The following is a 70556-nucleotide window of genomic DNA, read 5'->3' as shown; positions in this document are numbered from 1 at the left end:
GCTGCCGCATTGCATCCATATCGTAACAGGCTGCACCTCAGTGCCAGGCGAATAGTCACGGTACAGAGATGCTTGCCTGGCCCCAGAAGTGGCTGCAATCGAAGGGGGCGTCTCCACTGACAACTCGCAGCAGGGGGGTCCTCTTCAGGGATTGTCAAATAAATGGCTCCTAGCGGCAATGGCTGCTGTTTTTTTCTGTGAGATCCCATTTATACCTACGTGACCATAAAATGAATTCTGCATGTGTAGGAAATCAATGCTTTGGTGTGGCAGCACCTGCGCTGTGGAACCACCTGCTTTAAACACACTTGTTTAGCTGAGCCGACCCAAATATGGAGAAAGTTGGCTGTTTTTACCTTATCGTTGGTGTTAATTGTACAGAGCCTAGGACTTGCCGATCAGAAGGTTGGCGGTTCGAATCCCTGCGACGGGGTCAGCTCCCGTTACTCGGTCCCTGCTCCTGCCAACCTAGCAGTTCGAAAGCACGTCAAAGTGCAAGTAGATAAATAGGTACCACTCCGGCAGGAAGGTAAACGGCGTTTCCGTGCGCTGCTCTGGTTCGCCAGAAGCGGCTTAGTCATGCTGGCCACATGACCCGGAAGCCGCACTCCAGCTCCCTCAGCTAATAAAGCGAGATGAGCGCCGCAACCCCAGAGTCGGCCACAACTGGACCTAATGGTCAGGGGTCCCTTTACCTTGGTTTAAGAACAGCTTAGTTTAATTTTTTTTTTAACCAACAACCAAAACACAAACAGTGAAACCCCCCGGACGGCTGATACATCGGGTATACATAATCAATAATAACATATTCAAATCAACCATATGTACAATTTTATATACGTTAACGCTCCTCCATCCACAAGGTTTATTTAACTTTTAACATTTTAATTGCCCCAGATTGTTCAAACCTACCCAAATAATTCAATATCTTCTCCTTTCTCACTGACCTTAAACCCTTTCATTCTGTGTATCTTCACAGTTAGATATTCTAAAATGGAGGGAGGAAAAACAGAACAGCTTAGTTTATGAACAACATGGATTAAGAACACTGCAAATCCGGAAGTAGGTGTTTTGGTTTGTGAACTTTGCCTTGGAAGCAGAACATGTTCCGCTTTCTGTCGAGTGTAAATTGAGTCCCCCACTGTGATGGGAAAACACGCCTTGGTTTAAGAATACTTTGGTTTCAGAACGGACTTCCAGAACGGATTAAGTTCGTCAACCAAGGTACCACTGTATGTTGAATGTTTTAAAAAGCTGCTTTTAACTGTTTTTACTATGCAACTAGGACCAGGGAGCCTAGGACTTGCCGATCAGAAGGTCGGTGGTTCTAATCCCACAATGAGGTCACTGTTATTCTTCTCTCCCTTAATTTTGACCCAAATGCTCTCACTTTGGCTTTGAGGTTCTAAATCTTGGATCTCTTCACAGGTATACACATCCCTGACATATAATGCCACTCCTCCTCCTTTCTTGTCTGGTCTGTTTCTCTGAAAAAGATTGTATCCCCCCATTATTACATTCCAATCGTGGGACTTATCCCACCAGGTTTCAGTGATGCCTATTATGTCATATTTAGTTTGCTGTACCAAGAGCTCAAGCTCATCTTGTGGACTTTAAGCAGATGCTTGACAACCATATGTCAGGAGTGCTCTGATGGTGTTTCTTGCTTGGCAGGGGGTTGGACTCGATGGCCCTTGTGGTCTCTTCCAACTCTATGATTCTATGATTCTATGATTTCCCATGCTTTGCGCATTAGTGTACAGACATTGAAGTCCATTAATCTTATTTAAGGATTTTTTGACATGAGCCAACAGTGTGACGCGGCAGCTAAAAAAGCCAATGCAATTCTGGGCTGCATCAATAGGAGTATAGCATCTAGATCAAGGGAAGTAATAGTGCCACTGTATTCTGCTCTGGTCAGACCTCACCTGGAGTACTGTGTCCAGTTCTGGGCACCACAGTTCAAGAAGGACACTGACAAACTGGAACGTGTCCAGAGGAGGGCAACCAAAATGGTCAAAGGCCTGGAAACGATGCCTTATGAGGAACGGCTAAGGGAGCTGGGCATGTTTAGCCTGGAGAAGAGGAGGTTAAGGGGTGATATGATAGCCATGTTCAAATATATAAAAGGATGTCACATAGAGGAGGGAGAAAGGTTGTTTTCTGCTGCTCCAGAGAAGCGGACACGGAGCAATGGATTCAAACTACAAGAAAGAAGATTCCACCTAAACATTAGGAAGAACTTCCTGACAGTAAGAGCTGTTTGACAGTGGAATTTGCTGCCAAGGAGTGTGGTGGAGTCTCCTACTTTGGAGGTCTTTAAGCAGAGGCTTGACAACCATATGTCAGGAGTGCTCTGATGGTGTTTCCTGCTTGGCAGGGGGTTGGACTCGATGGCCCTTGTGGTCTCTTCCAACTCTATGATTCTATGATTCTATGATTCTAACCAAGACTCCTAGATCCTTTTCACATGTACAGCTCTCAACCCAGGTGTCACCCATCTTGTATTTGTGCCTCTCATTTTTTTTGCCCAAGTGCAATACTTTACATTTCTCCCTGTTAAAGTTCATCTTGTTTGTTTTGGCCCAGTTCTCTAATCTGTCAAGGTCATTTTGAAGTGTGATCCTGTCCTCTGGACATTATACATTCAACATTAAATTATGTTGAATGTATAAGATGATGGATTGAGAATATTGTGAAAAGAAAGGAAGTTAGTAATCTGAACAAGTTAATTTTATTAGACGTGGGTATTGGAAAATTGCCAAAATGAAATGTAATGAAAATCAGTTAGGAAGGATTTGAGGAAGTCACTTAAAATGGAATGGATTTTTAATTGTAAGAAATTTTGAATGTATGTTTGTTTTTCTTTCTTATATGTTTGTTATTTGTTGTTTTGTGTTGTGTTAAAAATGGAAAATTAATTTGAAAAATTTGAAAAAAGAGAAGGCAGCATAGGGGTCCGATCCCCTTTCTGCACACCCAGCACTTTCATCACTGGCGAACGGTGCCCGTCTTGATAACCGCGTTTCTCAACACCTGACTGAGGCAGCATTTGTGCAGAAAGAAAAGAACAAAGGAGGAGGCGAGGGGGCGATGGCTGTCGCACAACGGAGACCTTTGAGCAGCGGAGGTTCAAGGCGTCCGCAGGTGCCCGTACCTGCCTTCTGAGCAGCGAGAGGCGAGATTTCAGACGGATGCACCTTGGAACAGAGGGCGAGGGTTGAAGTCGGCCTTCACTGGGAAGGAAGGTCTCAGGGGTCAGCAAACTTACCGCGCAACGGGCCGGTGTCTCCAGTGCTGATCACACGGCGGGCTGGAGGGCGCGTGCCCATACACATGCGCACACACTATTTCTGGCGCACTTCCGGGTCGGAGGAGCACTGGAAATAGCTTGTGTGCATGTGCACGGGCCTCCTCCGCCCGGATGTGCACCGGAAATAATGCTTGTGCATACACAAAGAACGCTTGCACATAATAATAATAACAATAATAATAATAATAATAATAATAATAATAATAATAATAATAATAATAATAATAATTTATTATTTATACCCCACCCATCTGGCTGGGCTTCCCCAGCCACTCTGGGCGGCTTCCAACAAAACACTAAAATACAATAACCAATTAAACATTAAAAGCTTCCCTAAACAGGGCTGCCTTCAGATGTCTTCTAAAAGTCTGGTAGTTGTTGTTCTCTTTGACATCTGGTGGGAGGGTGTTCCACAGGGCGGGCGCCACCACCAAGAAGGCCCTCTGCCTGGTTCCCTGTAGCTTGGCTTCTCGCAGCGAGGGAACCACCAGAAGGCCCTCGGAGCTGGACCTCAGTGTCTGGGCAGAACGATGGGGGTGGAGACGCTCCTTCAGGTATACTGGACTGAGGCCGTTTAGGGCTTTCAAGGTCAGTACCAACACATGCACAAGTAACGCTTGCGCATGCGCAAATAACGCTTGCACATGCACAAATAACACTTGTGCATGTGCACAAGCTATTTCTGGTGCTCCTCTGACCCAGAAGTGGGCAGCTGCGCAGCGCAGCGTCGGTAAGAGCAGGAGGCGGCAGGGGTCACTGTGGCCCGGATAAACGAGTCCCTCAAGCCTTATCCGGCCCGCGGGCCATAGTTTGGGGACCCCTGGTTTAGATAAAAGAGAACGGTTTGTGGAGGGGATTTTTTTGCAGAGGAAAACAGGACCGGCTGCAGTTTATTTAGTAGTTCTTCCGTTTCCGTCCTGCTTTTCCAGCTCAAGATGGCCCGCATGGTTTCCCCCCTCTCCCCATCTGATTGTCACAACAACCTTGCAAGGCGGGCGAGGCCACGGGTGCGGAACCTGTGAGCAGCAGAACAAGTCCAGTTTGGAAGCTGCTGCCAGTTTGGAATGCTCCCCCCATTCCCGTCCCCCTCCCACCAATTCCGCAAACGGTTCCAGCTTCCACTTGTATTTCAGAACAAAACTACTTTTCATCCTTATGGTCTGGAGTCTGGTGGCACCTTGTGGTCAGGGAGGGGAAAAGGACAGGGAAGCTGTGTTTGGTTAGTCAGGAGAGAGAGAAATCTGCAAACTCTCCTGCAATACCTTTTGATGTTGTTGTCGTTTAGTCGCGTTCAACTCTTCTTGCAACGATTAACATAATAAAGGACAAAAGTGGTAAGGACCTAACAGAAGCAGAAGACGTCAAGAATAGGTGGCAAGAATACACAGAAGAATTACTGTATTTTTTGCTCTATAAGACTCACTTTTCCCCTCCTAAAAAGTAAGGGGAAATGTGTGTGCGTCTTATGGAGCGAATGCAGGCTGCGCAGCTATCCCAGAAGCCAGAACGGCAAGAGAGATCGCTGCTTTCACTGCGTAGCGATCCCTCTTGCTGTTCTGGCTTCTGAGATTCAGAATATTTTTTTTCTTGTTTTCCTCCTCCAAAAACTAGGTGTGTCTTGTGGTCTGGTGCGTCTTATAGAGCGAAAAATGCGGTATGCCAGAAAGACCCCAGGCAGTGTGGTTGCTGACCTTGAGTCAGACATCCTGGAGAGTGAAGTCAAATGGGCCTTAGAAAGCTTTGTCTTCTTCGGCGATCCCTCGTAGCCGAGTAAGATTGTCTTCCATAAACACAGTTTTAACAATGACTCGTAAGTGACGGTGGAGGCCAATTCTGGATCCACATGTCCTTCCACAGCGGGGACATTGGTTCCCGGGCGGGAGTTGATCACGGTGTGGATTTGCCAAGCGTGCCTTCCTCTTACCTCGTTTCTCCCTTGCGTCCTGAGTTCGAGTGTCCTCAAAGCCCATGACACCTTTGGTAAAGGCTGTTCTCCAACTGGAGCGCTCGCAGGCCAGTGTTTCCCAGTTTTCAGTGTTTATACTACATTTTTTAAGATTTGCCTTGAGACAGTCTTTAAACCTCTTTTGTTGACCACCAGCATTACGCTTTCCATTTTTAAATTCGGAATAGAGTAGTTGCTTTGGAAGACGATCATCAGGCATCCACACAACATGACCAGCTCAGCGAAGTTGATGTTGAAGAATCGTTGCTTCAACACTGGTGATCTTTGCTTCTTCCAGTACACTGGTATTAGTTTGCCTGTCTTCCCAAGTGATGTGTAAATTTTTTTGGAGACTCCATTGATGGAATCTTTCAAGGAGTTGGAGATGGCGTTTATAACTGGGTCCATGTTTCACAAGCATACAGTAAGGTTGGTAGTACAATAGCTTTGTAAACGAGCATTTTGGTTTCCTTGCGAAGGTCCCTGTTCTCAAACACATTGCACATCAATTGGGAAAAAGCTGCACATGCAGAGCTCAGGTGATGCTGGATTTTGGCATCAATGTCGGCCCTTGTGGAAAGATAACTGACCAGGTAGGAGAAGTGATTGACATTTTCCAACTTTACACCATTGAGTTGGATTTGTGGCGCTGCAGAGGGGTTACTTTGTGCTTGTTGGTGCAGCACTTTGGTTTTTTTGGATGTTGAGTGATAGGCCAAGCTTTTCGTAAGCTTCTGCAAAGATATTTAGAAAGCACTGCTAATAACAAGGTCAGTGGAAGTGGTGATAGTTCAGTTGAACTATTTAAAATTTTAAAAGATGATGCTGTTAAGGTGCTACACTCAATATTTTGGTTTTCCAAGTTTTGGAAAACTCAGCAGTGGCCAGAGGATTGGGGGAAATCAGTCTACATCCCAATCCCAAAGAAGGGCAGTGCCAAAGAATGTTCCAACTACCGCACAATTGCACTCATTTCACACGCTAGCAAGGTTATGCTTAAAATTCTACAAGGCAGGCTTAAGCAGTATGTGGACCGAGAACTCCCAGAAGTGCAAGCTGGATTTCGAAGGGGCAGAGGAACCAGAGACCAAATTGCAAACATGCGCTGGATTGTGGAGAAAGCTAGAGAGTTGCAGAAAAACATCTACTTCTGCTTCATTGACTATGCAAAAGCTTTTAACTGTGTCGACCACAGCAAACTATGGCAAGTTCTTGAAGCAATGGGAGTGCCTGATCACCTCATCTGTCTCCTGAGAAATCTCTATGTGGGACAAGAAGCTACAGTTAGAACTGGATATGGAACAACTGGTTGGATCAAAATTGGGAAAGTACCTTAGGGCCAACCAAAATATTACTGAGTCACTAGGAAGCTTCCAGGTTCTACAGAACGCTTCATCACAATAGGGAGGGCAGGGAGAAAACAGAGGAATCTGCTTTATAATGAGCCAGATCATTGGTCCATTAAGCTCAGTATTGTCTCCCTTTTTTTAAAGTTTTTTATTTATGCTTTTCAAATTTATACATTTTCATTCGTTTTACAATAAATTCAACATTTCAAAATCCGACTCCCTTCCCCCTCTTTCTGAGGTTCCTTAAATTTATTTTCTAATATCTTCTGCATATCCAAATTCATTTGATTATCTACTATAAATATATACTCCTATAAAACTGCAGGTTATTACAATAATCCTGCCAATGTGTTTATCTGTTTGCAATTTATCTGTAAATATTCAACAAGCCGTTTCCATTCTTTTATTTAAAAAGTTTGTTGTCTTGATTTCTTATTCTTCCAGTAAGTTTTGCCATTTCTGCATATTCCATAAGTTTTTGTATCCGTTCTTCCTTTGCTGGGACTTCTGCTCTTCTCCATTTCGGGGCAAGTAACATTCTTGCCACTGTAGTCACATACATAAATAAATTTCTATACAATTTAGTTAGTTCTGTCCCTATAATTCCCAAAGGAAAAGCTCAGTGTTGTCTCCACACTGACCGTCCGACTTCTGCTTAAAAACCTCCATCTTCCTATCTCCAAATCCTGAAAGACTTTCGATCTAAACAATTTGGATTGTTGCTGTAAGTTGTCCCTATTTTCAGCGGGTATGGGGTTTGGCAGACTGCCCTTCTTGAAAAGATACTTCATAAACGAAAAGCGTGTCTTAAGGGCAGAGCTTAAATGACTACATCTATGTGGCACGATTTTATTTATTTTCACAAATATTGTGTCGCATGATCACCCAGTGCCACCTATATATGCAGATGTCTGGGTCGTTTAAGGCCATTGTTGTTGTTTAGTTGTGTCCGCCTCTTTGTGACCCCCTGGACCAGAGCACGCCAGGCACTCCTGTCTTCCACTGCCTCCCGCAGTTTGGTCAAACTCATGCTGGTAGCTTCATTAATGAATTTGTTCATTATTTTCCCCCAAAATATAGTCCAGCCCCCTACAAGGTCTGCAGGACAGTGGACCGGCCCATGGCTGAAAAAGTTTGCTGACCTGTGACATAAAGCAAGGAGGAAATAGCTCAGTCGGGAGAACACAATACTCTTAATCTCTGGGTTGTGTGTTCGAGCCCCATGTTGGGCGAAACATTTCTGCATTGCAGGGAGTTGGTTTAGACAGCCCTGTGTTCCCCTTCCAACTTTACAGATTCTTTCATGAAATATCTAGCAAGCTAATTGGAGATAGTTAAGAGGATGGTACCTTGCCCCTTCTTAAAAAATCTGGGGAAAGGATGCTCAGTTTCCAACTCTTTGTGTTTCTGCGTTGCTGGATGACTCATTTTTTTTCCTTCCAGGTACTTTCCCACTTTAAAAGCATAACAAAAGCCCTTTGTGCTTGGTCAGGTTGCCCAGCTTCCTGTCTCCAGCAGAGAGAAGCTCTCTGTCAGCTCCCAGCCTAGTGTCTGGAATTCAGAGTTAACCCTTTTCTTTAAAAAAATGTTGTGGATTTGTTTACAAAACAACAGAATAAAGGTTTTATACAGCCTTAAACAATTGGTTCAAAATTGGGAAACGAGTACGGCAAGGCTGTATATTGTCTCCCTGCTTATTTGACTTACATGCAGAATTCATCATGTGAAAGGCTGGGCTGGATGAATCCCAAACTGGAATTAAGATTGCTGGAAGAAATATCAACAACCTCAGATATGCAGATGACACAACCTTGATGGCAGAAAGTGAGGAGGAATTAAAGAACCTTTTAATGAGGGTGAAAGAGAGCGCAAAATATGGTCTGAAGCTCAACATCAAAAAAACGAAGATCGTGGCCACTGGTCCCATCACCTCCTGGCAAATAGAAGGGGAAGAAATGGAGGCAGTGAGAGATTTTACTTTCTTGGGCTCCATGATCACAGCAGATGGTGACAGCAGCCACGAAATTAAAAGACGCCTGCTCCTTGGGAGAAAAGCAATGACAAACCTAGACAGCATCTTAAAAAGCAGAGACATCGCCTTGTCGACAAAGGTCCGTATAGTTAAAGCTATGGTTTTCCCAGTAGTGATGTATGGAAGTGAGAGCTGGACCATCAAGAAGGCTGATGGCCGAAGAATGGATGCTTTTGAATTCTGGTGCTGGAGGAGACTCTTGAGAGTCCCATGGACTGCAAGAAGGTCAAACCTCTCCATTCTAAAGGAAATCAGCCCTGAGTGCTCACTGGAAGGACAGATCCTGAAGCTGAGGCTCCAAGACTTTGGCCACCTCAGGAGAAGAGAAGACTCCCTGGAAAAGACCCTGATGTTGGGAAAGATGGAGGGCAGAAGGAGAAGGGGACGACGGAGGACGAGATGGTGGGACAGTGTTCTTGAAGCTACCAGCATGAGTTTGACCAAACTGCGGTAGCCAATGGAAGACAGGAGGGCATGGCGTGCTCTGGTCCAGGGGGCCACGAAGAGGCGGACATGACGAAACGACTCAACAACAACCACAGAGATGAGGGTCAGTGCTGGTGTAAAGAGAGCCTTGGCTGAAGCCTTTAAAACGGTAAATGGAGGGAAACAATTTAAGATTTTTAATTTTTTAAATATATATATATATAGATTTTTTTAGATGCACTGGCTGCAAGGACGATAGAAAACAGAGAGCTAAGGTGGTCGCCTGAGCCTGACTCCCTCCAAAAAACACCAAAATGGACATTTGCTATAAAATGTCAACATCCCCCCAGATGGGCTTGTTGGCCCCCCAAAAGAGGACACGTCCAGGATTTCCCAGACATATGGCAACCCTAATGTTGCAAAAATATTCCTGAACTGCAAGGGGGTTGGACTCGGGTCCCTTGCAACTCTACGATTGGGGGGGGGGCTGGAGATTTGGAGGCCTTACAGAAGTGAAGCTGGGTATGAACTGGTAGCTGATGGTACTTATGGATTCCGGCGGCATTTCTTTAAATCATTGATGCCTTGCTTTGTGCCCTTGCTGTGAGCAACGGTACGTTTTGCGGTTTGGCAAATTGCAATGAAATTGTTACGGCTTTTGGTTCATACAATAAACCCTTTGGTACAGGCAGTCACACCCCACCCACGCCGACCCTTGCGTGTGAGGGCAAAACTGGTTTGACACCCAACGGCCGCTGGGCACAAATTCCAGAAGCAGGTCCCAACGCCTCCCTTCCTCGCCCAAAGTTTACATTTTCCGGCAAATCCAGGCAGGTGTCGGCTCTCTCTCACCTCTTCCCACCTTGAGCTCTGCATCAGTGCAGGATTTGACGGCTCTGTGATTTTACGAACCCTATTCATACCACGTAGAATCATACATTGAAGGCTTCCTGCAAATAAGCCTGGGAACTTTAGTTTGCTAAGGGTGCTGGGAACTGTCATTCTGCGAGGGGCAAATTTGCAATTACTGGGATAGGTAAAGGTAAAGGGACCCCGAATTGTTACGTCCAGTCGTGGCCGACTCTGGGGTTGCGGCGCTCATCTCGCTGTACTGGCCAAGGGAGCCGGCGTACAGCTTCCGGGTCATGTGGCCAGCAGGACTAAGCCGCTTCTGGCGAAACAGAGCAGCGCAAGGAAACGCCGTTTACCTTCCCGCCGGAGCGGTACCTATTTATCTACTTGCACTTTGACGTGCTTTCGAACTGCTAGGTTGGCAGGAGCAGGGACTGAGCAACGGGAGCTCACTCCCCCCAAAAACCCGTCCTGGCTACTTCCATGCGTCCGGGCTGCTCCCAGGCACCAGCAAAGTAGTTTCACGTTGCGGGTGGGGCGGGCATCATCCTGGCAACTTGTTGTTGTTTAGTCGTTTAGTGGTGTCCACCTCTTCGTGACCCCCTGGACCAGAGCACGCCAGGCACTCCTGTCTTCCACTGCCTCCTGCACTTTGGTCAGACTCATGCTGGTCGCTTCGAGAACACTGTCCCACCATCTCGTCCTCCGTCGTCCCCTTCTCCTTCTGCCCTCCATCTTTCCCAACATCAGGGTCTTTTCCAGGGAGTCTTCTCTTCTCATGAGGAGGCCAAAGTCTTGGAGCCTCAACTTCAGGATCTGTCCTTCCAGTGAGCACTCAGGGCTGATTTCCTTCAGAATGGAGAGGTTTGATCTTCTTGCAGTCCATGGGACTCTCCAGAGTCTCCTCCAGCACCAGAATTCAAAAGCATCCATTCTTCAGCCATCAGCCTTCTTTATGGTCCAGCTCTCACTTCCATCCATCACAACTGGGAAAACCAGAGCTTTAACTCTACGGATCTTTGTCGGAAAGGTGATGTCTCTGCTTTTTAAGATGCTGTCTAGGTTTGTCATTGCTTTTCTCCCAAGAAGCAGGCGTCTTTTAATTTCTTTTAATTTGGGGATACCTGAGCTAAATGAATGCACCCTCCATAGCCAGAGGCAGTCTATCTCTGAATGCCAGGGGTTAAAAGGGCTTTGATGGGGGCGGCATCTGCCCAGCCACTGGCTTTGCATTCTTGTGTCTGAAACTTTCATTTTCAACACAAAGCCCGGAAGCGTGTTCAGGGATACAGTACTGTACTGTACTGTATAAGTGACCCCTTGGGCGGACAGCAGCTTCCTCGCCTGGACTCTGGCGCGCAGCTGCTCGCCTCGCTAAGCCCCGCCCCAACCCCCGTGCCCTTCCTCAAGATGGCGCCCGCGGCTTCCGCTCGCGAGACCGAGCTCACCCGCGGGAACCAAACAGGGGAATCCCCGCAGCATGGCCATTTCCACGCCTCCGCTGATCCCATCTGATTTTGCCGCCGCTTACAGTTCAGTCGGGTGGAGGGCGAGGGGCGAGGCCGGGCTGCTGGTGGAGGGGCCGCTACCTGGAGCAGGTAAAGAGATTGCCACGGCCTTTGCCCTTCCTTTTTTTGGGGGGGGGGGTTAAGAAAACCGAGTTCCTGCCCACCCGGGTAAAGGCCAGGCCGTGGTAGGCGCGCGCGGGTTATGCGGAATTGTTTATTTTTTTTCTGGCGGGGTTGAGTCACCGGCCGATGAGCCGCTTCCGTCCCACGGGTGAGCCCCATTGAAAAAGGAGCGGGGGCGTAGAACGTTGCCAGCGCCAGGGTTCCACGGGAAGAACGCTGGCGGCCGTCGCGTTCTATCCCGTGGAACGTTAGCGGCCGCGGTATTCCATCCCGTGGAACGTTGGCGGCCGCGGGGTTCCATCCGTGGAACGTTGGCGGCCGCGGGGTTCCATCCGTGGAACGTTAGCTCGGCCTCCCCCGGGATTTGCCCGTGCAGGGAACCGGAGGAGGAGAAAGAGGAGGCCTCGCTTTGGTGAGGAACTTTCGCTTAGCACGGCTTGGGGGGAGAAAGGAGAGGCGCTTCCCCAATCTCTCCCCCACCCCACCCCACTTTGCCCCCCAAGAGGGTCGGAAAAAGCGGGGCTTCCTTCTCTCCCACCCCCGTTCTTGTGCGTCCCTCGGAGATTGAAAAAGGAGCTCGCGGCCCGATCCCCGCAGGCGTTTACTCGGGAAGTAAGCCGCTCCGAATCCTACCAGCGAATGCAAACTTGCAAGTTAATTTTTTTAGATGTTGCTTAAGAGCCAATGTGCTCCCCTGGAAAGTAGATCCATTGTGTTCAGTGGGGCTTACTCCCAGGTAAACGGTGCGGAGAGGCAGCGTTTCTAGATCTTTCTGGAAAGGGGGGGAACGTTACTTTTTTGGGGGGGCGATCCCGATCCTTACAGAGACCTGAGGCCCCCAATGCAATTTTTAATTGAAGTGTGCAAAGATTGCAGGGAAGGGCAGGGAAGAGAGAGGGAGAGCAAAGATGATCGGAAGTTTCCTGCTTAAAAAATGTTTCCATCTCGGAGTTTCCACCGTCCTGAAAAGAAGACGACCCTGGTTCCCTCCAGCTGTTTGGGAATGCAAAAAACCACACAACTGGAGGGCTCCAGATGTTGAGGAAGACTGCTTTTGTGTATAGGTGTTTGTGAGAGGGTAAATAGAACCGACGTAATATGTATGTCTCCCCCTCAAAAAATCTGACACCCCCCGCAATATTCTTGATTTATCAGTGTGTCCCGTGTCGGAGCTATTTCATATGCAAATAGGTTTACTTGCGAGGAGAGGATGCTGCTACAAACATTCCATGCATTAAATTTATTTGCATATGAAATTCATTTGAGTGAAAAATACTGGACGATTTGCAAGTCAGAAAACTCTTAACGTCTGCTTTGAGAGCCTGCTATCCTTTTAATGCTATTTTACCAGGTATGAAAAACTTATTCATTATTTTTGTGCCCTAAATTGCAGCTTTTACTTGCTTTGTGCATAAACCCAGCACTAGTCCCAATCATTGATTTCCTTGTTCAAAAGAACCCCAAACCCCACCGTGGGAACGAATCCCCCCTAAATGCGTTAGTGCCCCTTTAATAGAATTAAACCCTTGCCCTAGATTTACCATTCCCCCCCCCATCCGTCCGGAAACCTGCTACATGGTACAGTCCGCCCTGGTGTCAGAAGGAACCATAACGATGCCAGGAGGGGTGATGGGGAACTGCTAGGCGCCTTATACATTTGTGTGCGGCGCTTTTTGCCCTTCTGATAACTCGAGCGTCGCGTGTAAAGCGGTACAGCGGTGTAGCCAGGATTGTGTGTGGAGACACGATAGGGAGCGAAGCGAAGTTGCCGAGCTTTCTCAATATACACCCCCCCGCCTTAAGGAATGGTACGACCCGGGCCAAAGAACCCCTTTTCCTGCCTGGAGGCCGGAAAGGAACGTACTAAGAACGTTTCTGGCTGGGGAAGGAGAGTTTAGGCCTTCCTCTTATCTGTTGTTATTTTTTTTTCCTACACTGATTGCCTGCTTAGGGTCCCCCCCCCCCAAAAAAAAATATTGGTTTTCACAACATTATAAACAAACACATAAGACAAACAAACATAAATCATAGCCTTATTGAAAATTACACTTGTTTCGGGAAGCTTTTAATGTTTGATGTATTATAATATTTTAATATTCTTTTGGAAGCCGCCCAGAGTGGCTGGGGAAGCCCAGCCAGATGGGCGGGGTATAAATAAATTATTATTATTATTATTATTATTTTATTTATTAACATTGTTAAGTGACTTCCTCGCTTCCCCTTGGTTGAATTTCATTGCATGTCCTTTTAACGGTTTTCCAAATCACAGTTCTTATAAAATTTAACTTAAACATTAACATCCTTAGATCTTCACAGTATAAAATTAAACATATTAATTCGACCCTTAACATAAATAAAATCCTGGTTGCCTGCTTAGGGTTATTTGTTTGTGCATGCACAGAAAAGAATCAATTTTATTTTTTAATCAGTGGAATTATTATTATTAAAATTTATATCCTGTTCTTCCTAATGAATAAATGGATTTTTTAAAATAAATAAATAACCCAAAATGCATTCAGCTGGTGGGGCTTCTGCTTTCAAATGCAGAGCTGCTCAAAATTTGAATTTCATATTCCCCCCCCCCCCATTAGCCCCAAGAAAGGCAACAAGGGAGGTGGGAAAAGGAGTGTGAGGGAAAGGGAGCGGTATCTTTCTTATAACAAAGTGCATACTTGCATTGCATTTTTTATTTTAGTCAGTGGCGTCCAAACTTTTTTCAGAGAGGGCCAGATTTGATGAAGTGAAGGGCCGTGAAGGCCGACCAAAGTTGTTAACCTTTTTTTAGGATTGAAGTTGAGCTTTTTTAAGGATTTTACCTCAGAGTTGTTGAGCTTTCTTTAGGATTGAAGTTGTTGAGATTTTTTTTAGGATTTTACCCCAGGAAATAAACTGCCACAGAGGCCGGATTAAACTGACCAGCGGGCCGGATTAGGCCCCAAAACGGACTTTGGATGTGTCTGATTTAACTGGTGGGGCTCCTGGTTTCAAATGCAGATCTGCTGGAAATTTGGATTACATATACAGTGGTACCTCAGGTTACATACGCTTCAGGTTACAGACTCCGCTAACCCAGAAATAATGCTTCAGGTTAAGAACTTTGCTTCAGGATGAGAACAGAAATTGTGCTCTGGCGGCACAGCAGCAGCAGGAGGCCCCATTAGCTAAAGTGGTGCTTCAGGTTAAGAACAGTTTCACGTTAAGAACGGACCTCCGGAACGAATTAAACACATAATCCGAGGTACCACTGTATTGTGTTCCTGTTAGCCCCAAGAAAGGCAACAAGGAGGTGGGAAAAGGAGAGTAAGGGAAAGGGAGCAGTGTTTTCCTTATAACAAAGTGCATACATGGATTGCATTTTTTATTTTAGTAAAAGCAGAGCAAGATGAATAGATGAGGAGGCGGGGAGAAGACAAAAAACAAACAAACCCCACACTGAGGACCGGTGGCATGTTCAGTCCTGATTAAATATTTTCGAGAGATTAGCATCAGGTATAGAAAAAAGCTTTAGCATAAGCTGTGAAGACGCCTTTCCCCCAAATACTCAATATTTTAAGCCAGTGTGGTTTGTAGGAATACAGTGATGCCTCGCAAGACGAAAAACTCGCTAGACGAAAGGGTTTTCCATTTTTGCGTTGCTTCGCTAGACGAATTTCCCTATGGGCTTGCTCCGCAAGACGAAAACGTCTTGCGCTTTTTTTTAAAGCCGCTTGAAGAGGTGCAGTTGCGACGGACCGTGCTTCGCAAAACGAAAAACATCGCAAGACAAAAAGACTCGCGGAACGAAATCTTTTCGTCTTTCGAGGCACCACTGTATAGGTAAAGGGACCCCTGACCATTGGGTCCAGTCGTGGCCAACTCTGGGGTTGCGGCGCTCATCTCGCTTTACTGGCCGAGGGAGCCGGCATACAGCTTCCGGGTCATGTGGCCAGCAGGACTAAGCCGTTTCTGGTAAACCAGAGCAGCGCACGGAAACGCCGTTTACCTTCCCGCTGGAGTGGTACCTATTTATCTACTTGCACTTTGACGTGCTTTCAAACTGCTAGGTTGGCAGGAGCAGGGACCGAGCAACGGGAGCTCACCCCGTCACGAGGATTCAAACCACCGACCTTCTGATCAGCAAGTCCTAGGCTCTGTGGTTTAACCCACAGCGCTACCCGCGTCCCTTGTTGGAATATGGGGAATACGTATTATTACGTGGTGCCCACGAGTTGCTGCTCTCATGATCAGATAATTGAGTTAAGTCTGTTTCGTGCGGTCAGTATTAGTTGGTAAAACTTAGTGATGTGCCAAGAGAGTTCAGCTTAGTAGATCCTGAGAATTTCCGGATATTTAAGATTCTGGGAAAATCCATAAGGCCATAAGGATCTCTTCCTTGGCTGATTGACACCTGTTTGGGGTCCTTGGGCAACTGAAAGTGTCATAAGCTTTCCTGCCTTTGCCCATAGCTGTCCACTTACAGATTTGAAAATAAGGGACCAGCAGCCTCGGAAATAAGGGATCAGCAGCCAAAATAAGGGATTTTCAGAGCACAGGTATGTTCAGCTTCTGAGCCCCTCTGAGCCAAAGGCAGAAAGTCCAGCCAGCAGCCAAAGGAAGCCTCAAGCCGTGGTTCCCACAGCGCAGCAACCCGGCAAAGGGGATGCAGCAAGGAAAACCACCATCACCTCTCCGCTGGGAAGCGCTGAGCAAAGGCGAGTCCCCAGGCAAGGCGGCCGATTTGATTGGCACAAGGCATGCAAGCTCCACCCCCCAGTCATTCTCAGACTCCTTATTGGGTGAGCAACACAGCCAAGCAACACAGCTGGAGCCTCGCTCCTCCCTGGCCGGCAGGGAGGGGGGGAGAGGAGCTGCTTCCTTTGAAATCCGGGAAATTTAAGGCACATCATCAATGCGGGACGCAGCACTGGGATAAGGGACTGTCCCGCCAAATAAGAGACGGTTGACAGCTGTGCCTTTGCCATGTTTTATTATCTTCCCCATCCAGTGAGAAATGATGGTCTTAGTACCTTGGTTCTCAAACGTAATCCATTCCGGAGGTCTGTTCCAAAACCAAAGCGCGTTCCAAAACCAAAGCGCACTTTCCCATAGAAAGTCATGCAAAGCGGATTAATCCGTTCTAGACTTTTAAAAACAACCCCTAAAACAGCAATTTAAAATGAATTTTACTCTCTAAGGCAGGGGTCAGCAACCTTTTTCAGCCGTTGGCCGGTCCACTGTCCCTCAGACAGACCTTGTGGGGGGCCGGACTATATTTCGAAGGGGGGGGAAGTGAATGAATTCCTGTGCCCCACAAATAACCCAGAGATGCATTTTAAAGAAAAGGACACACGTAAAAACACGCTGATTCACGGACTGTCCGGGCAGGATTGAGAAGGCGATTGGGCCGGATCCGGCTCGCGGGCCTCAGTTTGCCTACCCCTGCTCCATAAAATGAAAGCAATAAACAATGTACTGCAGTCAGACAGTCAATCCATCAGTAGCGGAACTGGGTTCCACACAGTCACAATAACAGCAAAAAAGAGCCGCAAAAATAAAAAGGCAAAATAAATAGCAAAAACAGACATAACACTCAAACCAGATGTGTGGCACTCAAAACGGAGCATGTTCAGCTTCCGGAAAAAGTTCCTAAACCGGAACAATTACTTCCAGGTTTGCAGTGTTTGGGTTCCAAGGCGTTTGAGTACCAAGGCGTTTGAGAACCAGGGGACCCCTGTAGCTAGACATGAGGCCAGCAGTGGGATGCAGCAGCAAAAAGAGCCAATCCGATTGTCGGCTGTATCCGGGGTGGTTCTGATTTTAATCAAATTGGTTTATTTTTCAAAAAAAATTATTGGTTTTCACAATATTATAAACAAACAAACATAAATAAATCATAGCCTTATTGAAAATTACACTTATTAACATTGTTCAGTGACTTCCTCGCTTCCCTTTGGTTGAATTTCATTGCATATCCTTTTAACGGTTTTCCAAATCCCAATTCTTATGAAATTTAACTTAAACATTAACACCCTTAAATCTTCACCTTATGGATTTAAACATATTAATTCGACACTTAACATAAATAAAATCCAATGCCAATTAAGTATCTGCAAGCTGTTTTCAGTTAATTTAACTAAGTAATCATTAAATTTAATCCACTCTTCCTGGACTCTTCCGGTTAGGTCGGCGAGCTCCGAAAAATCCACCATCTCCATCTGCCATTCTTCTATCGTTTGTAATTCTTGGGTTTTCCACTTTTTAGCTAACAAAATACGAGCAGCAACCACAACTAAATCAAATTGGTTTAAATCACTTGTCAGTAAGACTTGATTTAAATCTCCCCCCCCCCATAAAAAAAGACTAATTCTTGCTGTTATTATCTTAATAGTTACAACCAGATGAAGGGCTTGGACTAGATGACTACTGGGTTCCTTCCAGTTGTACAATCCTGTGTTTCTGTTGCAGTGCAGTAATATTGCAAACGAATTCATGTATGCGAGCGACCTAGGTATCGTCTCTGCGCCTCCCCCTTGATGGTTTGCCTTGGTGTAAGGGGGAGAAAGAGAACTGTGATTAGCAGATTACCTGTTTTGAAACGAAGTCCTCCCTCGATCTGGTTCCCTTTCCAGATGTTTTGGACTACAATTCCCATCATCCGCGGCAGAGGATGATGGGAGTTGTAGTCCCAAAACATCTGGAGAAGGCTGGATGAAGGAGGCAGAGCAGGCCAAGGCAAACTCCAGCCCTCCAGATGTTTGGGACTACAACTCCCATCATCCGCAGCAGAGGATGATGGGAGTTGTAGTTCCAAAACATCTGGAAAGGCATTGGGCTGGAGAAGGCTGAACGAAGGAGACAGCAGGCCTAGGCAAACTCCAGCCCTCCAGATGTTTGGGACTACATTTCCCATCATCCCGGACCACTGGTCCTGTTAGCTAGGGATGATGGGAGTTGTAGTCCCAAAACACCTAGAGGGCCGGAGTTTGCCTAGGCCTGAGATAGAGGGACCGATATCTAACAAATCTGTATCTTATTTTCAAGCGACATCTGTCTGCTTCTCCTGCTCCCGGCTTTGAAGATGGAACAGTTGTTTGAATCCGACGCGGTGTTCAATGAGCTATGGACTTGCATGCAGTCCAGCAAAGATTTTGAGGTAAGTGGAATTAGTAGAATTGTAGAGTTGGAAAGGGACTCGATCGGTTTGATCTAATACAGGGTGGATCATTTAAATCATTTATTTTTTTACGGAATGATTCATTCTTGCTGGTATAATCTTAATATTTACAACCAGATGAAGGTTTCATTTTTGGAATGAATAAATTTTCAGAGTGGTTTTTACAGTTATATCAAAAATTACTGATTTGTTTATACTGTTAGAAATACATAGATAATTGTGTAATTATTGTGAGGTTTAATAAGTCAACTGTTTATAGTTGGACAACTTTTCTGCTGTACTTTGTTGGAAAGAGAAAAATAACCATTTCCTTAATAACAATCGAAACTATTTAACTAAAAGAATAACTTTATAGTATATGTATCCATGTTTATTAACTGATGGGGTTAAATGGTTTTTTGTTTTTTTTAAACTTGGACTGAGTTTTAGCACACATGAAAAACTTAAAACAGGAAATAAATCCTTATTTCCTGATGAATAGCCTTTGGACTATAATGTAAGTTAAATAGGAAACTACCGTATTTTTTGCTCCATAAGACACACTTTTTTCCTCCTAAAAAGTAAGGGGAAATGTCTGTGCGTCTTATGGAGCGAATGTGCGGTCCCTGGAGCCAAATTGCCCAGGGGAGAAAAGAAGATCATGCTCTTTTTTTTAGAAAGAGGGAAGGGAGTGTTGAAAGGAAACAGCTGATTAGTGGGATTGGGAGAGAGATAAGGGACGCTAGAGATAAAGGAGGCTGCCTGGGAGGGGGGAGGTAAAAGGCCATGGATCCTCAGGATTTTTGCATTGGGTCCCCCCAAATTCACCATCAGATCACATAGCATGTCCATGGCTACAGCCTGCACCCCAAAAAAATCACGCACCCACTGTTTTGTGGGGCCACAATGGCGCAAAAACATGGTTACAAAGCACGGATCCACATGGATCCTCAGGATTTTTGCATTGGGCTACCCCAAAATCACCATCAAATCGCATATCGCGTCTGTGGCCACAGCATGAACCACAAAAATCATACATCCACTGTTTCATTCAGAATATTTCCCCCCCTTGTTTTCCTCCTCTAAAAACTAGGTGCGTCTTAAGGAGCGAAAAATACGGGGGTTTTTTGGCTACCGATGGATTGATTGATTGTGTGACTGCAGTACATGGTTTTTTTGCTTTCATTTTATGGATCCATGGTCTCGTTAAAGAGTAAAATCCATGTTAAAGTTCTGTTTTAGGGGTTGTTTTTAAAAGTCTGGAGCGGATTAATCCGTTTTGCGTTGCTTTCTACGGGAAAGCGCGCCTTGGTTTTGGAATGCTTTGGTTTTGGAACGGACTTCTGGAACGGATGAAGTTTGAGAACCAAGGTAGCACTGGAAGAAGAAGATGATGATGATGATGATATTTGGGCGCTTGTCCTGCTCAGACCACATTGCTTCGACTCGCTCAGGTCCCTTCAAATTGCAACCCCGTAATTCTCTTTTTCAATCTCTTTCTCTCTTCCCACCCTCTGCCCCTCCCAGGAGGAACTTCATAAGGACCTGACCCTGGAGACCTTTGCCCTTCCTTTCCCGGAGGAGGGCGGTGCCCCCCAGGGGGACGACCAGAGCAGCGAGGCCACAATCCTCCCCACCACCTCGGCCGTCCCTTCCACTGAAAACTACCCTGGCGAGCACGGGTTCGAGTTGGCGTTTGAGCCGTCGGGGACCGCCAAATCTGTCACCTGCACCGTACGGACCTGGGCAGGGGGGTGGAAGTGGGGCAGGGGAAATGATCTATTTTAAAAAATAATAATGGGTTGGGGTACACTGAGTGCCGGATTTAGGTCTGATGAGGCCCTAAGCATCTGAAGGCAGCCCTGTTTAGGGAAGTTTTTAATGTTTGATGTTTTATCATGTTTTTAATATTCTGTTGGGATGCGGGTGGCACTGTGGGTTAAACCACTGAGCCTAGGACGTGCCGATCAGAAGGTCGGCGGTTCGAATCCCCGCAATGACGGGGTGAGCTCCCGTTGCTCGGTCCCTGCTCCTGCCCACCTAGCAGTTCGAAAGCACCTCAAAGTGCAAGTAGATAAATAGGTACCACTCCGGCGGGAAGGTAAACGGCGTTTACTTGCGCTGCTCTGGTTCGCCAGAAGCGGCTCAGTCATGCTGGCCACATGACCCGGAAGCTGTACGCCGGCTCCCTCGGCCAGTAAGGCGAGATGAGCACCGCAACCCCAGAGTCGGCCACGACTGGACCTAATGGTCAGGGGTCCCTTTACCTTTTAATATTCTGTTGGAAGCTGCCCAGAGTGGCTGGGGAAACCCAGCCGGATGGGTGGGGTATAAATAAAAAATTATTATTATTATAAGCTACTGAAGGTAACGGGGCCCTTTCTATGCCCAGCTGTACTTTGTCAGCAACAAATTGTCGCTGTTTTTTGTGTGTTGAATATATGGTCGTTTATGGACCTTCTTTATGGTCCAGCTCTCACTTCCATACATCACTACTGGGAAAACCACGGCTTTAACTATACGGACCTTTGTCGGCAAGGTGATGTCTCTGTTTTTTAAGATGCTGTCTAGGTTTGTCATCACTTTTTCTCCCAAGAAGCAGGCATCTTTTAATTTTGTGACCGCTGTCACCATCTGCAGTGATCATGGAGCCCAAGAAAGTAAAATCTCTCCCTGCCTCTATTTCTTCTCCTTCTATTTGCCAGGAGGTGATGGGCCCAGTGGCCATGATCTTCATTTTTTGATGTTGAGCTTCAGACCATATTTTGCGCTCTCCTCTTTCACCCTCATTAAAAGGTTCTTTAATTCCTCCTTTCTGCCATCAAGGTGGTGTCATCTGCATATCTGAGGTTGTTGATATTTCTTCCAGCAATCTTAATTTTCCAGTTAATAATATACATTTACAATATCATTATCGACTTTACTGCCCTGGCTTTCAAAATTAACTAACTACAATTAATTCTTAACTAATTTAATCGATTTGTAGAATCGTAGAATTACAGAGGGGCCCCCGATGGTCATGTTGTCAAACCCTCTTGCGATGCTGGAATACCTGAACTTGGGTCCAGTGGTACCAGCTTTTCAAAGTCTTATATCTTGGTGCCAATCTCTGTCACCCATTAACGCTTCATTTTCACAAGCAGAAGACCCTAGCCTGCTCTCTCCTTCCCAAAATGTTCAGAAGGGGCCACATTCTTTTTAGAAACGCGCTTCGGGTGGATTGCACCCATCCTTGACTCCTGCCGTGCCGCCTGGCGACCGGTGGGAGTTGTAGTTCAAAGCAGCTCAAGGGCACCCAGCTGAAGGATGTCGGTTGCCTTGGCGCCATGCGTTTGAAGCGCTGTGATGCCACACGTCCAAACAATCATGGCTTCACACACACCCCAAAGGATTCTGGGAGCTGTAGCTTGTTCCAGGTGCTGAGAGAGCCCCTATTCCCCCCACAGAACTATAATTCCCAGAGTAGTTTAACAGTCCATCCCTCTTCCCAGGGAACTCTGGCCGTTGTAATAGGGATATTCGGACAGCTCCTAGCACCCTTTATAAACTACAGTTTCCCTGAGATAGATGGATAGACATACATACATACATACATTGGGGGGCGCTCAGTTTTTACCGTTTAAAGAGATTAAATGTATGGCGCAGATGGGATAAGGAAATTCACTTTGAAGACTTGTCAAGAAATTACGAAGGCCCCATTTTCACTATACAGTGGTACCTCAAGTTACATACGCTTCAGGTTACATACTCTGCTAACCCAGAAATAGTGCTTCAGGTTAAGAACTTTGCTTCAGGATGAGAACAGAAATCGTGCTCCCGCGGCGCGGCAGCAGCAGGAGGCCCCATTAGCTAAAGTGGTGCTTCAGGTTAAGAACAGCTTCAGGTTAAGAACCGACCTCCGGAACGAATTAAGTACTTAACCCGAGGTACCACTGTACATTTAAAGTAGCACCGTCCCACTTTTAACCCGTCAATCGCTTCCTCCCACCCAAGAGTTCTGGGAGTTATAGTTTAAGGCTCCCTTCTTCCCCTCACAGAGCTACAATTCCCAGAAAGGGGTGGTGGTTGATTATTATTAAACTGCTCTGGGAATTGTAGATCCCACAGCGGGGATGGGACACTAGGGAGGGGGCCTCCTCTCGCCTCTGAGCACCCTCAGTAAACTACAGTTCCTGTAATTCTTTGGGCGGAAAAACCTCCCAGCTTTTGTAAGTCATGCTTTGAACACATGCTGTGACTGCGACCCGAGTCTCGCAGCTTTTTAAAGGCGGATATTCGAGGAGGCTGGACTTTAGACCAGACCCCTTTTCTCCACGCCCCCCCCCCCAACAACTCCGCAAGGCAAGTTTGGACATGTTTTGCTCTCTTCCTTGCACATTTCATTGAGTTTCCGGCGTTGCTGAGAGGGATTGGGGGGGTGGAGAGAGAGAGACGGACGGACAGCGTTGCTCAGTCTCCGAAATTAAATCCCTCGATCTTGTGCCGTGATGGCCGAAAAGGTTAGTTGAACTTTGGGCATGTTAATGGGATTGTGGTGTGTGTGGCTTTTTTTGGGGGGGGAATCCTGTGTGGTCGAGATAACTACCCCCCCCAAAAAAAAAGTGTCAGGGAAGGAATTTTAATGTAAAGCAAAGGGCCAGCAAAAAGACGACGGAGGACGAGATGGTGGGACAGTGTTGTGGAAGCTACCAGCATGAGTTTGACCAAACTGCGGGAGGAAGTGGAAGACAGGAGTGCCTGGCGTGCTCTGGTCCAGGGGGTCACGAAGAGGCGGACACGACTAAATGACTAAACTCTCGTCCCACCATCTCGTCCTCTGTCGTCCCCTTCTCCTTGTGCCCTCCATCTTTCCCAACATCAGGGTCTTTTCCAGGGAGCCTTCTCTTCTCATGAGGTGGCCAAAGGATTGGAGCCTCAGCTTCAGGATCTGTCCTTCCAGTGAGCACTCAGGGCTGATTTCCTTAAGGATGGAGAGGTTTGATCTTCTTGCAGTCCATGGGACTCTCAAGAGTCTCCTCCAGCACCAGAATTGAAAAGCATCCATTCTTCGGCCATCAGCCTTCTTTATGGTCCAGCTCTCACTTCCACACATCACTGCTGGGAAAACCATGGCTTTAACTACACGGACCTTTGTTGGCAAGGTGATGATAATAAATTGTATAATTTCCGTGTTATAATGTTCTCTCTCCCTCTCTTTTATCTCCTCCCCAACGTGTAGTACTCACCGGTTCTCAACAAGCTCTACTGCCAGATGGGCAAGACTTGCCCTGTTCTCATCAAAGTGGCCACGCCACCCCCTCTCTGGGCCATCATCCGCACCACGGCCATCTTCAAGAAGTCGGAGCACATCGCCGAGGTGGTCAAGCGATGTCCGCACCACGAGCGCTCTGGCGAGGGCAGCCGCGGTAAGCTCCAGCAGAGGGAATGGGCTGGCTCTTTTGGGCAGGAGGGGCTGGTCTCTGGGGACAAGGACTGGGGTGATGCCCCAAGGCAAACGCTTTCGCTTTCCTTCCCCGTCCAAATCCCTGCTTTGTGGTCTGGGTGGGTTTGATTTAAATCAAATCGAATCATGATTTAAATCAAATCGAATCACCATTTAAATGACTAGTCAGTAAGACTTGAGATATATATATATATATATATATATATATATATATATATATATACACACACACACACACACACACACACACACACACACACACAGTGGTACCTCGCAAGACGAATGCCTCGCAAGACAAAAAACTCGCTAGACGAAAGGTTTTTCCGTTTTCGATTTGCCCCGCAAGACGAAATTTCCCTATGGGCTTGCTTCGCAAGACGAAAACGTCTCGCGGCTTTGTTTCCTTTGTCTAAAAACAAAGACATGTTTTGTTTATAAAGTTAATTTATTTTCCCTTCAATTTTTGAACTGCTCTTTACAGTATGTGTGACTTTAAAGAGCAGTTAATAAACTGTTGTTGTACCAAATTTGGCTTTGTTTCGACTTTTTTTGACCATAGGAACGCATTAATTGATTTTCAATGCATTCCTATGGGATTTCGTGATTCGCAAGACGAAAAATTCGCTAGACGACAAAAATTGCGGAACGAATTAATTTCGTCTTGCGGGGCACCACTGTATATATATATGTTAAAAATGTTATTCAATTTTATTGCAAATATGTACAAATCAATACTTTCACACTTGAAAAAGGAAAAAAGAAACTAAGGAAGGTTACAAAAAAAAGAAAAGAGAAAAGGGGAAACAGAAATAAAAACAAACATAAATAAATAAATTGTATAAACTTGAAAAGTAGAAATAACAACAACAAAAGGCCTGGTTGAAGAGGAACTTAGAAACAAAAACAAAGTGGCACAAAAATAAAAGCTATTTTAATAATCCTCACTATAAAGAAAAGGTGCCTAGACTTTCAGTTTTGGCTACCACAACTTGGGTTTAAGGTGCAAATAGATTATATACAATCAAATTATAAAGCAGCTGCATTCTTCACTATAAACGGAGCAGTTGTTTCTTTTAATTTTCCAACGTATTTCTTAGCAACAAATTTGGTGTGGCACGAGCAGATTTTTATTCTGGAAGTGCAGCCCTGGGGGAAAAGTTCGAAAACCGCTTGCCCTGTGCTATAAAAAAACGTTACTCAGAAGAGCGTTTCGGACAGCGCATTAAGGGAGATAAGAATAACACCATAAATCTCAGAACGAGAGCGATGAATTGCGCATTGGCTCAGAACCCGATTGAAACTAGTTTGATTAATTCAACGAAACGGGATGAGCTTGATCTGGCGAAAGGACCTTTCCTAAGCTGGCCGGCGATTTACGCCCCCAGCGCTCACCTGACTTCCTCTTGCCTCTTAGCATCCCCCCAGGTAACCCTCCTTGAGATTTACTCCCAGGGACGCGGGTGGCGCTGTGGGTTAAACCACAGAGCCTAGGACTTGCTGATCAGAAGGTCGGCGGTTTGAATCCCCGCGACGGGGTGAGCTCCCATTGCTCGGTCCCTGCTCCTGCCTACCTAGCAGTTCAAAAGCACACCAGTGCAAGTAGATAAATAGGTACCGCTCCGGCGGGAGGGTAAATGGCATTTCCGTGCGCTGCTCTGGTTCGCCAGAAGCGGCTTAGTCATGCTGGCCACATGACCTGGAAGCTGGACGCCGGCTCCCTCGGCCAGTAAAGCGAGATGAGCGCCGCAACCCCAGAGTCGGCCACGACTGGACCTAATGGCCAGGGGTCCCTTTACCTTTACCTATGTGGAGCCGGCGGTTTGGGGGTGGTTAGGCTCCGGTGTGGGGTGGGCCCTCTGCGCGCGCTCAGAGGCCACGCCGTCGAAAGCATCACGCGGCACACGTTCCCGTTTTGAGCGCCGCAGATGCCATCTGCACCCAATCCTTTGTCCCTTTTGCAAAGCAGCCGTCCCCACGCTTTTCTCTCTCTCCCCCCTTTCTCCCTCCCCCGCCCGGCCCCGATCCGGTTTTGTGTCCTCCAGGAGGCATCGCCCCCGCCGAGCACCTGATCCGGGTGGAAGGGAACCGGCAGGCCCAGTACTTATCTGACGAGAACACCAAGCGCCACAGCGTCGTCGTTCCCTACGAGGCACCCCAGGTTATCGAAATTGGGGCGTTGGGGGAGGGGGAGGGGGCTTGGACCGGGAAAAGATCCCCGGATCACGCTGGAGATCTACCTTTTGCGTTCAGGTGTCGCGGCAGCCGGTGACGTCGGGCCAGGATCGGTGCAAATGGGTCAAGCTGTCTTGTCCTGGCTGCCAAGTTCTGCTCCAAACTGAAGTTTCCGAACTCTGTTTGGAGATGGAGCGTTTTTTATCTTGCGTTAACAGCGAAACCTCGGTTGCAGAACTGTAATCCGTTCTGGAAGGCCGTTCAGCTTCCGAAATGTTCGACAACGGAGGTGCGATCGCTGGCCGGCAAAATCCATTGACAGATGGAGAACCACGCCTTGGAAGCCGTTCGAAAACGGAAGCATTCTCTTCCGGGTCTGTCGGCGTTTGGGTTCCAAATTGTTCTTCCTCCGAAGCTTCGACAACTGAGGTTCCGCTGTATTTTTAACGCTGTGAACCGCCCGAGATCTTTGGATGTAGGGCTATAGTATGCACGTTTAATTAATAATATTAATTATACACTGGTACCTCTGGCTATAGGGACGCAGGTGGCGCTGTGGGTTAAACCACAGAGCCTAGGGCTTGCCGATCGGAAGGTTGGCGGTTCGAATCCGCGCGACGGGGTGAGTTCCCGTTGCTTGGTCCCTGCTCCTGCCAAGCTAGCAGTTCAAAAGCGCACCAGTGCAAGTAGATAAATAGGTACCGCTCTGGCGGGAAGGTAAAGGGCGTTTCCGTGCGCTGCTCTGGTTCGCCAGAAGCGGCTTAGTCATGCTGGCCACATGACCCGGAAGCGGTACGCCAGCTCCCTTGGCCAATAAAGTGAGATGAGCGCCACAACCCCAGACTCGGCCACGACTGGACCTAATGGTCAGGGGTCCCTTTACCTTTTAAGAGATCCCTAGGGGTCATCTAGTCCAACCCCCTGCAATGCCAAAGTCACAGCAAGCAAACCCTGGACTGAGATTTCCGTCTGACCTCTTTTAAAATCTCCCAAGGGAGGAAAGCGACTTAGTCATTCTGGCCTCAGGACCCGGGAGCTGTACGCCGGCTCCCTCAGCCAATAAAGCGAGATGAGCACTTCAACCCCAGAGTCGGCCATGACTGGACCTAATGGTCAGGGGTCCCTTTACCTTTACCTCTGGTTAAGTACTTAATTTGTTCTGGAGGTCCGTTCTTAACCTGAAACTGTTCTTAACCTGAATCACCACTTTATCTAATGGGGCCTCCCACGGCTGCTGCGCTGCCACTGCGTGATTTCTGTTCTCATCCTGAAGCAAAGTTCTTAACCCGAGGTACTATTTCTGGGTTAGCAGAGTCTGTAACCTGAAGCGTTTGTAACCCGAGGTACCACTGTAATTGTAATACGATGCAGCTTGCAAAGAAAATTGCACACTTTCTCCCTGCTGATAATAATTGTAATTATAGTAGTAATGATCTTGCATTGCACCTTGCAAAGACGCTCCCCTTGAATAGTCGGGGGGGGGGGAGATCAGCAGCTCCCTGTGCCCCAATTCCTGCCCCCTCTTTGCCTTTCAGCTGGGGACAGAGAGCAGCAAAATTCTCTACAACTTCATGTGCAACAGTTCCTGCCAGGGAGGCATGAACCGCCGCCCCATCCTGATCATCATCACCCTGGAGACCCATCTGTGCGTAAAACACTTCTCTTCCTCTCTTCTCCCTCCTCCCCCCGGCACCTCCTTGCCCCCCAAGGAGGGCCCTCGAGAGTGCATTGGGGGCTCTGTCTCCTGGGTTCCAGAACTCATAGGTTCTCTGGGAAGGATGAGGCCAGCGCCTCCGGGTCTGTGGCCGGGAGATGGGACTCTGAACTCCTGTTTGCAGATAGAGAGGTCACAGGCAGCGTTGAAGCAACTCTAGAACCAAATTTCTCGTGAGATCTGAGGACCAGCTTGACGGTCACTTGAAAATTTCTTTGGTGCTTGACTCTAGATCCCGTGAGACCAGGGCCCTGCAGGATTTAACCTCCTTCTGTCGGGCCTGTAAGACAGAGCTATTCCGCCTGGCCTTTAATTTGAATTCAGCCTGATCTTTTATCTCCCTTCTCTTCCCTCCCCTTCCCCTTTTATGAAGATCACCTGCTCTGAGACCCCACAGCTAATTCTCCCCTGGTCTCCTCGCTGGACCAAGTAGGGCCAATTCCGCCAGCTAGCCCTGGGGATTATCTAATTGATTTTTTATTTTTATTGTTTTTCATGTTTTTATACTGTATTTTATGCTGCTTTTATAATTAAGTGTTTTAAATTTGTTGTTAGCTGCCCTGAGCCCCGTTTTTGAACCAGGAAGGGCGGGGTATAAATAAAAAAATATTATTATATAGATCCTTGCTCTAGCTATGGGTCCAGGGTTGGGGGTGGGTGGGAGAAGGGTGCCCAGTGACTCTAGAGATCTGTGACGGTGGGTGGGTGGGTACTGATCCTGTTGAACCACAAGGAAGGGAGGGATCCTGTCCAAATCTGGCTACAGCGGTACCTTGGTTCTCAAACTTCATCCGTTCCGGAGGTCCGTTCCAAAACCAAAGCGTTCCAAAACCAAGGCGCGCTTTCCCATAGAAAGTAATGCAAAACGGATCGATCCATTCCAGACTTTTAAAAACAACCCCTAAGACAGCAATTTAAACATGGATTTTACTCTCTAACAAGACCATTGATCCATAAAACGAAAGCAATAAACAATGTGCTGCAGTCACACAATCAATCAGTAGCTGAACTGGGTCTCGCACAGTCACAAAAAAGAGCCGGAAAAACGCAAAGTACCTCGGGTACCTCGGGTTAAGTACTTAATTCGTTCCGGAGGACCGTTCTTAACCTGAAACTGTTCTTAACCTGAGGTTAAGCTTTAGCTAATGGGGCTTCCCTCTGCTGCCGTTGCGCAACTTCTGTTCTCATCCTGAAGCAAAGTTCTTAACCCAAGGTACTATTTCTGGGTTAGTGGGGTCTGTAACCTGAGGTACCACTGTAAATAGCAAAAACTGACAAACCTCAGCATAACACTCAAAATGGAAGCCTGTGGAACACCCTCCCACCAGATGTCAAAGAGAACAACAACTACCAGACTTTTAGAAGACCTCTGAAGGCAGCCCTGTTTAGGGAAGCTTTTATTGTTTGATATATTACAGTATTTTAATATTTTGTTGGAAGCCGCCCAGAGTGGCTGGGGAAGCCCAGCCAGATGGGCAGGGTATAAATAATAAATTATTATTATTATTATTATTATTACTACATAACACTCAAAACGGAGCATGTTCGGCTTCCGAAAAAAGGTCACAAACTGGAACACTTACTTCCGAGTTTGCAGTGTTTGGGTTCCAGGTTGTTTAGGTACCAAGGCGTTTGAGAACCAAGGGACCGCTGTAGCCACTTGCGAGAACGCCGTCACCTGACTTCCTTGCTGTCATTTGCAAATTTGCAAAGTGGGTGCCCAGGTGTTGTATCATTTTGCTGTTGTTAGCCGCTCTGAGCCCGGCTTCGGCTGGGGAGGGCGGGATATAAATAATTTATTATTATTATTATTATTATTATTATTATTATTATTATTATTATTATTATTATTTCTTTGTCTGCATGGGGAGCCTAGTTCGCAGAGGTAAAAAAAAATCCCATTCATTCCTTCTTCCCTTTCTGCCTTTGCCGCTTGTATGCGGCCCTCGGAAGCCTTCTCAGATGTGAGCTGCAAAGAAAAAGGAAAAAGGTTTTCCCTCGTCTGACGTCTCCTCTCCTCATCCTGCCCCCTTTCTCCACAGGGGCCAGCTCCTCGGACGACGCTGCTTTGAGGCCCGGGTCTGCGCCTGCCCAGGCCGGGACCGCAAGACGGAGGAAGAAAACTTCAAGAGAATGGCTCCCTCTGGAATTAGCACCAAGAGGAATAAACCCGACTCTGACGGCGGCGGGAGCGCTAAGCGGAGTCGACTGGAAGCCGGCAGCGGGAACGCCAAACAGTGCAAGTCTGAAGAGGAGTCGTCCCAGGAATGGTTCCCGGGGAGCCCAGGAGCGTGTAAGCAAGCCTGCTACTCAGATATATATATACAGTGGTGCCTCGCAAGACGAAAAGAATCCGTTCTGTGATTCTCTTCGTCTAGCGGTTTTTTCGTCTTGCGAAGCAAGCCCATTGACGGATTAGTGCTATTAGCGGCTTTTAGCGGCTTATCGGATCAGCTGATAAGCGGCTTAGCGGCTTAGAAAAAGGGGGGGAAGGGGGAAAAACTCGCAAGACATTTTCGTCTTGCGAAGCAAGCCCGTAGGAGATTCGTTTTGCGAAGCACCTCCAAAACGGAAAACTCTTTCGTCTAGCAAGTTTTCCGTCTTGCGAGGCATTCGTCTTGCGGGGCACCACTGTAATTTTTATTTATTTTCCATTTACCGTATTTTTTGCTCTATAGGACGCACCAGATGATAGGACGCACCTAGTTTTTTGGGGGGGAGGAAATAAGGGGGGGGGGATTTCTGAATCCCAGAAGCCAGAACAGCAAGAGGGATCTGGCTTCTGGGATAGCCGCTGGGATAGCTGGTCTAGCTTTGCGCGAAGTTTCCGCAGAGTACGGGGAGCCTTCATCCCCCTGCCTTGCGGAGGCTTTGCGGGGCCATCCAAAAGCCAGAATAGCTAGAGGGAGCGCTGCGCAGCGCTCCGTCTAGCTCAGGGGTCTGCAACCTTTAAGACAAAAAGAGCCACTTGGACCCGTTTCCGAAGAAAAAACAACAACTGGGAGTCGCAAAACCATTGCAACATTTAAAACAAATATATCTTCGGAGCCACGATCTGACAGCGGGCGGGAAAGTGACGTTGGGACGGTGCGTGACTAACGCACGCACCGCCCCCATGCGACGTCACAGCCAGTACAGCACCCGCCGCAGTGAGGAGTGTCGGGGCGCACAATGCGCCTCCTCCCCTCGCTAGTATCCGCCCCGGAGCCGCAGCAAAGATGTAAAAGAGCCACATGCGGCTCCGGAGCCACAGGTTGCAGACCCCTGATCTAGCTGGTCTAGTTTGCGCGAAGCCTCCACAGGGCACGGGGAGCTTTCATCCCCGTGTCCTGCGGAGGCTTCTGGGACAGCCTGTGAAGCCTCCGGAGGGCAGCAGGATGAAGGCGTCCCACTGCCCTGTGGAGGCTTCGCGCAGTTAAGCCAGAAGCTAGAACAGGGAGAGAGGGAGCACTGCGCAGCCTGCATTCGCTCCATAGGATGCACACACATTTTCCCTTACTTTTTAGAAGGGAAAAGGTGCGTCTTATAGAGCAAAAAATACAGTAATGATATACATTCACACCATCGTTCTCTACTTTACTGCCCTGGCTCTTGAGAGCCTATTGACTTCCTTCCTTCCCTCCCGCCTCACGGCTTTCAAAATTAACCTTTATATCATTGCATTTTAATAAATAATAATAAAAAATTATTTATACCCCGCCCTCCCCAGCCAAGACCAGGCTCAGGGCGGCTAACACCAGGTACAAAAACAATTGATTGACATTGCGTTTTCCAGTTCTAATTGCACTCATTACAACAGGACTCGAAACTTAAATATAGAAAGGTAGAAAATTTCCCATTACAAGTCTTCAGGCAACCCTGCTAGTCATGTTAATTGCTTACAATGATCTTCCAAATATTGTATAAACTTACTCCAGTCCTTTTGGGAATACTGGTTTCGGATTTTTCTTGTCAAATTCGCCAGTTCTGCACAGTCCATCATTTTCATCTTCTGCTCTTCTTGCGTCGGTATTTCTTCTTGTTTCCATTTTGGGGCTAAAATGATTCTCGCCGCAGTTGTTGCACACATAAACAGTCTTTTATCCTCCCTTGGTATCTCGTCACTTTTATATACCCAATAAAAAGGCTTCTGGTTTTTTAAAATACAGCGGTGCCTCACAAGACGAAAAGAATCCGTTCTGTGATTCTCTTCGTCTAGCGGTTTTTTCGTCTTGCGAAGCAAGCCCATTGAAGGATTAGCGCTATTAGCGGCTTTTATCGGCTTATCTGCTGATCGGATCAGCTGATAAGCGGTTTAGCGGCTTAGAAAAAGGGGGAGGGAAGGGGAAAAAACCAGCAGGAACTCGCAGGACATTGTCGTCTTGCGAAGCAAGCCCATAGGAAATTCGTTTTGCGAAGCACCTCCAAAACGGAAAACTCTTTCGTCTAGCAAGTTTTCCATCTTGCGAGGCATTCGTCTTGCGGGGCACCACTGTAAAAGTATTTTTAAATGCAAGCCTGCCCCTCAATGCAATTCTCTCCCTCTGTTCTATGGTTGGGTTTGGGGTTTTTTCCCCAGGGCGGAGGGCACTTTCAAAAGGGGACGCATATACACTGGTACCGTGGTTCACGAATTCAATCCGTTCTGGAAGTCCGTCCATTCGGTTTCCGAAAAACGTTTGCAAACCGGAACACTTGCTTCTGGTCTTTGGCAGCCAATTTGTCCGGGAGCCAAGGTAACACTGTTTTAATATTTGTTCCTCTTCAAGCAGACCTTTGGACGTCTGACCCCCTCCTTCTGTAATCCTCATAGAACTCTAGCCCAATGGCTGCCATTAATTTGTCTCTGAATTGATTATAGAATGAATTGATTTTAGAATGTATCTCAATTAATTGATTGTGATTTTATGTAAACTGTGTTACTTTTACTGTTGTTAGCTGCTCTGAGCCCGGCTTCTGCTGGGGAGGGCGGGATATAAATAAAATTATATTATTACATGTGAGATGGTTGCTTTGATCTTTATTGTTATTACGCCTTTTGCATTTATTCCGTGGCAAACCGTTGAAAAGCGCCCTGAGAGCTGCACATGAAGTGGGGTGTGTGTGTGTGCAGATTTAATAAATAAAATAAATCAACCCTTCCTCCTGTCCCTTTCCACAGCTTTCTCTCAGAGCAGCGATTTGGGAGGCTCCAAGAAGCGGATCGTAGAAGCTCCCAGTGGCGTCTGCAGTAGCACTGAAGGAAGAGTTTACACCATCCAGGTGACTTTCGCGGGGCGGGGGGCGGAAAAGCCTGAAAGCCGCGTCCCGGACCTTGCGTAAATGTTGCCGCCGAACTGCGTCCTTTCGGCTTAAGTGTCCCCCCTCGGACTGCGAGGGGGCTGCAAGATGGCCGCTCCCTGATTAATAATAAATATTAATAATAATCTATTATTTATACCCTGCCCATCTGGCTGAGTTTCCCCAGCCACTCTGGGCGGCTCCCAATCGAGTGTTAAAAACAGTACTGCGTTAAATATTAAAAACTTCCCTAAACAGGGCTGCCTACAGATGTCTTTTAAAGAGAAGGTAACTACTTATTTCCTTGATATCTGGTGGGAGGGCGTTCCACAGGGCAGGCGCCACCACCGAGAAGGCCCTCTGCCTGGTTCCCTGTAACTTGGCTTCTCGCAGGGAGGGAACTGCCAGAAGGCCCTCAGAGCTGGACCTCAGTGTCCGGGTTTAATGTATTAAAAATTTTAATGTATTAAAAATTTTAATTTCACACATTTTAAGCTTTCCTAAACAGGGCTGCCTTCAGATGTCTTCTAAATGTCAGGTAGTTGTTTTTCTCTTTGACATCTGCTGGGAGGGCGTTCCACAGGGCAGGTGCCACTACCGAGAAGGCCCTCTGCCTGGTTCCCTGTAACTTGGCTTCTTGCAGGGAGGGAACCGCCAGGAGGCCCTCGGAGCTGGACCTCAGTGTCCGGGCAGAACAATGGGGGTGGAGACGCTCCTTCAGGTCTACTGGGCCTTTGAGGCCGTTTAGGGATTTCAAGGTCAGCACCAACACTTTGAATTGTGCTCAGAAACGTACTGGGAGCCAACACAGATCTCTCAGGACCGGTGTTATGTGGTCCCGGCGGCCACTCCCAGTCACCAGTCTAGCTGCCGCATTCTGCATTAGTTGTAGTTTCCGGGTCACCTTCAAAGGTAGCCCCACATAGAGCGCATGGCAGTAGTCCAAGCGGGAGATAACCAGAGCATGCACCACTCTGCCAAGACAGTCCGCAGACAGGGAGGGCCTCATCCTGCGTACCAGATGGAGCTGGTAGACAGCTGCCCTGGACACAGAACTGACCTGCGCCTCCATGGACAGCTGTGAGTGCAAAATGAGTCTCAGGCTGTGCATCTGCTCCTTCAGGGGCACAGTTGCCTCGTTCAGGACCAGGGAGTCTTCCACACCCACCCGCCTCCTGTTCCCCCAAAACAGCACTTCTTGGAGCCCAAGTTCCCTGGGAGGAGCCACCACCAAGAAGGCCCTGTGTATGGCTTGCGCCCAGGATGCCTGAGGACTGTATTTCCCTCATACAAACCTGCCCAGACTCTGAGATCTTCGGTGGGGGGGGGGCCTTCTGTCGGTCCTGCCACCCTCACAGGTGGGGACATGGAACAGGGCCTTCTTGGTGGTGGCTGCTCCCAGACACCTTTGGAACTCCCTGCTTAGAGAAGCCAGACTGGCTCCCTTTTCCTTCCACCGGCAGGTGAAGATGATTTTATTCCAGCAGGCTCTTGGGAAGAAATGAGATTTTAAGGAAAGGGCTTTTAAATAGTCTAGTACCATGCTGCTTTTATTATCTACATTTTAATAGATTTTTAAAAAAATAAATAAATTGCATCTTAATTACTTTGGAACAATGATCTTCCACCGCTTAGCTTTTTCGTATCTCAATCTGCGCTGTTTTAATTTTTGTAAGCCGCTTCGGTTCCTGGTCCGTGGGGGAAGGCGAAGGTATAAATAAATACGATGGGAAGAATTGATAATGACAATATTTCCTCCTCCCTTTCCAGACTCGTGACCGGAAGCTGTACCAGCTGCTGAAGAAAATAAAAGAAGCCATCGAGTTTCAAGATTTGATGAAGCAAAACAAGGAGCCGGCCAAAGTGTGAGTGGTTAAACGCTGCCTCCTTTTCCCTTCTCCTGACTCCATCTGTCTCAAGTGTCGACTGGCACTGACTTCTACATGCCAAGCAGGTGTCCTGCTCATAGGCTGTATCCTTTTCCCCCTCCATCTTGCCAGGTCCATCACCAGTGTGGTCAGATTGGAGTGTGGGGTTTTTGCCTAGCTTGCTTGCTATATATATATATATAATTTTTACTGATTTTTATATCTTTTTAGACTTCCATCAGCACCTCTGATGATCCACCGTTTTAACCACTTCTTACGCATTTCTTAACTTTATATTGCCTTTACATCTCTTAACAAATCATCCTCCCCCTTCTCCATTTTTGCAATACTTCCAATAATTCACCTCACAAAACTTTTTGCAAACCTACAAACGTCGTCTGATCTTCACAAATACTTTTCAAATAGTCCGTAAATTTACTCCAGTCTTCCGTGAATTTCTGGTCCCGCCGGTTTCGAATCCTTCCTGTTAGTTTATCTAGTTCTGCATAGTCCATTAACTTCATCCTCCATTCTTCAATCGTCGGTAGTTCTTCTTGCTTCCATTTTTGGGCCAGTAATATTCTTGCTGCTGTTATTGCATATAAAAAGAGCTTATATTCCTTTCTATTTATATCACTCCCCACAATGCCCAGTAAAAATGCTTCTGGTTGCTTTATAAATGTATATTTCAACATTTTTTTCCATTTCATTATATATCATCTCCCAGAAGCATTTCACCTTTTTACATTCCCACCACATGTGATAAAATGTTCCCTCTTTTTCTTTACATTTCCAACATTTATTACTAACTTTATACAATTTCTCTGACCTGACAGGTGTAATATACCATCTATACATTATTTTCATCACATTTTCTTTTAGGGCATTGCATGCAGTGAATTTTAAACCTTTCCTTGCTTGCTTGCTTGCTTTTGCGAGGCGCAGCTTGGCTCACTGACTCGAGCCGCTCAAGGCTCAGTACACCCTGCCTTAAGAGCTTACTGATTTCTCTCCCCCCCCCCCACCCAATAATGGCTTCTCGCTCCTCCTGTTATGAGTGTGGGATACCCCCCAATTTTTAAAAAAACAAAGAACACCCCCAGAACCAGGACATTTCATGTAAAATGCAAAAATCTGCCGAGGGCATGGCGACTCCCCAAAAGAGGACTTGTCCTGGAAAACCTGGACATATGGCAGCTCAGCATTATCCGAACCTAAGTGTTTATGTCTGCCTGCAAGTCAACGACATTGTGAGGATGGGTGTCTTGTTTTCATCCTTAAGTGGGAGGTGGGTGAATATTCAGAATATTCAGAATATTCAGAATATACATGAGCCAGCAGTGTGACGCGGCAGCTAAAAAAGCCAATGCAATTCTGGGCCGCATCAATAGGAGTATAGCATCCAGATCAAGGGAAGTAATAGTGCCACTGTATTCTGCTCTGGTCAGACCTCACCTGGAGTACTGTGTCCAGTTCTGGGCACCACAGTTCAAGAAGGACACTGACCAACTGGAACGTGTCCAGAGGAGGGCAACCAAAATGGTCAAAGGCCTGGAAACGATGCCTTATGAGGAACGGCTAAGGGAGCTGGGCATGTTTAGCCTGGAGAAGAGGAGGTTAAGGGGTGATATGATAGCCATGTTCAAAGATATAAAAGGATGTCACATAGAGGAGGGAGAAAGGTTGTTTTCTGCTGCTCCAGAGAAGCGGACACGGAGCAATGGATCCAAACTACAAGAAAGAAGATTCCACCTAAACATTAGGAAGAACTTCCTGACAGTAAGAGCTGTTTGACAGTGGAATTTGCTGCCCAGGAGTGTGGTGGAGTCTCCTGCTTTGGAGGTCTTTAAGCAGAGGCTTGACAACCATATGTCAGGAGTGCTCTGATGGTGTTTCCTGCTTGGCAGGGGGTTGGACTCGATGGCCCTTGTGGTCTCTTCCAACTCTAGGATTCTATGATTCTATTATTCATAGCCTGCCCATCTGGCTGGGTTTCCCCAGCCACCCTGGGCGGCTTCCAACAAAACACTAAAATACAGTAACCTATTAAACATTAAAAGCTTCCCTAAACAGGGCTGCCTTCAGATGTCTTCTAAAAGTTTGGTGGTAGTAGTTCTCTTGGACATCTGATGGGAGGGCGTTCCAGAGGGCAGGTGCCACCACCAAGAAGGCCCTCTGCCTGGTTCCCTGTAGCTTGGCTTCTCGCAGGGAGGGAACCGCCAGAAGGCGCTCGGTGCTGGACGTCAGTGTCCAGGCAGAACGATGGGGGTGGAGATGCTTCTTCAGGTATATTGGACCGAGGCCATTTAGAATATTCCGAAATGCCTTTCTTTGAGCCAGCGGCTGGCAATTTGACTTGGTCCAGAGTCACCAGAGCTCATCACAGTTGGTTTCATGTCATAATTAGAGTCATGTCGATCTTGTGCCCTGATCCGCAGAGGTAAACCGCACCATAAATTCAGATTAATTGGGCTGGCCGAATTATTCGGCCCTTGTAAACGGCGTGTAGGTGGAAATCGCTGAAATTTGATTTCCTCCACCTCTTTCTTTTTTCCTTTCTCCTCCTGTGATGAGGCTGCGTTTTAATGTTGTATTTTAATCTTGTATTTAAGTTGTAATCGTTCAACTTGTTTTTGTTATTGGTTGTTAGCCGCCCTGAGCCCGGCCTTGGCTGGGGAGGGCGGGGTATAAATAAAATTTATTATTATTATTAAATGTCGGGGAGTGTCGATTTGGGTGGATTTCTTTAAAAATCTGGCCTTGTCTGCGGAGGCCGGGGTATAAATAAAATTTATTATTATTATTAAATGTCGGGGAGTGTCGATTTGGGTGGATTTCTTTAAAAATCTGGCCTTGTCTGCGGAGGCCGGGGTATAAATAAAATTTATTATTATTATTAAATGTCGGGGAGTGTCGATTTGGGCCGATTTCTTTAAAAATAGCTCAAAGCCTCCAGATTTTCGCTTTTTGAAATACGGATAACCCTAAATTAACACCTCGTATCCATCTCTTCTTTGCCTAGGCTCCAGAAGAAGATGGCTGTGGTTGTGAAGGACAACTGAATAGGGGCGCTGCTTCTCCTATCCCGCCGTTCCCCCCCCCCCAACTCCTCACCCCATTTCCCCCCCCCCCAAAGTCCCTTCTTATGGTTGAGCCATTCTCCAGCCTTCTGATTGGGCCAGGTCACAGCAGTGCTGAGCCTCCCTGGACCAATCAGGGTTTCCCTAATAGCTGCTGCGGGAGGGGCGCCTCTTTTTATCGCCTCTCCTGCCATCAAATGGTTTGGGACAGGCTGCACTCTCCTAATTGCACAAAATAACTGCCAGTTCTTGTTTTTTTCCTGAACTGCCTCACTGAGGATTAGAGAACTGTTGCTCTGTCAAAACTTCGTTTTTTAATTTTTTTTTTATAAAAATTGAGTTTCTCAAACAGTATTCCTTTTTTTTAATTTCTATTTTTATTTTACAAAAGAGCTGCTGCTTATTTCGTAACACTGCAACCTGCCCCACATATATTTCCCCAGGCAAGGGCTTGCTAAGGAACGGGAAGGGTGAAATGTTGAGCACTCATTCCCACCCCCTAATTCAGTTCAGTATTAGACTGTGGAGACCTGGTTATACTCCACATTCCTTGACCGCGCAGCCTTTCCCCCAACCTGGTGTGCCCACCAGGCGCTCTGTACTACAATTCCCAGCGCTCTGTGCTGGTCATCGCTGTCTGGAGTTGAGCACCAGAACATCTGGAAAGGCAAACCAGGTTGGCAATGGAGGGTGTGTGTGTGTGTTTCCAAATAAAATAATCATGGAAGGTAGAAAAGGAGAAAGAAAAACAAAACCCAAAACTACAATGATCTGACGCATTAGCAAACTCTCCCATACAGCCCTTCCCCCCCGCAATTAATTGTCCCGAAGTTTAGCAAAGCCCTCTCCTTTTATCCTCCGCCTCCCCCCCCCCCAATTAATTGCTTTGTAGTTTATTTTATATGCTTCGATTTTCCTTGCATGGCTTTTTGTAGAACCTCATTTTTTGTACTTTAATAAAAGATAGACTTTGCTCCTGTTCCTGTTTTTTACTCATCCCTCCGAGCGGTATTTTGTGTATGTGACTCTAAATCCGGGGGGGACACACCCCAGATGTTTGTATTTTTATATTATTTTGCTGTTGCTTATTTCTTTATCGTTCGCTCTTTGCCATAAGCTGAACATTACTTTTCATTCTGGGGTTTCTAAAATAATAATAATAATAATGCAATGTCAAACAACTTCGCTCTTTGCCATAAGCTGAACATTACTTTTGTGCTGACCCCGGGGGGGGGGGACGGTTACCGTGCGGCGTGGTCCGTGTCCGGTCCGAGGCTGAAGCGGGGTCCAAGGCAGGGAGTCGGGTGAGGTCAGGAACTCTGGCAGAAAGCAGGACAGGGTGCCGGCAGGAACAGGTAACCAACGATGTTGCTCCCGCAACCTGGGACTGGGCGGGCCGGCCTTTATCTCTAAGGCATAGGGCGGCCCCGATCCTCTGGTGACTCGCCTCTCCTGGCCTGGAGGCGAGCACTCCTCCTGCGGGAACTTAGTTCCCTCCGCCTCTCTGCCCTGAGCCTCTGCAGCTCAGGAGAGGCTGGAGGGTTACCGGACCCAGAGGCAAGCTCAGCTTCCCCTGATGGGGCTGAGAGTGGAGCATCTGCAGGCAATGGGTCCTCCATCACCTCCGGAGTTAGAGCGGATTCAGCTGGTGTCTGCTCCTGAGGATCCGGCACAGGTGAGGACCCTTCAGGCTCAAGCCCCAGCCCCGGCTGAGCCGATTCTGGAGGCGGGGAATCCTGTGCACAGTGTGACGCGGCAGCTAAAGCCAATGCAATTCTGGGCCTCATCAATAGGAGTATAGCATCTAGATCAAGGGAAGTAATAGTGCCACTGTATTCTGCTCTGGTCAGACCTCACCTGGAGTACTGTGTCCAGTTCTGGGCACCACAGTTCAAGAAGGACACTGACAAACTGGAACGTGTCCAGAGGAGGGCAACCAAAATGGTCCAAGGCCTGGAAACGATGCCTTATGAGGAACGGCTAAGGGAGCTGGGCATGTTTAGCCTGGAGAAGAGGAGGTTAAGGGGTGATATGATAGCCATGTTCAAATATATAAAAGGATGTCACATCGAGGAGGGAGAAAGGTTGTTTTCTGCTGCTCCAGAGAAGCGGACACGGAGCAATGGATCCAAACTACAAGAAAGAAAATTCCACCTAAACATTAGGAAGAACTTCCTGACAGTAAGAGCTGTTTGACAGTGGAATTTGCTGCCAAGGAGTGTGGTGGAGTCTCCTACTTTGGAGGTCTTTAAGCAGAGGCTTGACAACCATATGTCAGGAGTGCTCTGATGGTGTTTCCTGCTTGGCAGGGGGTTGGACTCGATGGCCCATGTGGTCTCTTCCAACTCTAGGATTCTATGTGTAGGCTGGGATTCCTCAGGTTCAGCCTCTGAATCAGATTCCCAGGCCATCACAACTTTTTCATTCTGGCTTGTTTTTGTTTTTTCAAAGTAATGCAATGTCAAACAACTTCCAGCTGCAGAAATTAAGTTGGGTCCCCAAAAAGAGACACCTGGGGCATTGAAAAAGGTGCGTCTTCTGAGTCCTCTGAAATCTGGGCGATGAAGGTGCTGGATGAACGTCTGGTGGGGAGAGGCAGCCCCACAGCGTAGTCTCCTCTGCCTTTTTTATATCCCACCTTCCATTCCAAATTTGGGAGGCCGAATGGCTCGACTGCCCTTCACCTGAAGATCTCTGGGTGCTCTCTCCTTACAACAACCCTGCCAGGTAGGTTAGGCCAGGAGAGGCAGGGAGTGCCCCTCGCCCTGCAGCGACTCTTGCACCGCTCCAGCTTGCTGAACTACAGCTCCCAGACTGTTGAAAACGGGCAACCACAGCAACGAAAAAAACAACCGCTTTCAATAAAAGCCGTCGGTTCCCCCAAGCCTGTTGAAAGAAGGAAATGTCTCCGCCTGCCGTTGAAAGGACGAAAGCCAATCTAAACTCCAGGAAGGGAGCCACCACTGAGAAGGCCCTGTCTAACACCACCAAGCATTGCTGGGAGGGTGGCGGAAGAGAGAATGACCTCCCCCCAAAGATGGCAGATTCATGGGGGAGAATATGGTCCTTCAGAGAGCCTAAGCCACATAGGGATTTGTAAGTCACAACCAGAGCTCAGAATTGTGCCCAGATTTCTTCTTTGGCGACCCCTCGTAGCTGAGTAAGATTGTCTTCCATAAACACGGTTTTAACAATGAGTCCGTAAGTGACTGTGGAGGCCAATTCTGGATCCACACGTCCTTCCACAGTGGGGACATAGGTCTCCGGGTGGGAGTTGATCACGGTGAGGGTTTGCCAAGTGTGCCTTCCTCTTAGGATGTTTCTCCCTTGCGTCCTGAGTTCGAGTGTCTTCAAAGCCCACGACACCTTTGATCAAGGCTGTTCTCCAACTGGAGCGCTCGCAGGCCAGTGTTTCCCAGTTGTTGGTGTTTATACTCCATTTTTAAATATTTTCCTTGAGAGAGTCTTTCAACCTCTTTTGTTGACCACCAGCATTACGCTTTCCATTTTTAAGTTGGAATAGAGTAGTTGCTTTGGAAGACGATCATCAGGCATCTGCACAACATGACCAGTCCAACAAAGTTGACGTTGAAGAATCATTGCTCCAAAACTGGTGATCTTTGCTTCTTCCAGTACCCTGGTATTAGTTCGCCTGTCTTCCCAAGTGATGTGAAAAATTTTTTGGGAGACGCCGTTGATGGAATCTTTCAAGGAGTTGGAGATGGCGTTTATAAGTGGGTCCATGTTTTGCATGTTTCAGAAACAGGCTGGTGTCAACACCTTTTTCTCAATGCTAGAGATCAAAACAGGCCATCTGCATGCAATGGGAATATCTTTTTAACTACAGCTCAAGGATCAAGACAGAAACTTCTGCCTGCTGAACAAGGGGAAATCAGAACTGTGAACTTGGACACGTGTGGCGCTGTGGGCTAAACCACAGAGCCTAGGACTTGCCGATCAGAAGGTTGGCAGTTCGAATCCCCGCGATGGGGTGAGCTCCCGTTGCTCGGTCCCTGCTCCTGCCCACCTAGCAGTTCGAAAGCACGGCAAAGTGCAAGTAGATAAATAGGTACCACTCCGGCGGGAAGGTAAACGGTGTTTCCGTGCGCTGCTCTGGTTCGCCAGAAGCAGCTCAGTCCTGCTGGCCACATGACCCAGAAGCTGTACGCCGGCTCCCTCGGCCAGTAAAGCGAGATGAGCACCGCAACCCCAGAATCGGACACAACTGGACCTAATGGTCAGGGGTCCCTTTTACCTTTAAGAGACACCCTAGGGTCATCTAGTCCAACCCCTGCCATGCCAGAGTCGCAGCAAGCAAACCCTGGACAGAGATTGCCATCTGACGTCTTTAAAAATCTCCCAAGGCAGGAAAGCCCATCTTTCGTCAGAATATCATTTCTTGCCCTTTGAATCCGGTAGTTTGGGTCCTCCCCGCTCCATCCAGCCCATCTGCTGTTTTTTTGAGGGTGGCAATTTGGCCGCAACAACAGCCTTGCAAGGCTGGCTCCTTGGTCACTGAACAGCTGCCCAGGAGAGTGCTGCAGTTCCCATGCTGCGCCAGGAGGGGGCAGCGCTGCACAAGGCAGAAATCTGTCTCCTGGGGACCATTTTAGCTGCATCCATTCGAGAGCAAAAATAGGACTCTTATGAATGGGAGATGCAGAATTGTAAAAAAAAAGGGGGGGGAGACGGGTGAATGGAAGTGGAGGACACAGCTTGCCTTTGCTGCTGCCAAATCCCTGCTCTCCCCTGCCATGAAGAAGTCTTGAGAGTCCCCCACCCTCAAGAAATTGGGTTTTTTGCCTTCTATGAAGGGGGGGGGGCTGAGCCAAGTCACCCCACACCCTCCTTTATATGAAAGCTCCGTGCAAAGCAGACCCCACACACGTCTTCTGCACCCGGCAACCTGGCACCCTCCAGATATTCTTCGCTGTCTTTTTTTTTTCCTGCAAGGAGTTTGAGGCAGGGGGGGGGGCGGGCGGGCGCACGGTTCTTCCCCCATTTAACCGTCACAACATCCTTGCAGGGTAGGCTGGGTTGAGAGGCAGCGGGCCAGTGAGCTTGCTTCAGGGCGGCAGAGGGGGGATTCGAACCCTGGGCTCTCCTGGCTCCGACACAGGCTGAGAGACGGTAGCCGAGTCAGGATTCGAACCCAGGTCCCAGTCCAGCCCTCTACCATGGGTAGGCAAACTAAGGCCCGGGGGCCAGATCCGGCCCAATCGCCTTCTCGATCCGGCCCACGGACGGTCCGGGAATCAGCGTGTTTTTACATAAGTAGAATGTGTACTTTTATTTAAAATTCATCCCTGGGTTATTTGTGGGGCCTGCCTGGTGTTTCGACATGAGTAGAACGTGTGCTTTTATTTAAAATGCATCTCTGGGTGATTTGTGGGGCATAGGAATTTGTTCATTTTTTGTTTCCAAAATATAGTTTTTTGTGGTTTTTTGTTTGTTTTTGTTCTTTTCCCCCTTCTTTTCTTTTGTTATCTGTTTTCTATTGTGTATTTTCAATGTGTTTTGTTTTTGTATTTTTATATCTTTGTAGTTTTTCTTATGTTTAAATTTTGGAATTTTATTGTTTGTGAAACTTTAATAAACATTATTATTATTTTATATATATATATATATATATATATATATATATATATATATATATATATATAGTCCGTCCCCCCACAAGTTCTGAGGACAGTGGACCAGCCCCCTGCTGAAAAAGCTTGCCGACCCCTGCACTGACCACTAGACCACGCTGCCTGGGAGCTGTACCCCAAGGCACCCGGAGGGCACCAAGTTGGCGATGGCGGGGTGACTTTGCCACGTGGGGGGGGGAGCGGGGGGGGAGGAAAGGGAACAGAGCCCAGCTTTCCTCCTCTCACCCGAATCGTCCCGTCCTTCCACATCCCCCCGTCGGTGGGCGCTGCCAAGTTTCTTCTGCAAAGAGCAGTCTGGCACCCTGCCCTTCCTTCGACCTTGAAGTAGCCCTGGTGGCGAGGCAGCTACGGGCTCAGCTTTGGCAGGGACAGGAGGAGAACGAGCCTGGCTTTCATTCTATTCTGCCTCGTTCCGTTCTGTTTCTCACACGCTCAGCCCGCCTCGCAGGGTGGTTGTGTCGACCTTTTTGGAGGGAAATAATAATAACCAACAACAACAATTCATACCCCTGCCCATCTGGTTGGGCTGCCCCAGCCACTCTGGGCAGCTTCCAAGACATATAAGAACATTATAAAACTTCCCTATATATATAATTCTGCAGTTTGTTAAAGTTTGGAGTCGCTTGGCGAGATCAGAACAAGCTTTGTTCCCGAGAGCTAAGCGATGGTGGACTATGAATGCAATAAATAAGCAATAAGAGAACAACTACTGTACCAGACTTTCAGAAGACATCTGAAGGCAACCCTGTTTAGGGAAGCTTTTAATGTTTGATGTATTATAGTATTTTAATGTTTTTTTGGAAGCCGCCCAGAGTGGCTGGGGAAGCCCAGCCAGATGGGCGGGGTATAAATAATAAATTATTATTATTATTATTATTTCATGTCAGAAAAAGCCATTTTCACACGAGTGGTCTTAATAAAAATAAAAATAAAATAAAATAAACATCATAATAATTTATTATTTATACCCTGCCCATCTGGCTGGGTCTCCCCAGCCACCCTGGGCGGCTTCCAACAAAGTATTAAAATACAGTGGTCTGTTAAACATTAAAAGCTTCCCTAAACAGGGCTGCCTTCAGATGTCTTCTGCAGACATCTTATTTAATGTTGTTATTATCGGTGCAAAATGCAAATACAAAAACAGTCTGGAGGGTCCCTAAATGTTGTGTTTTTGTGAATTTTATTGCAGTTAAAGCCCATCTTTTTCTCCAAGGTGTTCAAAGTTGTATTTAAATCACTACAACAAGTCTGCGAGGAGGGTTGCTCTGAGAGAGGCGGCAACTGTCAAGTGGGAGATTCGAACGCAGGTCTCTCCCAGGTCCTAGCAAGGCACTCTAACCATCCTGCCCAACAAAGGGCTGCAACGCTTTGTAACACACAGACTCAGACCCAACTTTTTAAAAAGCAAACAGGCCCTACACAATTCAGACCCCTTTCCCCTTACTCTAGGGTTGCCTGTGGGGCTGGTTTACTCATTCAAAAGCATTTCTGTACAGCTTAATATTAATACACAGTCCTATGGATTTGCAACAGGGGGAAAAAACTAAGGTGAAAACAGTTAAAAGAGCATTATTATTTTCTAGCAAAAGTATAAAATAGGAACAGGTTTAAAATGATATCAGAGCTTTAATGAGGGTGAAAGAGGAGAGTGCAAAATATGGTCTGAAGCTCTAGTGGCGTAGCGTGGGGGGTGCAGGGGGGGCCGGCCGCACCAGGTGCAACATCTGGGGGTTAGGGGGCGCAAATCCACGGGTTAGGGGGCGCAAATTACTTGCCTTGCCCCGGGTGCTGACAACCCACGCTACGCCACTGTGAAGCTCAACATCAAAATAACTAAGATCATGACCACTGGGCCCATCACCTCCTGGCAAACAGAAGGGGAAGAAATGGAGGCAGTGAGAGATTTTACTTTCTTGGGCTCCATGATCACTGCAGATGGTGACAGCAGTCACAAAATTAAAAGACGCCTGCTTCTTGGGAGAAAAGCAATGACAAACCTAGACAGCATCTTAAAAAGCAGAGACATCACCTTGCCAACAAAGGTCCGTATAGTTAAAGCCATGGTTTTCCCAGTAGTCATGTATGGAAGTGAGAGCTGGACCATAAAGAAGGCTGATCGCTGAAGAATGGATGCTTTTGAATTCTGGTGCTGGAGGAGACTCTGGAGAGTCCCATGGACTGCAAGAAGATCCAACCTCTCCATTCTGAAGGAAATCAGCCCTGAGTGCTCACTGGATGGACATATCCTGAAGCTGAGGCTCCAATACTTTGGCCTCCTCATGAGAAGAGAAGACTCCCTGGAAAAGACCCTGATGTTGGGAAAGATGGAGGGCACAAGGAGAAGGGGACGGCGGAGGAGAAGATGGTGGGACAGTGTTCTCGAAGTGACCAGCATGAGTTTGACCAGACTGCGGGAGGCAGTGGAAGACAGGAGTGCCTGGCATGCTCTGGTCCAGGGGGTCACGAAGAGGCGGACACGACTAAACAACTAAACAACAACAACAACAATTTGCTTTCTTGCCAATTTACCCCTCTCCCCACCCCCCAAAAGTTGTGCCTTGGATCTTCTCATTGCCCCCCACCAAGGAAAAAACGAAAACACCCACCGCCCCGGCTACACTGGAGAAAACAGAAGGTAGCAGGAGGCAATGGGAGTATTTATAGTCCTGCTATAAATACAGTATGGTGCCTCTCTTTGCAGAGACCACAGGCCAGTGGGAAGAGGGGGGGTGCTTGAGAGATGCTGTCTAAAGCCCCCCTCCCTACACAAAGGCCAGATAATCCCACCCCACCCCAAGGAAAATCCCATAAGCTGCTGCTCTTCCTCTGTCCTTGTAGAAGGATTAGTCGGGGTTAACGCTTTCGGCCCTGGAAGTTGGGAAGGCTGCACAGGTTGGGACAGAGGGACGTTCTGGGTGGGGTCTTTTTTTGGTAGGGTGGGGGTTTGGGGACATGTATAGTGGGCCCATGTGCAGCCATGACGTGCCTCTGTGGGTTTGCCTTTGTTAACGGAGAAATCTGAGGGCTCCCTTGGACTAAAAGCAAGGACACCAGCCAGGAATACCAGAGCAAAACAGCAGCCAGTAGGCTTGATCTTTATTGAAGACTGTCGCGACAGGACTCCCACCTGCCACCAGGTGGAACAAGATGGAAGCCCCGAACAAGAGAGAACCCAAACTTTTATTAGCTGCTAATCCCCATGTTACATCCCCCCCAAACTACATCACTCATACATCATGAAAAGGGAGGTCTGGTGGCAGTAATCTGAGCATCCTGGACCCTGCCCCATGGTTCCCCTTGCCCTCCACCAAACACCCATCAAGTGTAACAAAAAAGATATTTACATTTCCCTGTTTCCCAGCCAAGTGAATCCCACCCTTTTGTCTTCATCTGGGTTTGTTATTTCTGGAATGGCTACCTGTCTGGCACTCAGGTATCAGGATGCCAGGGATGATCACTCAGGCAGAGGGGCTGCTGAGGAGCTGAGCTCACATGTCTATATGAATTTCTGAAGTTTTCCCAGTGAGCCGGTACATAGATAACATTTATCAGCGAATTCTTACATTTGTTGTTCTGCAGCAGAGGCCCTTTGAATAGATAGAAAGAAACTGCGATGAAGTGTTTTGTGGAGACAAATCACAAAAGTCACAAAAGCGATTGTGCTGGTTTTGGTAGTGGGCTGCATGTACATGATATCTGCTGGGGGGCAACCCCCCCAACCTATACATAAATTCCTGCAACACCTTTTTGCAGAGATGTTTTTATTTCATTTAATAACACAGAGAACCAGTGCTTCCCCCTGCCAAAAAAAATGTTTAGGGGTACTTTCATTTTCCTGCTCATATTGAAATACTGACGCTCAATGACATGGGTAGGCAAGCTAAGGTCCAGGGGCTGGATACGGCCCAATCGCCTTCTCAGTCCGGCCCGCAGACGGTCTGGGAATCAGGGTGTTTTTACATGAGTAGAATGTGTCCTTTTATTTAAAATGTATCTCTGGGTTATTTGTGGGGCCCGCCTGGTTTTTTTTAAATAAACACATCTCTGGGTTATTTGTGGGGCTTGAGAATTTGTTCATTTCCCCCCAAAAAATATAGTCTGGCCCCCGGCAAGGTCTGAAGGACGGTGGACTGGCCCCCTGCTGGAAAAGTTTGCTCAATGAGGCCAAACTTAGATTCACAAAATGTTTGGGGGTATGCGTCCCCCTGCGTCGCCCCCCCCCCCGAAAAAAAGCACTGTAGAGAACAGTTCTAACAGGTGGAAATTAAGAGATCATAGCATCAGGTTGGAAGGGGCGACGCGGGTCATCTAGTCTAACCCCCTGAAATGAAGGGATTTTTTTTTGCACAAGGCAGGGCTCAAACCCACAACCCTGAGATTAAGAGCCTTGTGCTCTACTGACGGAGCTATCCTTCTGGAAAAGTGAAAATGTAAAACGTAACATGAGTACAGTTGCGCATGGGTTCATAGAACAAATGTCTCAGGAAATAATATTGGCATTTTCTGATTGTCAAATGTAGTTTCAGGTTTCCCCGGCTTGTGACGAGGGCAGTCTGAAAATGATGGTTTTGTTGCTTAAGTAATAATCAATAATCAATCAATAAGGCCACGGCCATTTGTGATTTTTTTTGCAAATTAGCAACCCACAAACATAGTATTAGGATAATAGAATAGGTCACATATGCACAATACAAATATAAAGGAATGTCCAATCGTATAAAGAGAGAATTATTGTCTTGTCAAATTATTATCTAGTCATGATCTCGAATTATGTGTGATATTCTCCATTATAGCTCTATACCAGAGTGAGTGGCACCAAGGGCTCGGTGTACGATTTCCGGCTGTTTTGGGTTGAGCTGCAATTATTATTTGAGCCAGCAAGATAAGCGTAATACCAGTTATTTTGACAACGCATCAACATTGCCATCATCAAAAATCTTTAGCGGAATTCATTTTGGACAGCAGACAGACGTTCCTCTGGTAATACTTCTCGCTTTCTGTCAGAATTGAATCCCAAAAATCTTGCGCCGACTTAAAGGTAAAGGTAAAGGGACCCCTGACCATTAGGTCAAGTCGTGACCAACTTTGGGGTTGCGGCGCTCATCTCACTTTACTGGCCGAGGGAGCCGGCGTACAGCTTCCGGGTCATGTGGCAGCATGACTAAGCTGCTTCTGGTGAACCAGAGTAGCGCACGGAAACGCCCTTTACCTTCCCGCCAGAGCGGTACCTATTTATCTACTTGCACTTTGATGTGCTTTTGAACTGCTAGGTGGGCAGGAGCAGGGACCGAGCAATGGGAGCTCATCCCGTCGCGGGGATTCGAACCACCGACCTTCTGATCGGCAAGTCCTAGGCTCTGTGGTAATATGACTCAGTACCTTGAGGAGCAGCAGGGCAGGTGTCAATAGCACAGGTGCTGTTTATAACACAGCAGCAGTAATGAGGGTAAGCTCCACCAGATGAATTTCAGCCTGTTGGAGCAGGAGAGGCGACGGCGGCGATAGCCATACTGTTTCTCCAGGGAAAGAGTTGGGAACATTCTGTGCCGAAAGCCTTGACGACACCCCTAGCCGCAACACCCCCCTCCCCAAGCAGTCTTCCTCCTTCCATTCACAAAAGCCTGGCGGTTCCTGGGCCAGGTGCCAGGAGAGAGAGAGAGAGAGAGAGAGAGAGAGAGAGAGAGAGAGAGAGAGAGAGAGAGACTGATTCTGCAAGGATTTTATTTTCATTTACGTGGGGCAAACAGTGCCATCCCCGTACAGGCGAGGCTCCGGGGAGGATGGGACCCCAAGATTTGCAGAAGCATGGGAAATATTTAGCGAGGGCTGAGCGTGCTCAGGGGGAAAAGAATAAGACGCTAACTCTGGGCTGCGTGAAAAAGGACTTTATTTTTTCTTCTGGCCAGAACCTTGCAGCGTTCAGCTTCACTGAATGCCTAGTACAGTGGTACCTCAGGTTACAGACGCTTCAGGTTACAGACTCCGCTAACCCAGAAATATTACCTCAGGTTAAGAACTTTGCTTCAGGATGAGGTCAGAAATCATGCTCCGGCGGCGCGGCGGCAGCAGGAGGCCCCATGAGCTAAAGTGGCGCTTCAGGTTAAGAACAGTTTCAGGTTAAGAACCGACCTCCGGAACAAATTAAGTTCTTAACCCTAGGTTAAGACGGCCTCGGTCCTGTATACCCGAAGGAGCGTCTCCACCCCCATCGTTCAGCCCGGACACTGAGGTCCAGCACCGAGGGCCTTCTGGCAGTTCCCTCATTGCGAGAAGTGAGGCTACAGGGAACCAGACAGAGGGCCTTCTCGGTGGTGGCACCTGCCCTGTGGAATGCCCTCCCATCAGATGTGAAAGAGATAAATAATTACCTGACATTCAGAAGACATCTGAAGGCAGCCCTGTTTTGGGAAGTTTTTAATATGTAACGCTGTACTGTTTTTAACACTGATTGGGAGCCGCCCAGAGTGGCTGGGGAGACTCAGCCAGATGGGCGGGGTATAAATAATAAATTATTATTATTATTATTATTATTATTATTATTATTATTATTATTATTATTATTATCATCACTGTATTGGGAAAGAGAGAGAAAGAGAGAGGGAGAGGGAGATACTAATTATTGGAAAGCCGGGGGGGGGGGAGGGAGGCCTGGATATCCAGGACGAGGCAAGGGCTGGCTGGCTGGCAATAATCACCTCATCCCATGCTGCAACATTTTGTTGCAGCTTCTACTTCAGCCTTAACAAAATGTCTATTCCCCCTGCACACTCACACACCCACAGTCTTTCTTTTACTTACCAGAGTGGCACACGCTCTGGTTATCTCCTGCTTGGACTGCTGCAATGCGCTCTACGTGGGGCTACCTTTGAAGGTGACCTGAAAACTGCAACTAATCTAGAATGCGGCAGCTGGACTGGTGACTGGGAGACCAAATAATACCAGTCCTGGAAGACCTCCATTGGCTCCCAGTACGTTTCCAAGCACAATTCAAAGTGTTGGTGCTGACCTTGAAAGCCCTAAACAGCCTCAAACCTGAAGGAGCGTCTCCACCCCCATCATTCTGCCCAGACACTGAGGTCCAGCTCCGAGGGTCTTCTGGCAGTTTCCTCAGTGTGGGAAGCCAAGTTACAGGGAACCAGGCAGAGGGCCTTCTCAGTGGTGGCACCCGCCCTGTGGAACACCCTCCCACCAGATGACTCTTAGAAGACATCTGAAGGCAGCCCTGTTTAGGGAAGTTTTTAATGCCCGATGTTTTATTGTATTTTTAATATTTTGTTGGGAGCTGCCCAGAGTGACTGGGGAAACCCAGCCAGATGGGTGGGGTGTAAATAACAAATTATTATTATTAGTATTACAAAGTGACTTTTCACAACTGATGCTTTTCTTATCGTGAAATAGGACTCCTCCTTCAGGGAGAAACCCAGAGGAATTAGTTTTGAGTTTTAGCAAGGTCTACACAGGCTGGGGGTGGCTTGGCAGTTTTGAGACTCAGGTGATTTCCCCCAGCCCTACCTAGGGAGGCCATCATGGATTGAATTTAGGGCTTGGTGCCCCCTAAACCTCTTCCCGGGATCCGCTGCCCTGCAACCCATAACCGCTCCCCTCCATTGAGGTATGGACCACTCACAAGCTTTTAACTTATCTGAATTAATTTTAAAAAAATAAAAATTATTAAGATTTTACACAAAACATACAAAACATAAGTGTGTTTTTTTTAAAGTTAAAAATGATTAAACCAACTATTACAAATACAAAAAAGAAAACAGAAAAAAGAACAAGAGCTAATAAGAAAGTTACCAAAAAAGAAACCTAAAAAACCGGTAGTTGAAAAAATAAAAAAGAAGAGAAAAAGGAAAGAAAAATATCTTTAAAAGAAATAATCCATTTTTCAATATCTTTAAGTTCATTTGCTTATTTCCTTGACCTCCTCACACCTCCCCTTTTGTATTCCCGTTTACAAAGTCCTTTCAGCAAATCCTTACCCTCTTTCATTTATCTTTACTCTATAATCTTAACCTATTATAACTATATATTTTCATCCAAATAACTATCTATATTTACATATTCTTATTAGCCTTAATACCAAAACCGCTTATTTTCAGTCCAACATCATTTTAACATTCATTAATTTTACAGGATTTCTGCACAGGTAGGTAGCCGTGTTGGTCTGCCATAGTCAAAATAAAAAAATTCCTTCCAGTAGCACCTTAAAGACCAACTAAGTTAGTTCTTGGTATGAGCTTTCGTGTGCATGCACACGAAAGCTCATACCAAGAACTAACTTAGTTGGTCTTTAAGGTGCTACTGGAAGGATTTCTGTAGATAGTCTTTAAATTTCTTCCAGTCTTCTTCCACCATTTCTTCTCCCTGGTATCGGATTCTGCCAGTCATTTCTGCCAATTCCATGTAGTCCATCACCTTCATCTGCCATTCTTCCAGAGTGGGTAAATCTTGTGTCTTCCAGTACTTTGCAATAAGTATTCTTGCTGCTGTTGTAGCATACATAAAGCTTATCTGAATTAATTTTAAGATGTATTTTAATTAATTGATGTCTGTTTTTATGCATATTGTGTTTTTTATGATGCTAGCCGTTCTTGGCTGGGGAGGGCGGGATACAAATAAAATATTATTATTATTATTATTATTATTATTATTATTATTATTAATGCCATCTCCAACTCCACGAAAGATTCCATCAGCAGTGTCTCCGAAAAATTCTACACATCACTTGGGAAGACAGGCGAACTAATACCAGGGTACTGGAAGAAGCAAAGATCACCAGTTTTGGAGCAATGATTCTTCAACGTCAACTTTGTTGGACTGGTCATGTTGTGCGGATGCCTGATTGTCGTCTTCCAAAGCAACTACTCTATTCCAAACTTAAAAATGGAAAGCGTAATGCTGGTGGTCAACAAAAGAGGTTTAAAGACTGTCTCAAAGCAAATCTAAAAAAAAAATGTAGTATAAACACTGACAGCTGGGAAACACTGGCCTGCGAGCGCTCCAGTTGGAGAACAGCCTTTACCAAAGGTGTTGTGGGCTTTGAAGACACTCAAACTCAGGACACAAGGGAGAAACATCCTAAGGGGAAGGTACGCTTGGCAAATCCACACCGTGATGGACTCCCGCCTGGAAACCAATGTCCCTACTGTGGAAGGACGTGTGGATCCTGAACTGGCCTCCACAGTCACTTACGGACTCATTGTTAAAACCATGTTTATGGAAGACAATCTTACTCGGCTACGAGGGGTCACCAAAGAAATCCGGGCACAATTCTAAGCTCTGGTTGTGACCTATAAATCCCTATGTGGCCTAGGCTCTCTGAAGGACCATATTTTCCCCCATGAAGCTGCCCAGGCCCCCAGAAACGGCCCCCTCCCCACCAGGCTGGGCTCCATAGCCACTAGCGACTCCTGCAAGGCAGTCTGGGGTGAAATCGATTGGGTAATTGCTCATGAACGAGGCCGCTTTATGTTGGCATCGATCTATCCCTGGCAGGGGATTTTTTAATTTATTTGTTTTTGCAGGGTTGGGTGGGGCAGGAGTTTTGACTGCGAAGGAGAGGGGGGTGTCTGGTGCAGGAGGGATGTTGGTGGCAGAGGTTTGGGCGGGCGGACGTGGCAACGGGAGACTAGCAGCAGGGCACAGTGCCAAGGCGAAATGCGTTTCATGACTCCGCAGAGCCGAGGGCATGTGAGGCCGCAGCAAAATGAGAGCTTTCCCCCCCCCTCCTCCTCCTCTTCTCTGCCTTCTCTTTCCCCCAGTCTGGCATCAAGCAGCACCGCGGCTGAGAAGCAGAGGGTGGCAAGGGGCCAGCTGGGCAGTCGGACAGAAATGCAGGCTGAAAGCCCCTGGGGAATATAAGCTGGAGGCAGGCAGGGAGGCTGGTTGGTAAAGCGCAAGCCGCATTAAAACGCGCACACACACACACACACACACACACACACACAAACAAGCTGCCTGTCTGTCTCGCAATCTGGAAGGTTGCAGGCGGGCCATGCCTGCAACGAAATGTTGCAGCGCGCAGTGGGGGGGGGGCGTGCCAGCCCGCCAGCCAGCCCGCATCCTAGGATTGTAGAATGGCAGGGTTTTGGAAGGGGACACCTGGCGAAGCCGGACGTTGGGAAATTCAGCGCAGGTAAAAGAAAGCCCTTCTTCGTGCGGTGCGGAGTTCGACTGTGGAACTCCCTGCCACAGGAGGCCACCAAGCAGACTTTCGTGGAGTTGTAGAGTTGGAAGGTCCTGTCCAGGTGTCTCATTGCGTCCTAATGAAACCCCAGCCGGCCACTTTTGGGAAAAGTGTAGGGGGGGAAAGAAATGAGAGAAATAAAGGCAAAGTAATGTCAATGACAAAAGGGACGCGGGTGGCGCTGTGGGTTAAACCTCAGAGCCTAGGGCTTGCTGATCAGAAGGTTGGCGGTTCGAATCCCCGCAACGGGGTGAGCTCCCGTTGCTCGGTCCCTGCTCCTGCCAACCTAGCAGTTCGAAATCATGTCAAAGTGCAAGTAGATAAATAGGTACCGCTCCGGCGGGAAGGTAAACGGCGTTTCCGTGCGCTGCTCTGGTTCGCCAGAAGCGGCTTAGTCATGCTGGCCACATGACCTGGAAAAACTGTGGACAAACACCGGCTCCCTCGGCCAGTAAAGCGAGATGAGCGCCGCAACCCCAGAGTCGTCTGCGACTAGACTTAACTGTCAGGGGTTCTTTACCTTTACCTTTTTAATAGGTATCTAAAGCTATTTGCAAGGGAAGTGGGTGGCGCTGTGCGTTAAACCACAGAGCCTAGGACTTGCCGATCAGAAGGTCGGCAGTTCGAATCCCCGCGACGGGGTGAGCTCCCGTTGCTCGGTCCCTGCTCCTGCCCACCTAGCAGTTCGAAAGCACGTCCAAGTGCAAGTAGATAAATAGGTACCGCTCCAGCAGGAAGGTAAACGGGGTTTCCGTGCGCTGCTCTGGTTCGCCAGAAGTGGCTTAGTCCTGCTGGCCACATGACCCAGAAGCTGTACGCCGGCTCCCTCGGCCAGTAAAGCGAGATGAGCGCCGCAACCCCAGAGTCGGCCACAACTGGACCTAATGGTCAGGGGTCCCTTTACTAATGTCAATGACACAGCAATTAAAATTATAGTAATAACAATAAAGTCACACTTTGATGAAAGGAAGTCCATCTTTGTTTAATGTTTGTTTTTGTTAATATATGCATTGTATCTTATTATTTTTCTTTTTCCTTCTTTGTTTTTCATATCTTTTCTGTGTTGTGATCTGTTGTAATATGCAATAAAATCAATACATTTTTTTTAAAAAAGGGAAAAAAGAAACCCCAGGCGGCGAAAGGAGCGCTGAGCATGTGCAGAATATGGTCTGTTGCCAATGCAGTGATAGAGGGGGAAATAGGAAGCAAGGGGTGTAATGGAATATCCTGGGAAAGGGTTGGAGGTGTCTTGAACCTGGAAAAGAGGAGACACAGAAGAGCTGCCATACGTCTGGAATTTCACAGACATAATCCGGAATACTGCAGTCAGAAGCAGTGAACGTGCGGAAGTTGGCCGAACATCTGTGAAACTGGCTAATTGTCAGTGTCGTTTTTGCTGATTTTTCCGTAAAAGCGAAAAGAAGCTCAACAGCTTTGCCAAGAAAAGCTCTGCAACGGTTGCGTTGGGGTTTTCACTTTGCGAAATACGGCAATCCTACCTAAGTGGGATCCTACCTAAGTGACAAACCTAGACAGCATCTTAAAAAGTAGAGACATCACCTTGCCAGCAAAGGTCCGTATAGTTCAAGCTATGATTTTCCCAGCAGTGATGTATGGAAGTGAGAGCTGGACCATAAAGAAGGCTGATCGCCGAAGAATGGATGCTTTTGAATTCTGGTGCTGGAGGAGACTCTTGAGAGTCCCATGGACTGCAAGAAGATCCAACCTCTCCATTCTGAAGGAAATCAGCCCTGAGTGCTCACTGGAAGGACAGATCCTGAAGCTGAGGCTCCAAGACTTTGGCCACCTCCTGAGAAGAGAAGACTCCCTGGAAAAGACCCTGATGTTGGGAAAGATGGAGGGCACAAGGAGAAGGGGACGATGGAGGACGAGATGGTTGGACAGTGTTCTCGAAGCTACCAGCATGAGTTTGACCAAACTGCGGGAGGCAATGGAAGACAGGAGTGCCTGGCGTGCTCTGGTCCAGGGGTCACGAAGAGGCGGACACGACTAAACAACTAAACAACAACAACACCTAAGTGGGGAGAGGATAGCTGCCTTCAGATAGCCCAAGACATGGATGGTGATGAGCAGTCAGAGGGAGAAGACTGGGGAGACGTTGGAAGCCGAAGAAGTCACAGGGTTTGGGAGAGTTTGTGGCGGAGAGAAGTCCAAAATTGGAGGCAGAAGAACGAAGCAGGAGATGAGGGAGGCAGAGAGGAGTTCGGCTGGGGAAGAGTTGCGAGTATCTCCCCCTCCTGCTGCTACCAGCTCCTTTCTCCTTTGTCTTACAGGCCCTGCGGAACAAAGTTAAATCCTGAAGGGCCCTGGTCTCAAGAGACAGAGCGTTCCACCAGGTCGGAGCCATCACTGAGAAGGCCCTGGCCCTGCTTGAAGCTAATCTGACTTCCTTAGGGCCCGGGACCTCTAGGGTGTTGCCATTTATGGACCTTAAGGTCCTCCGTAGGGCATACCGGGAGAGGCGGTCCCGTAGGTACGAGGGTCCTAGGCCGTGAAGGGCTTGAAAGGTCAAAACCAGCACCTTAAATCTGACCCCGTACTCCACCGGGAGCCAGCGCAGCTGGAAAAGCACTGGATGAATATGCTCCCATGGCAGAGACCCCGTGAGGAGCCTTGCAGCATTCTGCACCCGCTGGAGTTTCTGGGACAGCTTCAAGGGCAGCCCAGCGTAGAGCGAATTACAGTAGTCAAGCCTGGAGGTGACCGTCGCATGGATCACTGTGGCCAGGTCGGGGCGGGAAAGGTAAGGGACCAACTGCTTGATGCAGCGAAGGTGGAAAAATAAAGAGTTAACTCAAATTGGCACAGTGTGATTTATTGCTGTTGGCATGTGTCTGCCTCTGTATGATGTTTTTAAGCAGATAGTGCTTTGCAGAGGGGCTTGCAGATCCGCCCCTAAATAATGTCTAGCTGCTCAAACGCCGAACCCTGCAAATCGGGTTTGCTGGGGCTGCAGAGAGCGCCCTGCCAGAAGCTGATCGTGCTGGAAACCCGGGATGGAGCTACTGCGTTACTCTTGGAGATTAGAAGAATACAATCTGTCTCGTTGCGGCGGCAGCTGATGCAAGACTGGCTGGCGTGGCTGGCGGGGTGGGGGAAGGATTAAGGATGATCCGGCCTTGAGAGGGAGAGGGGGGGAGACCAGCAAAGGACCAATGATCGGGAGAGCGAGAAGATAAATTAATATAGCTGAAGGGGTTTGTGCAAATATAGGTTACTAGGGGAAAGCGACAGGAGGCTGGCGAAAGATATATTCTCTCCGCCTCCCCCCTTCCACAAAAGTGTCCACTACAGTGATGAAATCAATGGATGCAGGTAGATGAGACTGTTGGATAACCCCGCTGCAAGAAAGCTAGCAGCTACAGACCGCAGCGCCTGTTTTCCCAGGATGGAAATGGGTGCCGACAGCTGGGGGGGTGCCTCCTGTCGACCCCAGGAGGGGGGCTAGGTGTGCAAGGAGGTCGTTTTGCCTTGCCACACCCAGTGAGCTTTGGGGCCGAGCAGGGATTTGAACCCTGCTCTAACCACTATGCGACACTGTCTCTGCTCTCATGCTTGTTACTTCCACAGTGGCACTGGGGGGGGGGAGGTACCTGCAGGTCTTTCGCGAAAAACACACAATTTTTTGCTCCCTCTGCAATGAACTGGGAAGCTCTCCTGGTCGCCGCGGCAACCCTCCCTTCTGCAGAGATGCGGCTCCCGGTCGCCATAGCGACCGCATCACTTTGGGGAGCTGTCTCAGGTGGTGTTGCTGCTGCCTCAAGCGGATTCTGCATCGCGTTGCCATCGCCACCAGGCCCCACAGCACAAATTATGGCCTGGGCAGCTGTTCTGTGCGCAGATTAAGGCCAGGCAGGCCCAGAGAGCCACTGCCAGCCAGGATAGGCCGTCCTGAGGCCTGACTCTGATCTCAACGTTCCTCCTCGCTCCTGTAATCCAAAACAAGCAGCGAAAAACAGGTGGTTTAAGAATGTTTTGACTCAGGCAGTGGACCCCCAAGCTCAGTCACTGCTGTGGGCAAATGCTCTTTCACCTAGCCTTCTCTTGTCAGCTGGGCCAGAGGCCTGTGGTACTCCCTGCTACAAGATGCGCCGGGGTGGGGGGAAGCAATTTCTGCCCAGCGACCCTTTTGGTCCAGAAAATCTTGAGGCCTGAAGTACATTGCAAAAGCTGCAGCCTGCACCCTAAGCAGGAATTCTCAGGAACATTGCATCTAGATCAAGGGAAGTAATAGTGCCACTGTATTCTGCTCTGGTCAGACCTCACCTGGAGTACGGTGTCCAGTTCTGGGCACCACAGTTCAAGAAGGACACTGACCAACTGGAACGTGTCCAGAGGAGGGCAACCAAAATGGTCAAAGGCCTGGAAACGATGCCTTATGAGGAACGGCTAAGGGAGCTGGGCATGTTTAGCCTGGAGAAGAGGAGGTTAAGGGGTGATATGATAGCCATGTTCAAATATACAAAAGGATGTCACATAGAGGAGGGAGAAAGGTTGTTTTCTGCTGCTCCAGAGAAGCGGACACGGAGCAATGGATCCAAACTACAAGAAAGAAGATTCCACCTAAACCTTAGGAAGAACTTCCTGACAGTAAGAGCTGTTTGACAGTGGAATTTGCTGCCAAGGAGTGTGGTGGAGTCTCCTCCTTTGGAGGTCTTTAAGCAGAGGCTTGACAACCATATGTCAGGAGTGCTCTGATGGTGTTTCCTGCTTGGCAGGGGGTTGGACTCAATGGCCCTTGTGGTCTCTTCCAACTCTAGGATTCTATGATTTCATTATTGCTAGTTGTGCTGGGGAAGAGAGGCATTTCATTGCTCTAGCAGTAGCAGAACGAGACTGAGGTTGTAGCCTCCTGGGTTTGCCCTGAGAGAAGCCAGAGGTTTATTGCCAGAATCGTGGACATCCTCGTGTTCAGCCGTGGGCTATGTCGCCCAAAATATCCAGAGGGCACCAGACTGGGGAAGGCTGCTTCATAGTTTCATTTTGCGAATCCTTTGTCATCCACAAGCATGCTGATACCAGCCTCATGCCCAGAGATTCCTGTCGCAGTGCTCAGATCAGCAATGCAGCCGCAAAAAAAACTGGCTATGGGTTAGCGAGAGAACCAGGCTGAGGGCCTTCTCGGTGGTGGCACCTGCCCTGTGGAACGCCCTCCCAGCAGATGTCAAGGAAATAAACAACTATCTGATTTTTAGAAGACATCTGAAGGCAGCCCTGTTCAGGGAAGCTTTGAATGTTTGAAGTTTTACTGTTTTTAATGTTCTGTTGGGAGCCACCCAGAGTGGCTGGGGAAACCCAGCCAGATGGGCAGGGCAGAAATAATATTTTTTAAAATTAATTACTATTATTATTATTACAAAGTGACTCTTCATGACTGATGCTTTTCCCATCAATAAATAGGACTCCTTCGGGGGAAACCCAGAGGAATTATTAATAAAATAATAATAAATTTATTATTATTGTTACAAAGTGACTCTTTCTGACTGATGCTTTTCTCATTGTTAAATAGGACTCCTTTGGGGGAAACCCAGAGGAATTATTAATAAATAAAATAAATAATAATAATAATAGGACACATGTACCCATGCATAGCCACTCCACAGGTGCCAATTCATGACATGTCTGTGAGCCCCCCCAGTGGAAAACCCAGCGGACATGCTTGCATGAGTGTACCGGGATTTTTTTTGGGGGGGCAGCCAAAGTTGAGCTTTTTAAAGGTAATAATAGCCCATAAATAGTGGGGGGGGGGAGAGAACCTCAGATAATTGAGTACTTCCAATTCTTTTCAATATTTGTGGATATGGGGGGGGGGCAGTTGCATGCAAACTCCCTTGCAAACAGGCAATGGGGGTTGCATACCGTAACTAATGGCACCCACACTCAAGATCCCCTTGTCTTAGCAAAATGCAGAGGGGTTTCCCCACCCCCCAAAAAACCACCATACCTCCCTCCACTTGCTTTGGCGCACAGTTTCTGCCAGTCTCGCTTTGCATTGGCAGCGGGGGTAGGAATCTGTTTTTTTCGGAGGCCAATGGCTTACCCCCCCCCCCTCCTCCTCTCCCTGTCAGCAAACTGAAAAGAAAAGAAAAAGGGCTACGGGCAAGGCCTTAATGAAAGCCATTCATTCGGTCTGGCTCAGAGGGGACCAGGGTGCCTGTGCCAACATCTCTCTCCCCCCCCCATGACGTGCCAAGTGATTTAGGGGGTGGGATGCCCATCCCTCGAAGGGCAGCCCCAAATTACCAAGGGGCTATTTATTGTGCCACTCCTGGCTTCGACTCAGCCAGATTTTTAAAAAGCTACGCGTTCAATGAAAAAGGACCCTCTCTTTCCTTGCTTGCCCCCCCCCTCAATGCCCCCCTGTTCAAAAGGGCTGCCCTTATTTCATAGAATTACAGCTCTGGTCCAGTTTGCTACAATGTAACATTCTGGATTCCAGTCTGATTTTTCACAAAAAAAAAAAGAAAAATTATGCATCATTTTTAAGATGCTTTCCTCCCAAGAAGTAGGTGTCTTTTAATTTCGTGGCCAGGGAAAAGGCTAAAATAAGGAGCTGCGCATATGCTAATTTCTAAGGACAGGTGCACATTTAGGAAGAAAAGGCTGTGCTTTAATTAAAAGCGCAAAATGCATCTCGGCCTCATTGGGGGGGTTAATGCATTTTGGACCTGCAGAGTTTGCTGCCAGCTATGGATGGGCAACTTGGAAGGTGAGGCAAGGTGATGTTTGGCGGCTGGAGTGTCAAGGCTAGGACCCTGGAGAGACCCGAGTTCAAATCCTGCAACATACTTGGCCATAGAACTCATTCCATGACCTTGGGGGAACCAACTCACTACTTCTCCCAGCCGAACCGACCTCACGGGGCTGTTGTTAGGCTAAATGGAGAGGAAGGGAGGAATATGTGCACTTTGTGAGCTCCGTAAATGCAAAATAATAGCAAAAACTGAGAAAAAAAAGATAATTATCCTTTGCTCCAGGGAGGGGGGGGGAATGCTTCCCACAGTTCCACATCCTATCATGGCAAGCAACGTTCAGCGTATCTAAATGCACACTCAAAAACTCCGACCCCCAAAGGCAAGCAAAGTTTTTGAAGTTTTTATTTATTTATTTATTTATTTATTTCTCATTCTTTACAGTAAATCTGATACAGGCAATTAAATAATTCTGCAAATAAAAAGAAAGATAAAAACAAAAGAGTTAGAAAGCCAAAGAATTTTTAAGTTATGTCTTCCATTCATACACGTAATAATCGACTTTGATGCAAGCCTTAAAAGAGGTGAAAGGGGTGAAATTTAATAACTATTGAAAAAACAAGAAGCAAGGGAGGTTTTTTTTTAATTAAAAAAAAAGACCCATTGCCGAAAAATTAAAAGTTCGCTTTCGTTTTAAAACAACGCTTCTGTTCTTCCGACAAATTATTAAACGGGAAGTGAGAGATGAGGCAAGCGAGAATCTAAGAGAAAAAAAAAAAAACCTCCATCGGTTAATTAAAGTGACTAAAGAGGCATTATTGGGTTCAGTCAATATTTCCCCCTCAACTATGGCAGAACCAGTGGTTTTGTTTCGTTTTTTTTAATTTCTTTTCTATCATCATCTTAGTGCAATGTGTGCCACTATTATAACAGATTAAAACAACTGTACACTAAAGGACGAACAGGGTCAGAGTAGATCCTATTTAGAAGAGAGAGAGAGAGGGGGAATAAAAGAGGGATGGCGGGGTGAGACAATTAAGACTGACAAGCTTCGTTTTTCACAGCCGCCGCGACCGTTTCCTCAGAACAGCCGCCATGCCCAAAAAAAGCCTTTTGTCTGCCATTTTTAAAAAAAGAGCTGCTTGCAAGTCAAGAGAGAGATGGCAAGCTATTGCCACACAGAAGTCAAAAGTAGTTAAAGGGGGGGGGGGACGGGGACGCTTCAACCCCTGAAGCCGTTTTGGACGGTTGCCACAGATTCTGCGCTTTCTAAAACCGGGAAGAAGGGTTTACTGATTTACTGAGAGGACCGGCCAGCAGCAAAATGGCTGCCGTCCAAAAACAGAGCGGCGGCCATTTTGTCCATCATGCAGAACTGTGAGAAAGTGCAGCCATTTCGCTCGGTGGCCAAGATTCTGAGGGAATAATTGGGTTTAATCCTTCCTCAAGTGTATTTAGAGAGTGCAGCAACACACACCCTCAAAAAAACCCCACGTTTAACGCATATTTTGACGTTCTTCCGCGCAGTCACGGCAGCCGGAAGCTTCCGGAGCGGCCGAGACAAAATGGCTTCCCAACGGTCAACAGTCGGAGGCCCCAAACCGCAGCAATTCCCCCCAAATTAGGAACCAAAATGGCCCCCCGCTAACCCCCATTGGGCCAAGGAGCCCCCCGTAGCCATTTTAATAACAAGGGTTTCGTGGCAGGAGCGAAACTGGTAGAAAAGATGGCGAGGGGTGAGAGGAGAGGGAAGGAAAAGAGCTCTGGAAAAGGATGAAAATACGGAGGACTCAGCAGTACCTTAATTTTTAATATATATAAAAAATATCTATATACATTTATTATTATATTAGGAAATATCTCCGGGATGGGAAAGGGGTGGTGGTGGTGGGGACATTCGTGGGACCTGGGCTTGGGGGGGATCACAGCCTCTGAGCTCCCCACATATGTGGGGCGAGAAGGGGGAGAAAAAATGTCGTTAGAACGAGCCAAAGCAGCATTCCCAAATATTTCGAGAGAGGTAAAGGGGGCAAATGCGGGCCAGAGGAAGGGGTGCAGGTGGAAGAAGCAAAGCCATCAATTTCGGGGTTCGGAGATTGTCTAACAGCAACGGTTAAGGATGTGCAGAAGTGGGGTGTCCCCCTTGCACCCCACAACCGCCTTGCTCTTCCTTCAACATCAATGCGCCACCCTCTTCTGAGCATGGAAGAAAAAAGTTAGCTTTCTTTTCTTTTTTAGGGTGCTGGGGTGCAAGGGGATGGGACAGAGGGGAGGACGGACCGAGGATTTATTTGGGGGGGGGCTATCATTCTTTGTTGACCCGGATCTTGAAAGCCACGCGGCCGGCAAACTTGTCCCGCTCGTCGTTCGTGTTGACATTGGCGGCGTTGACCCTGCACTCGATGTGGTGGTCGTAGTTGAACGTGAGGTTGAGGAATTTGACGGCCACGACGGGCTGCGTGTAGTTTACCTGCAGAATTGGGGGAGACCGAGGGGCAAAAATCAGCCGGGGAACCAACCCACGGATCTCTTCTCGCATCCCCCCAAATCTCTCGCTCTTCCTCCAAAAACACTAACGCAGCTTTTGCGCTCGGATTAAAGCGGCAGCCCGAAATGTCCTTGCAAAAGTTAAGAGGTCCGACTCGCGAGCGGCTTCCAAATCCTAGCTTGCTAAACCACAAACTGATTTTAAAAAAAAACTGAATTCATCTTGATTTTTATTTCTTGCCTAGCTGCTAAATACTGGAGAGACTGGTCAGCAAACTGGAGAGACTGGTCAGCAAACTTTTTCAGCAGGGGGTCGGTCCACTGTCCCTCAGACCTTGTGGGGGCCAGACTATATTTTGAAAAAAAATATGAAAGAATTCCTATGCCCCACAAATAAGCCAGGGATGCGTTTCAAATAAAAGGACACATTTTACTCATGTAAAAACACGCTGATTCCCGGACCGTGCATTGAGAAGGCGATTGGGCCAGATAGTTTGCCTACCCATGCTTTAGCACTTTAAATTTGCTCTCATTTCATTTTTAATCTGTGCATAGCCTTTCTGTACCGCTATCTACAAAGCGGTTTATGAGCCACAGGAACGGCAAAATATACAAGGGAAATCACACATCCCGCATCAACGGGAGCGGGAGCAATCGGGTCAAAATGGTATGCAGGACTATACAAATAAATAATGTGATATGCGACAGTCCCTCTGAAATATAATATTGCAAGCGGATCGTTGAATATGATGGCCAAATACTTGGAGAGCTTCCTCCTATTTTGGGATTTAATGCTTTTCCACTTTCTACTTTGGAACAATAAATGTTTAGTCCAAGCCTGCCACCTTTGTCCTCCCACCCAATCTTTGTACATCCCTTTAGCCAAAGATGGCGGGACGCGGGTGGCGCTGTGGTCTAAACCACAGAGCCTAGGGCTTGCCAATTGGAAGGTTGGCAGTTCGAAGCCCTCGACGGGGTGAGCTCCTTTTGCTCGGTCCCTGCTCCTGCCAACCTAGCAGTTCGAAAGCACACCAGTGCATGTAGATAAATAGGTACCGCTTCAGCGGGAAGGTAAACAGCGTTTCCGTGCACTGCTCTGGTTTCATCAGAAGCGGCTTAGTCCTGCTGGCCACATGACCTGGAAAAACTGTCTGCGGACAAACGCCAGCTCCCTCGGCCAGTAAAGCGCGATGAACGCCGCAACCCCAGAGTCGTTCGTGCCTGGACTTAACTGTCAGGGGTCCTTTACCTTTAGCAAAAGATGGCCCCAAGAAACACACTTTTGGGTTGAAGAGGAGGAAAGAAAAGGCTTGGGAAGTGTGCAATACTTACATGGATTTTTTTGCCGTAGTAAGGAAAGTACATTAGGTCAATGTTTCCATTGGGAGGGAACATTGCTATCTCCCCCAGTTTCTGGGCATCCTCCTCTTTCTGTGGGAGGAGAAAAGACGGGTGTCAAAATATATTTTATCCCTCCCCCCCCTCCCTGACATGCGGCTAGCAACATGCCACCCCCATTCACCTTAATGCTCACTATTCCAAACTCACTTTCACTAACTGTGATATCTCCCTTTCCTATTGGCTGGCTACGCCAGTGGTCATTCTGCCCCCCACTCCCGGTCCTCGCTCGCTGCCTCATTCAACTCTTCTGCCATCCGCTATGTGCATTCAATTATCAAAAATCTCCCCTCCCACTAAGACACAGCCTCCAAGGCCGCCACCCCCTGCCCCCACTTTTCCCAAACCACATCCAGCGTTGTCCTTACTATGAGATCTTCCTTAGGGTTTTTTTTCTTCTGAAGACAGAAACGTAGAAGAAGAAGACAGAGTGAACGCGTGGAGAGACAAAGAAGAAAATAAAGTGAACAAAGGAAAGGCTAAATGAACAGAGGAGGGAGACAGCCATTTTTACAAAAAACGTAAGAGGAACAAAGAAAACCAAGGGCTATCAAGACTGTATTTTACACGACTGTGATCCTTTTCTTACACTATCTCTGTACAGTCATACCTCATGTTACGTTCTTTCAGGTTATGTCCCGCGGCGACCCGGAAGTACCGGAAAGGGTTACTTCTGGGTTTCGCCGCTCGCGCATGTGCACAAGCGCTAAATCGCGCATGCGCACGAGCACCAAATCACGCCGCGCACCTGTGTAGATACGGTGCTTCAGGTTGCGCTCTTTTCATGTTGTGAACGGGCCTCCGGAACGGATCCCGTTCTCAACCGGAGGTACCACTATATTACCTTACGATGACGGGACAACTTCAAGTATTGTTAGGGAAGCGGGGAGGGGAGTAAGAGGGAAATCAAATGATATTGTTGGTGTAATTTTTTTCTCTTTTTGAAAAAGCAGCAAAACGGGGGGGGGGGGTTTAGAAAAAACACTGTGATCTAGCACCACCCGGAAATCTGAATTGTACACTCAAACCCAAGACATCTGGAAGCTCCAGCTTTCATAAATTCAACAAGAGGCTGTGAAGATGAACCTGAATGCAAATCTGGTGACAAATCTCAGAAGCTGGGCGCTTGGGGCTGAGCCATGATTTGACAGGGAAAAGGAACCCGGACTACCTCTCCGCCTCTTCCTCGTATTGCAAAAACAAGGAAATCGTTTGACATTGCTTAACATGAAGGCGCGGCAAATTTCAACATCCCTTGGCGCAAGAGTTTGAACTGGTTTTTCAGAAGGGTATGCGCTGCCTCGATTACTCACAAAGGGAAAAACTACTGCAGGAGGCAAGAGGTAAAGGAAGTAAAGTGGGAGAGCATCTACTTTGCATACAAAAAGTCCCGAATTCGATTTCCGACAGGATCTGAAGGTAAAGCTGGGGGAAAGGCCCTTTTCTGAAATCTCAGGGGGGCCACTGCCAGCACTGAACCAGATGGACTCATGCTCAAGAACTTAACAAGGCAGTTCTCCATGTTCTTAACTTCATGACAAGCAGTATTTAAATGCATCGTCAAAGCTGTTAAATATCGCTTGGTTGGTTTTTTTGAGCCATCCCTTGTTAGGCTAGCTATCCAGATGTCTATCGGGATACCAAATGATGGAACCGACCTGGAGAAATGTTTACATGTGATTTTGTGACCCCTATATAGCAATGCTCAATGAATTTAGAGGCTAACAAATCCAACATTTTTAAATAACCCCCCAGCCCTAAGAAACTAGAGCAGCTGGGGGAGCCCAGTCGCATGGGCAGGGCACAAGAAATTATTATGATTACAAATTTTTTTTAGTATTATTCTTTCACAGGAGGCTGTGAAGTGTCCTTGGAGAAATTTCCAAAAAATATCCCAGCCAATATGGATTTACCCCTGCTAAATATAAAAAAGGGGGCACCCCCAACATTATTCTGCAATATTCATAGCTACTGCCAGGGGAGAATGTCTCCCCTTTTGATATTAATACTTTTGTGGGATATTCACATTGCAACGAAGAGGTTCGAGTTGGGGGATAGAAGACAAAATTGCAGGAACAAGCCTGTGGCCCATCTAGTCCATTATCCTGTTCTCACAGTGGCCACCTAGATGCCCATTAGGGGATGCCTGGAAGCAGGATTCGAACGCAAGATCCTCCCCTCCACATTTTCCAGCAACTGGTATTCAGAAGCAACCCTGCCTCCGATTGTGATGGGAGAACATCGCCACCTTGGCTGGGAGCCACCCATAGACCTCTCCTCCTCCAGGAATCTGCCTGATCCTCTTTGAAAGCCATCCAATTTTGCGGCCATCCCAGCGCCTCCGGTGGGAGGGAGTTCCACAGGTTAACTCTGCTCTGCATAAAGAAGTTCTTCCTTTGACCCAGCCTGAAACTTCCAACGAGGTATTGCGGGACAGGAAGGTTTGGAGCGACTTCTTCCAAGCACAAAAGTGTTTTGGGCAAGAGGAGGCGAGTGGGAATCTAGCCGGGAATGCGGACTGCTGGGTTCTTCCAAAGGGCAAGGCTACTTTTGCGGGCCAGAGGCGATCGGCCCCCGATATGGGTTCTCTACCCCTATATCCCAAAGCGTTGCAGGAAGAGCAGGGAGCAAAAGCTGTCGGGGTTCTAGGATCTGCTAAAGGTCATCTGCCTAAACGGTTCTAGATTCATCTTCTAATGCTTTGGCAAGACCTTACCTCGTGCTTAGACCGGGGTCTCTGAATGCACAGAATAATAATATTTTTTTTGGAAAGAGACAAAGAGGAGGAGGAGGAGGAGAGGGGAAAGTGGAGCGTTAATGAAATGGAATGAAAAAGAACAAGAAAGAAAAAATGAAGGAAGAAGAGAAGGAGGAGAGAGAGACAAAAACCAGCAGAGCAGTGGCAGATCAGAGGCTTTTACCTTTGACAGGCAAGAGACGTTGATGGGCTTGCCGTCTCCCGCGTAGAACTTGATGACCTGCCGAGAGACAATTTGGGGGGGGGGGAAAGGGTTCAGGACTCAGGATAAGTGGCTCTCACTCTGCCCTCCCCGCCCCACAAAAAATTAACTGAGCTGAGCAGGGGGGGAAACGACACCACCATCTGCAAAAAGACGGGGTGGAATTGGCCCCACTCTGGGAAAGGCTGATGATTCTGCTTTCAAAACACCAGCCTTCACCGACTTGGTGCCGTCCGGTGGTTCCGCGCTACAACTCCCATGGGAGTTATAGTTCGAAACCACCGGGTTGGCGAAGGCTGCAATTCAACAGAATCGGGAACAGAACTCCTCCCATCTCTGTAGAAGGAAAGGTTAGGCAGCCTGAGGTTTTTCTGTCCTCCTGCGACCTATCCTCCTAATCCTCGGATGTGGGGATGGAGGGCTCGCAATTCTCAAATCTTGCCTGGGGTGCCCCCTTCCGAGGGAGTCCGTTCCACTGTCTCCCAAATATTTAGTTTCTTGCCGTTTGGATCCATCGGTTCAGGCCTGTCCGCGGGGAGCAGGAGGAAATAATGAAAAACTCTAGTCTTTTATTGCGTTTTTAATCTTCTGCTGGGAGCTGCCCAGAGTGGCTGGGGAGGCCTGACCAGATCGGCGGGGTATAGGTAAAAAATTATTATAAGGTAAAGGTAAAGGGACCCCTGACCATTAGGTCCAGTCGTGACCGACTCTGGGGTTGTGGCGCTCATCTCGCTTTATTGGCCGAGGGAGCCGGCGTACAGCTTCCGGGTCATGTGGCCAGCATGACAAAGCCACTTCTGGCAAACAAGAGCAGCGCACGGAAACACCATTTACCTTCCCGCCGGAGCGGTACCTATTGATCTACTTGCACTTTGATGTGCTTTTGAACTGCTAGGTGGGCAGGAGCAGGGACCGAGCAACGGGAGCTCAGTGCATCGCGGGGATTCAAACCGCCGACCTTCTGATCGGCAAGTCCTAGGCTCTGTGGTTTAACCCACAGCGCCACCCACGTCCCAATAAATTATTATAAACTGTTATTATTCCCTTCTGCAGACTGAACAGACCCTCAACTGACAAGAGAGGAGTCAGGGCTTCTTAGCCTACCCGGTTCATCTTGACGATGATACAGGGGCGTCCGTCCCGGTACCCATAAGTGGTGTCGTTGAGGCCCGAGCAGTCGCCCAGCATGGTGCGGTTGAACTGGCACGCCGTCTTTGGGTAATTCAACACTCCATTGTCCACCTGCTCATTGTACTGCCCCGGGATGCAGTCCCGGTTGCTGGCCACCTGCTTGGCGTTGTCATAAGCTAGAAGAGAAGGAGGAACCTTAAGAGTTCGAAAGGGAACCCCGGGGGTCATCTAGTCCAACCCCCGGCGACGCAGCAGGAGGAAAACGTAGCTCGGCGACAGAGCATCTCCTTGACCCAGTTCCCGGGGAGCTCCAGGGTAGGGAAAGACCCTTTTGATTATTTTCCCCCCCATGGTAAATCTTTATTAGTTTCAAATACAGATGATCATTTACAACGAAGGTAAATATAAAAGAGAGAAATACAGAAAGAAAAATCAAGGAAAAAGAAAGGGGGGGGGAGATAAAAGGAAAAATCCAAAAATTTATATCAAAGCATATCCGCCAAATAAAAACTTATGCTTAAAACTTCCAATCGTTCTCATTATACTGTTTATATAGCCATGGTTTTATGGCGCAGCTTTGCATAATATCCTTTTTCATATATTCCAAAGGGAAAGACCCTTTTGTGACTCCACAACAGACCATTCTGGCGCAACAGGTACTTTAAAAAAAACACCCTGTTTTGTTTATTTTTACATTTTATCTCACTTTTCCTCTAAGGAGCCCTGTTTTATGCTTTACAACAACCCTGTGAGGTTAGGCCAAGAGTTGAGCGGCAGGCCCAAGCTTCTTTTAAACCTCATATGCCCACAGCCGCCCAATCTTGGGAACTGTAGTTTGCCGATGGTGCTGGGAAATGTAGTTCTATCGGGGCAAACTACAGTTCCCAGAATTTTCATTTTATCAGCACAAAGGTAGGCCATTGTTGTTATTGTATTTATTTAATATTTCCCCAAACTCTCTTTTAAAAACACGTCCAAGACAGGGCCAGCTGCCTCCACATCTCCCCATGTAAAAAATGGGGAAAAGCGAATAAATAAAGGCTGGTTACAAAATATCACCGTACGCGGAATAAAACGAAATTTAAAAACCATCATGGGACAGATCAAAAACCCCAGGTTCAATCTTAATGAGGTTTGGTGGGGGCTATTTGTGGTGCAGAAACCGTGTCTTTGAAGCCGTTCTCCATCCACTAACAGGTGGGAATCGACAGTCCAGGTGTCTACTGAAGCACAGATCAAAAAGGGCTAAATAATGCTTGCAGCGCCAGCTCCAAAAAGCACACTGCGTTTTTATCGCGAGACCCTTTTCAAAAAGGAGAGCACACACACACACGTCTAAATTATGCAGCTATAATCCTGATAATGACCCTCCAGAGGAGGTTAGTATTATCCCTGCATTGCTCTGGCATACAGATCTAATGGAGAAAATGACACACAATTTGAGATTTCGTCAAGGGCTGCATCCTCCAGACACCTTTTAATAAGATTTGGCATTCTTTTATTAGATAAACAGAGGAACTGTCATTTCCAAGACATGCCTGGCAAATCTGGAACTGGACTTGATAATAAGATAGCCTTTTACTTGGGACTTTGCTGTTTTAAGCTACTTGCGAATGCACTTGTTCTATGCAGCTATTTTATGGTTTCGTTTCTCGTCTGAAAGCTGGAAAGCTGCTGGCAGTCAGTGTAGACAGCACTGGCCTAGATGGACACCATCTTGGAGTCTAGTTTCCTGCACTGCTCAGATCTTTGCAAATCCACTCTCTGCTCTGCCGCCTCTTCCCCACATAGCGTCAGGCAGACACCCCCGT

At 47.5% G+C, this 70556-nt stretch overlaps 2 protein-coding genes and 1 long non-coding RNA gene across 4 annotated transcripts in view; 1 reads left to right on the top strand and 2 right to left on the bottom strand.

Moving 5' to 3' along the window:
• Positions 1-816: 816 nt before the first annotated feature.
• LOC308572330 lies at positions 817-3334 on the bottom strand. Its single transcript, XR_014001725.1, has 2 exons — positions 3272-3334; positions 817-988 (listed from the first exon to the last, which is right to left on the bottom strand). It is a non-coding gene; the product is annotated as an uncharacterized lncRNA (long non-coding RNA).
• An 8032-nt stretch (positions 3335-11366) lies between these two features.
• TP53 (tumor protein p53) lies at positions 11367-39189 on the top strand. Of its 2 annotated transcripts, none has more exons than XM_081168014.1 (10): positions 11367-11515; positions 18569-18680; positions 20208-20414; positions 23899-24085; positions 26166-26281; positions 27831-27940; positions 30052-30302; positions 33150-33250; positions 35039-35133; positions 38159-39189. In XM_081168014.1, the coding sequence occupies exons 2-10, from the start codon at positions 18606-18608 to the stop codon at positions 38196-38198; spliced, it is 1182 nt and encodes a 393-aa protein (XP_081024140.1). In that variant the 5' UTR covers positions 11367-11515; positions 18569-18605; the 3' UTR covers positions 38199-39189. The 2 variants fall into 2 exon arrangements, with proteins under 2 accessions (XP_081024140.1, XP_081024141.1); XM_081168015.1 differs by lacking the exon at positions 11367-11515 and adding an exon at positions 11759-11960.
• A 21972-nt stretch (positions 39190-61161) lies between these two features.
• The window catches only part of ATP1B2 (ATPase Na+/K+ transporting subunit beta 2), a 20417-nt gene continuing 11022 nt past the window's right edge, over positions 61162-70556 (bottom strand). Inside the window, exons 4-7 of the mRNA XM_081168168.1 lie at positions 68719-68921; positions 67576-67632; positions 64589-64687; positions 61162-63239 (exon numbers count right to left, since the gene is read on the bottom strand). Of these exons, the coding sequence (XP_081024294.1) occupies positions 63075-63239; positions 64589-64687; positions 67576-67632; positions 68719-68921 (524 nt within the window). The 3' untranslated portion in view covers positions 61162-63074. The remainder of the gene's footprint in view (positions 63240-64588; positions 64688-67575; positions 67633-68718; positions 68922-70556) is intronic.

The sequence above is a fragment of the Podarcis bocagei genome (genome assembly GCF_964188305.1).
Source record: "Podarcis bocagei genome assembly, chromosome: 13".
NCBI classification, from domain to species: domain Eukaryota; kingdom Metazoa; phylum Chordata; class Lepidosauria; order Squamata; family Lacertidae; genus Podarcis; species Podarcis bocagei.
Note: the sequence above shows the minus strand (reverse complement) of the source record. Positions and strands in the feature narration are given on the sequence as shown.

What these genes read in the sequence shown, in the direction of transcription:
- TP53 (XM_081168014.1), top strand. Translation starts at nt 18,606, where the DNA reads ATGGAACAGTTGTTTGAATCCGACGCGGTGTTCAATGAGCTATGGACT. An exon ending in CCAAATCTGTCACCTGCACC is followed by an intron (nt 20,415 to 23,898) that starts GTACGGACCTGG and finishes CCCAACGTGTAG; the next exon opens with TACTCACCGGTTCTCAACAA. An exon ending in TTCCCTACGAGGCACCCCAG is followed by an intron (nt 26,282 to 27,830) that starts GTTATCGAAATT and finishes TTTGCCTTTCAG; the next exon opens with CTGGGGACAGAGAGCAGCAA.